The sequence below is a fragment of the Ranitomeya imitator genome, chromosome 1, assembly GCF_032444005.1.
Source record: "Ranitomeya imitator isolate aRanImi1 chromosome 1, aRanImi1.pri, whole genome shotgun sequence".
Classification (NCBI taxonomy): Eukaryota; Metazoa; Chordata; class Amphibia; order Anura; family Dendrobatidae; genus Ranitomeya; species Ranitomeya imitator.
Window position 1 is genome coordinate 291,124,556 of NC_091282.1, and position 72,089 is coordinate 291,196,644.

Sequence of the window (72,089 nt, forward strand, 5' to 3'; positions counted from 1 at the left end):
GAGTGGACTGGAGTCATTGCTTCAACAGCCACCACACACAGACGAATCCAGGACATGGGGTACAAGTGTCGCATTCCTTGTGTCAAGCCACTCATGACCAATAGACAACACCAGAAACGTCTTACCTGGGCCAAGGAGAAAAAGATCTGGACTGTTGCTCAATGGTCAAAGATGTTGTTTTCAGATGAAAGTAAATTATGCATTTCATTTGGTAATCAAGGTCCCAGAGTCTGGAAGAAGAGTGGAGAGGCACACCATCCAAGCTTCTTGAGGTCTACACTGTGTGCAGAATTATTAAGCAAGTTGTATTTTGATCACATGATACTTTTTATACATGTTGTCCTACTCCAAACTGTTCAGGCTTGAGGGCCAACTACCAATTAAGTAAATCAGGTGATGTGCATCTCTGTAATGAGGAGGGGTGTTGTCTAATGACATCAAAACCCTATATAAGGTGTGCTTAAATATTAGGCAACTTCCTTTCCTTTGGCAAAATGGGTCAGAAGAGAGATTTGACGGGCTCTGAAAAGTCCAAAATTGTGAGATGTCTTGCAGAGGGATGCAGCAGTCTTGAAATTGCCAAACTTTTGAAGCGTGATCACCAAACAATCAAGTGTTTCATGGCCAATAGCCAACAGGGTCGCAAGAAGCGTTTTGGGCAAAAAAGGCGCAAAATAACTGCCCATGAATTGAGGAAAATCAAGCGTGAAGCGGAAAAGATGCCATTTGCCACCAGTTTTGCCATATTTCAGAGCTGCAACGTTACTGGAGTAACAAAAAGCATGAGGTGTGCGATACTCAGGGACATGGCCAAGGTAAGGAAGGCTGAAAAACGACCACCTTTGAACAAGAAACATAAGATAAAACGTCAAGACTGGGCCAAAAAATATCTTAAGACTGACTTTTCAAAGGTTTTATGGACTTATGAAATGAAAGTGACTCTTGATTAGAGATGAGCGGTGTTCGAGTCGAACTGTTCGCCAATTTCAAATTCGAGCTGTTTTGGGCGGTGTTCGAGTCGTTCGTCGAACTCGAACAATTTGCTTAAAATTAGGCTGTTCGAGTTTCTGCTTGATAACTGTTCGTTCACCAAAAGCCTAACTTGATTTGCACATTAAAACTGTTTATCATTGTTAATAGACTGTTTCAGTGTATAGTGGGCGGGGATAGATCTGTGCTGAAATAATGCCAATCTCCATTTTTTTTTCTTTCCCACATTTACAGTGGGGCGGTGCAGTCTCTCAGCCTATCGGCAGTGCACACACACACAGAAATGAGCATGTGATGCACACAAGCAAGGGCATGTGTCATTGGCTGTGCATGTCACATGTCCTTGCCCTATAAGAACCAGCTATTTGCCCCGTCGCCACCATTTCCTCACTGCTGCAGCTTAGTGTTAGACGGCACCGCTGCTGCTGTTGGCGCTATACAGTCTAAGAGTGTTTTTTGGAAGCGAATTTTCAGAGAGATAGGTTTAGGGAGTCGGGAGGAGTCGGGACTAGTTGTAATATCAGCCCTTTTCAGGGTAGGTTACAGCAGTTCCTGCATCTAACCCAGTAAATCTTTTTGGGCTTTGTAGCAGTGTCTGCACGTCAGCAGAGTAGCCTGCCTGTGAAGCTAGCTACACCGCCTGTGTATCTAAATTTTTACTGCATCTAACCCAGTAAATCTTTTTGGGCTTACTAGCAGTGTTTGCACGTCAGCAGAGTAGCCCGCCTGTGAAGCTAGCTATACCGCCTGTGTATCTAAATTTTTACTGCATCTAACCCAGTAAATCTTTTTGGGCTTAGTAGCAGTGTCTGCATATCAGCGGAGTAGCCCGCCTGTGAAGCTAGCTACACCGCCTGTGTATCTAAATTTTTACTGCATCTAACCCAGGAAATCGTTTTGGGCTTAGTAGCAGTGTCTGCACATCAGCAGAGTAGCCCGCCTGTGAAGCTACAGTCAAGGCCAAAAGTATTGACACCCCTGCAATTCTGTCAGATAATACTAATTTTCTTCTTGAAAATGATTGCAAACACAAATTATTTGGTATTATTATCTTCATTTAATTTGTCTTAAATGAAAAAACACAAAAAAGAATTGTCCTAAAGCCAAATTGGATATAATTCCACACCAAACATAAAAAAGGGGGTGGACAAAAGTATTGGCACTGTTCCAAAAATCATGTGATGCTTCTCTAATTTGTGTAATTAACAGCACCTGTAACTTAAGCTTTCGTCACACTAAACGACTTACCAACGATCACGACCAGCGATACGACCTGGCTGTGATCGTTGGTAAGTCGTGTGGTCGCTGGGGAGCTGTCACACAGACAACTCTCTCCAGCGACCAACGATCAGGGGAATGACTTCGGCATCGTTGAAACTGTCTTCAATGATGCCGAAGTCTCCCTGCAGCACCCGGGTAGCCAGGGTAAACATCGAGTTGCTAAGTGCAGGGCCGCGCTTAGTAACCCGATATTTACCCTGGTTACCATTGTAAAAGTAAAAAAAAAAAAAAACACTACATACTCACATTCTGATGTCTGTCACGTCCTCCGCCTGCCGGCGTCCACAGGGTTAAAACTGCTTTCGGCAAGAGCGCTGCTAATGCACGCGCTGCTGCCGAGAGCTTCCCTGCACTGACTGTGTCAGCGCCGGCAGTAACAGCAGTGACGTCACCGCTGTGCTCTACTTTACGGCCGGCACTGACACAGTCAGTGCAGGGAAGCTCTCGGCCTGAGCGAGTGCATAAGCAGCGCTCCTGCAAAAGCAGTTTTAACCCTGTGGACGCCGGGGACGCGACAGACATCAGAATGTGAGTATGTACTGTTTTTATTTTTAACTTTTACAATGGTATCCAGGGTAAATATCGGGTTAAGCGCGGCCCTGCGCTTAGTAACCCGATATTTACCCTGGTTACAAGTGAACACATCGCTGGATCGGCGTCACACATGTCGATCCAGCGATGACAGCGGGTGATCAGTGACCAAAAAATGGTCCTGATCATTCCCCAACGACCAACGATCTCCCAGCAGGGGCCTGATCGTTGGTCGCTGTCACACAAAGAGATCGTTAGCGGGATCGTTGCTACATCACCAAAAGCGTGACGTTGCAAAGATATCGTTAACGATATCGTTATGTGTGACTCCAGCTTTACCTGTGGCACCTAACAGGTGTTGGCAATAACTAAATCACACTTGCAGCCAGTTGACATGGATTAAAGTTGACTCAACCGTTGTCCTATGTCCTTGTGTGTACCACATTGAGCATGGAGAAAACAAAGAAGTCCAAAGAACTGTCTGAGGACTTGAGAAACCAAATTGTGAGGAAGCATGAGCAATCTCAAGGCTACAAGTCCATGTCCAAAGACCTTAATGTTCCTGTGTCTACAGTGCGCAGTGTCATCAAGAAGCTTAAAGCCCATGGCACTGTGGCTAACCTCCCTAGATGTGGACGGAAAAGAAAAATTGACAAGAGATTTCAACGCAAGATTGTCCGGATGTTGGATAAAAAACCTCGACTAACATCCAAAAAAGTTCAAGCCCACTTCTTACCCCGAGACATAAAAAAGCCAGGCTGGAGTTTGCCAAAACTTACCTGAAATAGTCTAAAACGTTTTGGAAGAATGTTCTCTGGTCAGATGAGACAAAAGTAGAGCTTTTTGGGCAAAGGCATCAACATAGAGTTTACAGGAGAAAAAAAGAGGCATTCAAAGAAAAGAACACGGTCCCTACAGTCAAACATGGCGGAGGTTCCCTGATGTTTTGGGGTTACTTTGCTGCCTCTGGCACTGGACTGCTTGACCGTGTGCATGGCATTATGAAGTCTGAAGACTACCAACAAATTTTGCAGCATAATGTAGGGCCCAGTGTGAAAAAGCTGGGTCTCCCTCAGAGGTCATGGGTCTTCCAGCAGGACAATGACCCAAAACACACTTCAAAAAGCACTAGAAAATGGTTTGAGAGAAAGCACTGGAGACTTCTAAGGTGGCCAGCAATGAGTCCAGACCTGAATCCAATAGAACACCTGTGGAGAGATCTAAGGCTACGTTCACATTAGCGTTGCGCGCCGATGCGTCGGCGACGCAAAGGCGACGCAACGCGCGACGCACCAAAAACGCGCGCAAAAACGCTGCGTTTTGCGACGCGTGCGTCGTTTTTTGACGAAAATCGGACGCACGAAAAATGCAACTTGTTGCATTTTCGTGCGTCCGACGCTAGCGTCGAAAACGACGCACATGTCGAAAAACGCAAACAAAAAAACGCACGCGTCCCCTATGTTAAACATAGGGGCGCGTCGCCGCTGCGTCGCCGACGCAACAGCGACGCACATTAGCGTAACGCTAATGTGAACGTAGCCTAAAAATGGCAGTTTGGAGAAGGCACCCTTCAAATATCAGGGACCTGGAGCAGTTTACTAAAGAAGAATGGTCTAAAATTCCAGCAGAGCATTGTAAGAAACTCATTGATGGTTACCCGAAGCGGTTGGTCGCAGTTATTTTGGCTAAAGGTTGTGCAACCAAGTATTAGGCTGAGGGTGCCAATACTTTTGTCTGGCCCAATTTTGGAGTTTTGAGTGAAATGATTAATGTTTTGCTTTTTGCTTCATTCTCTTTTGTGTTTTTTCATTTAAAGGGACACTGTCACCTGAATTTGGAGGGAACAATCTTCAGCCATGGAGGCGGGGTTTTCAGGTGTTTGATTTACCCTTTCCTTACCCGCTGGCTGCAATATTGGATTGAAGTTCATTCTCTGTCCTCCATAGTACACGCCTGCGCAAGGCAAGATTGCCTTGTGCAGGCATGTACTACGGAGGACAGAGAATGAACTTCAATCCAATATTGCAGCCAGCATGCAGCCAGTGGGTAAGGAAAGGGTGAATCAAAAACCCCAAAACCCCCCCTCCATGGCTGAAGATTGTTCCCTCCAAATTCAGGTGACAGTGTCCCTTTACGACAAATTAAATGAAGATAATAATACCAAATAATTTGTGTTTGCAATCATTTTCAGGAAGAAACTGAGTATTATCTGACAGAATTGCAGGGGTGTCAATACTTTTGGCCATGACTGTAGCTACACCACCTGTGTATCTAAATTTTTACTGCATCTAACTCCGTAAATCTTTTTGGGCTTAGTAGCAGTTTCTGCGCGTCAGCAGAGTAAAGGACAACCAACCACCAGAGCAAAAAGACTTAACCCCAGAAAAGATCACAAAGCAGGGTATACGTATTATAATCATAAATCTTTATTAGTAGTGGTGATACACATAGATAAAAGTGCACATGTTGGATAAAATAACCAGGATAAAATCTCAGAAAAAGTTATATATAACAACCAATATAGGCATAGGGTGTACCCAATAAGGAAAAATTATATATATGTATATATATCAGGGCTCCAAGGGACAAACAGAGTAATACTGTGAGACAATATAAAGATAAAATGTAAAAAAGTGACGTGAGCAAAAAAAAATACAAAAAAGTTGAAAGTAACCCGTAATAGGGTTGTAGGAATAACTAGTATATGCTTAAAGTGCAATATGTGCGAATGTGCAAACCTGCAGAGTAAAACTAGTGTGGGAGACTCCCACAATATACTAAGTGCTAAACCACACAGTATAACCCGGAGAAGGAGTAAAAAACATATATAGGGAAAGATTGTAGCGGAGCTCCTGTACCTTATGGTGTCACCGTATCCAAACAAAGCGCACCCCGACGCGCGTTTCGGATTCACGATCCTTCGTCAGGGGGTGATGGATGTATAACGCTAGGGGTTTATATACTATACTGACGTCAGACGCCATTGTGTAGGCGGCGCAGGCGCTGACAAAGAGGCCCAGAAGCCCCCGCCCCCAGCGTCACGCGGCCGGACGCACAGGAAAGTACCTGGCGTTGCCAAGACCACAGAGACGCCAGGAGCAGGGACCGCGGACCGCTGAAGGCGCATGCGCACCACTCCGGCGTTCAGACGTGAGCGGTGGAGAGGATGAACAGAATCAAACAGACCCGATTAGTGGCTTACCCATACTAGATGGGAAGGGGAGAAAAAATATATAGAAAGCGCCTATAATGTGAAGGTATATATAGCATAGAACAGCGCTGAAACAAAGGGGGTGTACCATAGTGTGCCTCATAGAACGGTAGAGTGTAATATAGATGAATAGTAAAAAGGAAATAATATGCATGAAGTGGATGACTGGTGATATATATAGCAGGGAGCGCAGGATGAAAAAATATGGATGTATAACTGTGCGTCTTGAAGTGCTAATGTGAAAAAAATGTAATATGTGTATAACCACATGTAGATACAGCGAAGGTACAAGATAACACAAAGGAAAGAAAATGTGCATAAAAACAAGATAATAATGTTTATGCAACAGGAAGATCAGGATGAGCGAAATAAAAATGTGCATAGAAAGAAATGACTCCAGTCAGCGGAGTAGCCCGCCGGTGAAGCTAGCTACACCGCCTGTGTATCTACATTTTTACTGCATCTAACCCAGTAAATATTTTTGGGCCTAGGAGCAGTGTCTGCACGTCAGCGGAGTAGCCCGCCTGTGAAGCTAACTACACCGCCTGTGTATCTAAATTTTTACTGTATCTAACCCAGTAAATTGTTTTGGGGCTAGGAGCAGTGTCTGCACGTCAGCGGAGTAGCCCGCCTGTGAAGCTAACTACACTGCCTGTGTATCTAAATTTTTACCGCACCTAACCCAGTAAATTCTTTTGGGCCTAGTACCACAGTTTGTCCACTCAGTTCTGCTCGGTTTTCATCCATCGGTTGTTGTGCCAACAACTACAGATACAGAGTTGCCAATTAGTTAGGCAGCAAAATGAGTGGCAAAAGGCCTGCTGCTGGTGGAAAGGGGAATAGGCGTGCTGGAAAGGGAAAAAAAAGGTTGTGTCCGTGGGGTAGGTGGTAAAGCAGCAGTAACATCTGCAGAAGAAAGACCATCTTCCAGCCAAAGTAAGATGTCTACTTCTTTTCGTGAACAATCTGATATGATCCCTTTCTTACGACCATCGCTACGAGCATCGCCAAAAATTCCAGATGAGGCACAAAAACAGCAGGTGCTTGAACGGATATCAAGTGCTCGTTCAAGTGGGCTCTCCTCCATGTCAACTTCAACATCACAACTACTCCAGTCCTCACCCCAATCGCACTTGCTTCCTCACAGCTCCCAAGTCTCCAGCCACCCGTCTGAGTATGGGGTAAGGCTGGTTTCACATTTGCGGTTGTGTCCGCAGCGTTTGTGCCACAATTTTCCGCATGCGTTGTGTATTCCTATCTTTAACATTAAGGACGCAGGTGTCTGCGATTGGTTGAGTTTTGCAGCGTTTGACGACGCATGCGTCGTTTTGTCGTCTGCGGTTTGGCGCGGTAAACGCTACATGTAGTAATTTTAGAGGCGTCAATTTTCAGCCTAGAAACGTATGCGGTTGTTAGCGCAAGGAATGCGGCAAAAAAATGCATTACTGTCTATGGGAACGCATGCGTACACATGTCTTTGCGTACGCATGCGTTTGATGCGCTTGCGTACTTCGGACTGCGCATATCCAGGAGCTGATTTAGACATACCCATTAAAGACACACCCTCCTGGAAATATTAAACGCATGCGCATAAAAAGCGCAAACACATGTAAAAACGCATGTGCATAAAAAGCGCAAATACATGTAAAAACGCATGCAAACGCTACGTTTTTTTACCATCATGTGTTAGCTGATGCGGATAAAAAACGTTATCAGACGTTTGCATGCGTTTTTGCATGTGTTTGCGGATCATACGCTGCGGACTTAACCGCAAATGTGAAACTAGCCTAACACAGATGGTTGAGTCTGCAGAGCTGTTTACTCATACTATAGCCTGGGAATCAGAGGTCTGCTCCAGAGCTTCTGTGAATCCAGATGAGGAAATGATCTGCACTGATGCCCAGAATCTTTGCGAGTCGGATCCAGGCCCAGATGAAGAAGGTTCTGAGCATAATGTAGACCCTCGTTCCCAAACTGTAACTCCTGTTCGTGGAGACAATGAGGAAGATGATGATGAGACTGAGATACCTGATTGGAATAAAAACTTGACTTTTCGGTCAGGGCAGGAAGAGGTTGGCTCTGAGGACGACGGGTGTGAGAACACACAGGATGATGATGACGAGGTTGGAGACCCCACTTACTGTCAACCCACAGTCCGCCAGTCCATGAGGTCAGCAGAGGAGGATGCTAGTGACGAATCTGATGACGAGTTTAAGTTGCGCCTTCCTGGACAGAGACGGAGTACTGGAAGCACGTCAACAACTGCATCCTCAACCCGAACTGTGCCTCTAAGCAGAAGTTGTGGTGGCTCTTCAGGTTGCACGGGCTCTATGATTTGCATAGCCTGGGCATTTTTTGACATTGCAAAGGATGACCAAACTCATGTTGTCTGTAAGATTTGTCAACAAAATCTCAGTAGAGGCCAAAAAATGACTAGCTTGAGTACTTCATGCATGAACCGTCACATGGATATGAGTCATAAGTTGCAGTGGGAAGCTCACTGTGCTACAATGCAGCCTAGTGGGCCGGGACAACCACCATCTGCCCCATCAAGTGCATCCGCGTCCTCTTCATCCTCTGTGACTGTGACAGCAGTCGCACATGGTTTTGGACGCAGACCTTCCACCTCTTTACCCGCAACAGCCAGTGTGATTGGCAGGTCATCAGGACATTTGCAAGTGGACACACCTGCTGGTGTTGAGCGCTCTCCGACATCGACACCACATTTTGATCAAAGCAACATAACAACTCCGCCTGCACCTTCCTCACAGACCATCAGTTTGCCGGGGACACCCTACTCAACTCTGTCTAAACACGGCAGCCAGCCCTCACTCTCTCAGATGTGGACAAGTAAAATACCATTTCCTCCTAGCCATGACAAAGCTAAGAGGTTGAATTTCACAATCTGCAAGCTGTTGGCTACAGAAATGCTGCCTTTCTGCCTGGTGGACATAGAGGATTTTCGAGACCTTATGTCCATCACTGTGCCCCAGTACCAGATGCCCAGTCGCCACTACTTCTCAAAGAAAGCCGTGCCTATGCTACACCAGCATGTCACACACATCATCACCGCTTCCTTGAGAAACTCTGTGTGTGACAGGGTGCATTTCACCACAGACGCTTGGACGAGTAGACATGGACAGGGGCGTTACATGTCGGTGACTGGGCACTGGGTAACTATGGTGACATCAGGAGAAGGGGCTGCTGTCCAAGTCTTGCCGTCCCGAGTTGCTCGTCGATCCTCTATATCTAGAAGTTCCTCAACTGCTTCTGCCTCCTCAACATCCTCTCGGTCCTCCACCTGCACCCAAAGCTTGTCTGGTAATGCCACCCGCATTCTAACTGCGCAGAAGGAATCCTGCACACCTCCTTACTATGCTGTCATCAGGGCTCAACGGCATCAGGAGGTGTTTACATTGAAATGTCTGGGAAATGTGAGTCACACAGCTGAGGAGTTGTGGTCAGCCCTGGAGACCGAGTTCCATCAATAGTTGTCTCGACTCAACCTGCAGCCAGGGAAGGCCGTTGCGACAATGCTGCAAACCTGGGTGCGGCCCTTTGCCGGGGCAATGTCACATATGTGCCTTGTATGGCTCACGTTTTGAACCTGGTTTTTATCCCACTATCCCGGACTAGATGGGCTTCTGCAGAGGGCACGATCGCTGTGTGCTCACTTCCGCCGTTCGCATCCTGCAGCTCAACGATTTACATCTCTACAGAAGTCATTGGGCCTGCCAGTTCACCGGCTGAAATGCGATGTGCCCACATGGTGGAATTCAACTCTGCATATGTTACAGCGACTGTGGCAGCACCGACGAGCCCTGGTGCAATACGTTATGACTAGTGTTGAGCGATACCGTCCGATACTTGAAAGTATCGGTATCGGATAGTATCGGCCGATACCCGAAAAATATCGGATATCGCCGATACCGATATCCGATACCAATACAAGTCAATGGGACATCAAGTATCGGAATGTATCCTCATGGATCCCAGGGTCTGAAGGAGAGGAAACTCTCCTTCAGGCCCTGGGATCCATATTAAAGTGTAAAATAAAGAATTAAAATAAAAAATATTGTTATATTCACCTCTCCGGCGGCCCCTGGACATCAGCGGGAGGATCCGGCGTCCGGCACGGCTTCTTTCTTCAAAATGCGCGCCTTCAGGACCTGTGGAATGACGTCCCGGCTTCTGATTGGTCGCGTGCCGCCCATGTGACCGCCACGCGACCAATCAGAAGCCGCGACGTCATTCCTCAGGTCCTAAAAGGCGCTCATTCTAGGACTTTAGCTGAGGAATGACGTCGCGGCTTCTGATTGGTCGCGTGGCAGTCACATGGGCGGCACGCGACCAATCAGAAGCCGGGACGTCATACCACAGGTCCTGAAGGCGCGCATTTTGAAGAAAGAAGCCGTGCCGGACGCCGGATCCTCCCGCTGATGTCCAGGGGCCGCCGGAGAGGTGAATATAACAATATTTTTTATTTTAATTCTTTATTTTACACTTCCGATACCGATACCCGATATCACAAAAATATCGGATCTCGGTATCGGAATTCCGATACCGCAAGTATCGGCCGATACCCGATACTTGCGGTATCGGAATGCTCAACACTAGTTATGACGTATAGCCTGGGCCGAGATCCAGAGGTGGGGCAAATCACGCTGCCGGAGTGGTCTCAGATCAGGGACCTATGCACCCTTCTGCACAGTTTTGAAATAGCGACAAAGATGTTTAGTGCTGATGATGCCATAATCAGCATGACTATTCCGGTCATTTACATGCTGGAGCACACCTTAAACAGTATTCAGAGTCAGGTGGTGGAACAAGAGGAGGAGGAGGAACAGGAGGAGTTGTATGCGGAAAGGATAATATCTCCAAGGTCCAGACGGTCGGCAGCACCAAGGCAGCTGGCACTGGAGGCTGGGGGAGAGGGGTTACCGAGGGCGCATGGTTGCAGCCAAACTGTTGAGGAAGGTGCAGGAGGCAAGCAAGAAGTGGAGGACGAACAGGCGCTGGGCATTGAAGACTCATCAGATGAGGGAGACCTTGATCAAATTTCTGTTGTGCGAGGTTGGGGGTAGAGGGCAGAGGAAGGAAGCATGATTCTCACCTCGTTACCACCAAGACAACAAGGACTTGGTCCTCCTGGATGCGCAAGACACATGAGTGCCTTCTTGCTGCACTTCCTGCAACATGACCCTCGGATTGTCAGAATCCGAAGTAATGCCGACTGCTGGGTTGCCGCACTCTTAGATCCCTGGTACAAAAGCAAATTTGCCAAAATAATTCCTGCCATAGAAAAGGATTCAGGCATGCAGGAGTATCAGCCGAGACTGTTACAGAATCTAACATCTGCTTTTCCACAAAACACCAGTGGTGCACGTAGTCAATCTCTGAGTTCTAACTTGCCAACCATGGGACTATCGAGTCATCACTCAAACCGTAACAGTAACATCGTATCTGGTGGTAACAGCAATTTTTTTCAATCTTTTCAAGAGTATTTTAGACAATCCTTTGCAAGGCACACACAGGGGGACCTGCAGCAGGGTGTGACACACACAGGGATACCTGCAGCAAGGTGTGACACACACAGGGGGACCAGCAGCAGGGTGTGACACACACAGGGATACCTGCAGCAAGGTGTGACACACACAGGGGGACCAGTAGCAGGGTGTGACACACACAGGGATACCTGCAGCAAGGTGTGACACACACAGGGGGACCAGTAGCAGGGTGTGACACACACAGGGGGACCAGCAGCAGGGTGTGACACACACAGGGATACCTGCAGCAAGGTGTGACACACACAGGGGGACCAGTAGCAGGGTGTGACACACACAGGGATACCTGCAGCAGGGTGTGACACACACAGGGGGACCTGCAGCAGGGTGTGACACACACAGGGATACCTGCAGCAGGGTGTGACACACACAGGGGGACCAGCAGCAGGGTGTGACACACACAGGGGGACCTGCAGTAGGGTGTGACACACACAGGGATACCTGCAGCAGGGTGTGACACACACAGGGATACCTGCAGCAAGGTGTGACACACACAGGGGGACCTGCAGCAGGGTGTGACACACACAGGGATACCTGCAGCAGGGTGTGACACACACAGGGGGACCAGCAGCAGGGTGTGACACACACAGGGGGACCTGCAGTAGGGTGTGACACACACAGGGATACCTGCAGCAGGGTGTGACACACACAGGGATACCTGCAGTAGGGTGTGACACACACAGGGATACCTGCAGCAGGGTGTGACACACACAGGGATACCTGCAGTAGGGTGTGACACACACAGGGATACCTGCAGCAGGGTGTGACACACACAGGGATACCTGCAGCAGGGTGTGACACACACAGGGGGACCTGCAGCAGGGTGTGACACACACAGGGATACCTGCAGCAGGGTGTGACACACACAGAGGGACCTGCAGCGGGGTGTGACACACACAGGGGGACCTGCAGTAGGGTGTGACACACACAGGGGGACCTGCAGCAGGGTGTGACACACACAGGGATACCTGCAGCAGGGTGTGACACACACAGGGGGACCTGCAGCAGGGTGTGACACACACAGGGATACCTGCAGCGGGGTGTGACACACACAGGGGGACCAGCAGCAGGGTGTGACACACACAGGGGGACCTGCAGTAGGGTGTGACACACACAGGGATACCTGCAGCAGGGTGTGACACACACAGGGATACCTGCAGCAAGGTGTGACACACACAGGGGGACCTGCAGCAGGGTGTGACACACACAGGGATACCTGCAGCAGGGTGTGACACACACAGGGGGACCAGCAGCAGGGTGTGACACACACAGGGGGACCTGCAGTAGGGTGTGACACACACAGGGATACCTGCAGCAGGGTGTGACACACACAGGGATACCTGCAGTAGGGTGTGACACACACAGGGATACCTGCAGCAGGGTGTGACACACACAGGGATACCTGCAGTAGGGTGTGACACACACAGGGATACCTGCAGCAGGGTGTGACACACACAGGGATACCTGCAGCAGGGTGTGACACACACAGGGGGACCTGCAGCAGGGTGTGACACACACAGGGATACCTGCAGCAGGGTGTGACACACACAGAGGGACCTGCAGCGGGGTGTGACACACACAGGGGGACCTGCAGTAGGGTGTGACACACACAGGGGGACCTGCAGCAGGGTGTGACACACACAGGGATACCTGCAGCAGGGTGTGACACACACAGGGGGACCTGCAGCAGGGTGTGACACACACAGGGGGACCTGCAGCGGGGTGTGACACACACAGGGGGACCTGCAGCAGGGTGTGACACACACAGGGGGACCTGCAGCAGGGTGTGACACACACAGGGGGACCTGCAGCAGGGTGTGACACACACAGGGGGACCTGCAGCAGGGTGTGACACACACAGGGGGACCTGCAGCAGGGTGTGACACACACAGGGGGACCTGCAGCAGGGTGTGACACACACAGGGGGACCTGCAGCAGACTATACATAGACACGGTTGCTGGGAGCACACACAGCTCTGCTGCATCTCCTCCTCTCATGTGCACAGTTGTACCGTGCAGAGCTCCGTAATAACCTATCACTATGCTATTACTGCAGAGCGTCAGAGCCTGGCTCCTCCCAGTCATGTGACTGATCACATGCTGCTGACGTCACGGAAGGTCCTGTTCCCCTGTAGCATGCTGTGTTGTTCTGCCGGGCTGATGGCTGCAGTGATCTGGGGGTCAGTGCATGATGTTCCGGGGTCCCCTCTCCTCACACCAGCAATGTGGGCCAGTGAGGAGATGGTGACCCGCAGGAGCCGCAGCAGAGGGGCAGTGGTGCCCAGATGCCACCATGTATATTTCTCATACCTGCACTCCTAGTAACTAGTGAGATAAAGTCTCTGCATGGAATGTCTGTGGCCACTAGTGCCTGCACATCATGGGGGCAAGTGTTCAGTGTGGTCCGAGGGCCCCCTCATAGTCATCAAGGATCCCCTCCTAGTTACTGAGCCACACATGTCCAGCACACAGCTGGGGGATCTCCAGGGAGAAACACTGGTGGTGGATGGAGATGGGATGATCTGTACTGGGAGCTCACTAATCTCACTGTCTGCAGAAAAGTAATAGTACAAATAAGGACTGTTTCAATTGACTTATTATTAAAATCCTCTATTCTCAAGAATAATATGGTTTGCTCTTCGTTTCCTAGGTTACCAGACAGTGCTGTGGCCGATCAGCAGTGGCTGGTCTCCTAGGGAACGAGCGCAGCTCTTACAAGCTCTTTCCATGGTAGATGAATCATGTTGCATTATGTGGTGCTCTGGTTCTGATGGAGGTTTGGCAGATGTCCGGGCAACACTACATGTAGAAATGCACTCGCCCTAGGCCCCGAGTCATCACAGTGATTAGGTCAGAGTTCTGGTGTCAATTGCTTTGAAAAGTCTCATATTATTTGCGACTCTTGGTGTTTTCATGCCACAATAGACGTGCAGTGCGAAGCCTGGGCTCATCTGCTGTCTGATGAGCTGTGATGTACCTTACCCCAGTGAGTAAGATTTGTGGTGGGGCGCACGCCACTCGTCTGATACACCGGATTCATTAAGTGCTGTGCCTCTGTAATGAATCCGGAGCGTCTGCCTCCAACATGCCCCTCATCAAGACCCGCGAGTACATCCCTGGTTTTGTTGAATCGGGGCCAGAGTATGTGAATTTTAGGGGAGGATGGATAATTGTTTAGGGCAGTTATTTCCAAGAGAGGAAATGTTCGTGCTACAGTTTACGACAGCCACTTCCAGCTTTGGGGGGACACTTGAGGGACTTGGGGAAGGCCTTTCCCAGTGGAGCGGAGGCTACAAGTATTATAACTGCAGAAGTGGCCTCCAGCGCTACATCATGTAACGGGATGTCCAACAAGCTGCCATAGTATGATGGTCAGGTGTTCTCATAGGTTTGGCCATACTGTGGGTGCAGGAGTGGGGACACATATGATTACTCACTACTCCGGCACCGATACCAGTTATTGCTCATCTGTTTACACCAGAGGTGGGGAATCTTTTGTCTGCCAAGGACCTTTTGGATAGTTATACCATTCTTTGGGGGCCGTACACATATGTCCTGACGCTGACACTGGTGTTAAGATGTAATCTTTCATTGCACGCTCTTCAGCATTCAGTAGTGAACACTACATATACTCACAGAGCAAGAAGAAATTAATGGACCGGCACAATACAGCTGCAGTCCTCGGGAATCTACTCGTGGGCCGGATGAAAGATCATCGAGGGCCGTAAATAGCCCACCGGCATGAGATTCCCCAGCCCTGTTCTACACATTCCATAGCATCTCTTGCAAATCATAAAAACCAGGAAACGTTACAGCTGATCAGATCTAATTAAAATATTGTTATTTCATGCCAGGAGTAGAGCTGTAAAGCAAGCTAATAATCGCTATAAATTAACACAATGGGGGAAATTTATTACATATTTTGGGAGGAGGGGTGAATTTTAGTGTCCCGTTATTGTACTAAAAACTATAGGTAGAAACTAGTCTGGTAATCCATCTGTATTACTGGGGTAGTTCTACCTGGCCACACATTTCTCCTGGAGTGCCCACTGTAGACATATGACATAATATAGTATTACTTGGCGGCCATGCACCACATTCAGACCAATACATAATAGTACGACTGTGTTCGTACTGAAGCCTGGAATGCCAGTTTTCCAGCTGCCATGACCATTATTATTTGTTTTCTGTATAACACAATGTTAAATCATTGTCATTATAAGGCCACATTCACACATTCAGTATTTGCTCAGTTTTTTACCTCAGTATTTGTAAGCCAAAACCAGGAGTGGAGCAATCAGAGGAAAAGTATAATAGAAACATATGCACCACTTCTGTATTTATCACCCACTCCTGGTTTTGACTTACAAATACTGAGGTAAAATACTGACGAAATACCGCTAGTGTGAGCGTGACCTTATTGTCTAGAAGAGTGACACTTTTCTGTGCCACAAAGAGGAATGAAACCTGCTGGAAGTGCTCTGGGACGCTGCAGAACACTTTTATTCATGCACCGATTGTATTGTATTCTTCATTCTTAGCTTTTGAAGATGGCTCTCCCACCTCCAGATCCCAAATTTGACCTTAGAGGAGTTGGTGCTCAAGTCAACTGTTTGCGCTTCAGCTGTAATGTTCTCAAGCCGTGTCCACCGCTTCTTTTTTCTGGGTGAGTACTAATGAGAAGTTCTTCCATCTTTCCAACTTTCTTAAGAAAATGCCACTCTCGCCAAGTTATAGTAATGGAGTTGCCAAGATTCACCATCTTTTGCTGTTGATACAGTATTAATTCATATGAGAGGATTATACTTCCTAATTCCCACAGTCATTTTAATGGGGCTTTGATGCGGCATGTATAAATTCGGCTTCCAGGAGCAGCAGAATGTAATTTAGTGAGCCACTCTCGTATGACCACCCATGATCAGCAGTTATTAACGTCGCATGGTAATCATATCATTTGTGCAACCTGTGCAGCCACACAGGGGCCCAAGAGGTAAGGGATCCATTTCCACCACCAAATCAGGTGGAATTGTGCATAATGATGAGCTGTTGGGCTGCAGAGGACCCATATTCCGTTCTCGCATCGGGGCCCTCTCCGGTCTGTGTCTGCCAGTTTATAGCATGCAGTATAATATCCTAATGTTTGGCCTAGAAGTGTGCATGCACCCTTAGAAATTTGTCTGGGGTGAACCCGAAAACTGGGTGAACCCGAAAGACACTTCATCGTGCTTCAGTATTTTTTGTCCTGAAGCGTCTTTTTTGTGTCTTGTTGTTTTCTGATAGCTTCCTTCATTGTTTTTCTTAGATTTTTTTCCCATAATTTTTGGGTTATCTTTTTTTTATTGGCGTTCTCCAGGTATTTTTTTATTCTCCATTTAACAATGAAAAAAACTCTAATGAAAATGTTGGGAAAAATGGACGTCTTTTGAGCCTTCACATTGGCTTGTTTTGTAAAGTATAGAGCATCTTCCGAAGAATGAACTTGACACTTCTTTTAGCCACTTGATGTCGTTTGAAACCTGAAGTGATAAAAAGACGCTCAAAAGCTTAAACATATGACCAGCAAATTGGTATTACATACAAATGCATATGTTCACTCTTTCGAGTGTTTTCTGAGTGATTTTTCAGGCGGAATTCACTTTAGTAAGACATGGCATGTACTCATTAAGGTACAGGCACCTGTAGCTTTTGCCAATCAGTTTTGTTTTGGCCACGACAGCAGGAAACCATGTGGATGTGTACAGTGGCTTGCAAAAGTATTCACCCCCTTGGCATTTTCCATGTTTTGCTACCTCACAACATGGAATTTCACTTTTTTTTTTAGGGTTTTCCTCAGTTCATGTAAAGAACATACCTACAACTGTGAACATTTGTTTTTCGTTTTATTGTGAAGCAAACAACAAAAGTCAGTACTTTGTAGATTCTCCTTTTGCGGTAACTACAACTGCAAGTCACTTTGGATAAGGCTGCCATCACACTAGCAGTATTTGGTCAGTATTTTACATCAGTATTTGTAAGCCAAAACCAGGAGTGGGTGATAAATACAGAAGTGGTGCATATGTTTCCATTATACTTTTCCTCTAATTGTTCCACTCCTGGTTTTGACTACAAATAATGATGTAAAATACTGACCAAATACTGCTAGTGTGACGGCAGCCTAAGTCTGAGTGTTCCACGTCTTGCCACTGGGATTTTTGCCAGATGTTAGATGGTCTCCTCTGGTGAAGAGCAATTTTCAAGTCTGACCACAGATTCTCAATTGAATTAAGGTCTGGACTTTGACTAGGCCACTCCAGAACATTTACATGTTTCCCCTCAAACTACTCAAGTGTTGCTTTAGCAGAATGCTTTGGGTCATTGTCTTGTTGGAAGGTGAACCTCCATCCCAGTATCAAATCTGACAAGAGTGAAACAGGTTTTACTGAAGAATATCCCTGTATTTCGCACCATCCATCTTCTCCTCGACACGGACCATTTTCCCTGTCTTTTACTTCTCGACAACTTTGTCTCTGACTTGTTTGGAGATCTACCTGGTCTCCATGGTGGTGTTTCGTTAAAGGTGCCTCTTGCTTAACTGTTTTACAGCCTATTTGCCCTTTCAGAAGAGGTGTGTACAGTACAGACCAAAAGTTTGGTCACACCTTCTCATTTAAAGATTTTTCTGTATTTTCATGACTATGAAAATTGTAAATTCACACTGAAGACATCAAACTATGAATTAACACGTGGAATTATATACTTAACAAAAAAGTGTGAAACAACTGAAAACATGTCTTATATTCTAGCTTCTTCAAAGTAGCCACATTTTGCTTTGATGACTGCTTTGCACACTCTTGGCATTCTCTTGATGAGCTTCAAGAGGTAGTCATCGGGAATCGTCTTCTAACAATCTTGAAGGAGTTCCCAGAGATGCTTAGCACTTGCTGGCCCCTTTGCCTTCACTCTGCGGTCCAGCTTACCCCAAACCATCTCGATTGAGTTCAGGTCTGGTGCCTATGGAGGCCAGGTCATCTGGCGTAGCACCCCATCACTCTCCTTCTTGGTCAAATAGCCCTTACACAGCCTGGAGGTGTGTTTGGGGTCATTGTCCTGTTGAAAAATAAATGATGGTCCAACTAAACGCAAACCGGATGGAATAGCACACTGCTGCAAGTTGCACACTCTTGGCATTCTCTTGATGACCTTCAAGAGGTAGTCACCGGGAATGGTTTTCACTTCACAGGTGTGCCTTGTCAGGTTGAATAAGTGGGATTTCTTGCTTTATAAATGGGGTTGGGACCATCAGTTGTGTTGAGCAGAAGTCTGGTGGATACACAGCTGATAGTCCTACTGAATAGACTGTTAGAATTTGTATTATGGCAAGAAAAAAGCAGCTAAGTAAAGAAAAACGAGTGGCCATCATTAGTTAAGAAATGAAGGTCAGTCAGTCTGAAAAATTGGGAAAACTTTAAAAGTGTCCCCAAGTGCAGTTGCAAAAACCATCAAGCGCTACAAAGAAACTGGCTCACATGAGGACCGCCCCAGGAAAGCAAGACCAAGAGTCACATCTGCTTCTGAGGATAAGTTTATTCGAGTCACCAGCCTCAGAAATCACAGGTTAACAGCAGCTCAGATTAGAGACCAGGTCAATGCCACACAGAGTTCTAGCAGCAGACACATCTCTACAACAACTGTTAAGAGGAGACTTTGTGCAGCAGGTCTTCATGGTAAAATAGCTGCTAGGAAACCACTGCTAAGGACAGGCAACAGGCAGAAGAGACTTGTTTGGGCTAAAGAACACAAGGAATGGACATTAGACAAGTGGAAATCTGTGCTTTGGTTTGATGAGTGCAAATTTGAGATCTTTGGTTCCAACCACCGTGTCTTTGTGCGTCGCAGAAAAGGTGAACGGATGGACTCTACATGCCTGGTTCCCACCGTGAAGCATGGAGGAGGAGGTGTGATGGTGTGGGGGTGCTTTGCTGGTGACACTGATGGGGATTTATTCAAAATTGAAGGCATACTGAACCAGCATGGCTACCACAGCATCTTGCAGCGGCATGCTATTCCATCCGGTTTGCGTTTAGTTGGACCATCATTTATTTTTCAACAGGACAATGAGCCCAAACACACCTCCAGGCTGTGTAAGGGTTATTTGACCAAAAAGGAGAGTGATGGGATGCTACGCCAGATGACCTGGCCTCCACAGGCACCAGACCTGAACCCAATCGAGATGGTTTGGGGTGAGCTGGACCACAGAGTGAAGGCAAAGGGGCCAGCAAGTGCTAAGCATCTCTGGGAACTCCTTCAAGATTGCTATAAGACCATTTCCGGTGACTACCTCTTGAAGCTCATCAAGAGAATGCCAAGAGTGTGCAAAGCAGTCATCAAAGCTAAAGGTGGCTACTTTGAAGAACCTAGAATATAAGACATATTTTCAGTTGTTTCACACTTTTTTGTAAAGTGAATAATTCCACCTGTGTTCATTCATAGTTTTGATGCCTTCAATATGAATTTACAAATTTCATAATCATGAAAATACAGAAAAAATTTTAAATGAGAAGGTGTGTCCAAACCTTTGGTCTGTACTGTATATGCTGACAAACCATGTGATACTTACTGTAGATTGCACACAGGTGGACTTCCTTTCACTAAACATGTGACATATAAAGGTATTTGCTTGCACCACAAATTTTTAGCGGCTTCGTAACAAAAGGGGTGAATGCACATGTCAATTTTTAGTTATTTGATCCAATAAATTTAATTTTTTTTATTTTTCTCACTTCACCAAGTTATACTGTTTAGTGCTGAAGCATCACCTACAAATTGGATTACAAACACAGGTTGTAATGTAACAAAATAGGTAAAAAGCCAAGGAGGGTGAATACTTTTGCAAGCCTCTGTAAGTCTGCGTGTTATTCCAGTTGACTATAGATTGATTATTGCTTTCTTTGTCTCTATAAATTTAGGTCGTCTAGTGGAGAGATCCATGTGTGGAACCTAAGTACGAGGAGAGCAGAGACTGTGTTGAATGGACATAGTGGCAAATCTGTTTTCTGGCTTCAGACTCTTCCTGATAGAGAGAGACTAATGAGGTAAATAGGCTAGAAGAAAAAGGAATGTTTTCCCCCAAACATTTTTGGAGATGTAGGATAAAAGGGGTTGTGTCTTTCATTTATTATATGCTGTGGCTTGTCCACGGGTGCATAAGAAAAACGGATCACGTGCGAGTCATCCATATTGCATGTGATTTTTATTTATATATTGAAATTATTTATATAAGAAACTGTATTTGGTCATGTACATGTTGATGTAGAAATACGGATGCTATACAGATGTTATGTAGATAAACGACCATAGAAAAAAACACACGATCAAAAACACCCAAATAGAAAAATCATATAAATCCTTTATTAAATATGAATAAAACACGGTATTTAATACGGCCAGGGAGGGAACGAGGAAAAAACTCAGGTCACAATGTGCACCATGAAACGGCCAGGGGTACAGGCATGTAGACCATATAGACAATAGTAATCAATATCTAAGTCCTAAATGAGGATAGCTAGAAATGGCCATCGCAGGAAAGCAGTATCCAACTTGGAAATACATCTAAATAATACAGCGGTAATGCTAACTAAACAAATCCATCATATTTACCTGCACAGGCACAAAGTATACCCCGGTCCACAGCGTGTACCCACCCCAACGCGCGTTTCGGCGTGATGAGCCTTTCTCAAGGGGTAACAAGGTAGGGGAAGTGACAAGCTTAAAATACAGAGCAACCACCAATCACTGCTGCATGCATCAGCTGAATGTTATAGTTCCAATCAAAGGTATGCTGGGAGCATGATGTCATGAATGCGCCCATAGGACATGCTACCATGGCGATGAATAACACTGAACCACATTACCATCTAGTCACAATGCTGCCGCCATTGCTGTGTACCTCGTTTGGCCGCCGCTGCTGAGACCCGCCTCCCCATGATGACGCGTACATCACCAAGGCAGCACAGGACGCTGGGCGGCGCCGGCGTCTGACGCCGGGGGGAGGGAACAGCTCCCTCACACCACAGCGAAGGAAGACGCCGGAGACCGAACAGCGTGCCGAGCGCCGCGGTGCGCACGCGTCAAGGTGACGAGCCCACCAGTGAAAGTGCATGCCAACAGGGAAGATATATAGGAGCAGCAGACAAATAACGTAATACTAAGGACAAGATATATATTGGCTAACATAGGACTAAGCATATAACACTACATATATATGTTCATGTATAATAGTATAGTAGCCATCAAACTTCAATATAAATACATAGTAGACCAAATAATAATCATAGAAAGAAGCAGATGGCGATAGAGTGTGGCTCCATACGATATTCGGAAATAGGTCCAAAATGTTCAGACGGGCACAAACACGCAGTAGATACGGTAACCCATCAATCCAAAAAAGCCCATAAGGTCCAGAGGTAGTGGCTATGTCCATGCATACGCCAAGCAGAGAAGAAATAGATGGTTGCTAAATAAAATAAAGTAAAAAGTTAAAAACAAAGAAAACGCCAAAGTATGCACAAAAACAGTGGAAACCAAATAACGTATAATATAGTATAGGCCCGGAGAGAGAGGACAAACTCACAAGAATGGGACAAAGCTGATGGTTTCATTTAATCCTTTGGGCTGGACAGTGTCCAATGCCCAAATCCACCTTGTCTCACAGCGTGCCAATTTCTGACTCAAATTGCCACCACGAATACCGGGAATGATCATATCAATTCCCCTGACTTTAAGAAGAGAACTGTCACAATCATGGTGCAATTTGAAATGACGTGGTATCGTCCTGAGCGTGGCCACATCCTTATGGCCGGCCGCCGCCCCCGAATCCCCAACACGTGCTCACGCACCCGCACCTTAAGTTGGCGAGTCGTCATGCCAACGTAAATTAGATTGCAAGGACAAACAGCAAAATATACCACATACCGTGAATTGCATGTAATATGCTTTCTGATGTCATACGTCCTAGTACCAGCAGAATTGTAAAAGGTGCGAGTGCGTTCAACACTGGGGCAGGCGACGCACCGGCCACAAGGAGAACAGCCACACACAGGACGACCCACATCTAGAAAAGTAGATTTCGTTTCACACTGGTAGTGGCTGTGTACAAGGTGGTCTTTAAGATTCCGTGAACGTCTGACAGTAATGCTAGGAGCGGCAGGCAACAATTGATTCAGAACCGGATCGGTCTGAAGAATCGGCCATGCCTTTTGGAGGCAACTCCTCATACGCGAGAACTGAGCATGATAGGTCGTGATGAACCTTATATTTTGATTACTCTTAGGGGTACTATTCTTATAGAGCAACGATTGCCTGGTACTATGTCTTGCTCTATTGTATGCCCTCTTAATGGAGCGTCCACTATAGCCCCTCTCACGAAATCTCATGCTCAGATCCCGCGCTTTAATTATAAAATCCCTCTCATCGGAACAAATCCTGCGAAGACGCAGGAATTGTCCAATCGGGATGAAATTAATGAGAGGCTTCGGGTGGGCAGAGGAGGCATGTAGCAACATGTTGGATGCAGTCTCTTTTCTAAAGATGGTAGTTTGCAGGGTATCTTCAAGATCCCTCCATACCTTGACATCGAGGAAATCAATGCTATTGACATCATGATGGTAGGTAATGTGAATATTTTTGTCATTAGATTTAATCACCTCTATAAAATCAGAAAGTTGTGCAAAGTTCCCCTGCCAGATCAGGAAAATGTCATCGATGTACCGTATCCAAAGAGGGATACGGTCCATCGAAAGACCCCGATCTGACAGGGGGAGGTCCCTCTCCCACAGCCCCAGGAACAGATTGGCATAAGCCGGGGCAAAAGCCGCACCCATGGCAGTGCCCTGGAGCTGTAGGAAGAAGGACCCCTTAAAAGTAAAAAAATTGTGGCCGTATTAAATACCGTGTTTTATTCATATTTAATAAAGGATTTATATGATTTTTCTATTTGGGTGTTTTTGATCGTGTGTTTTTTTCTATGGTCGTTTATCTCTAAGAAGCGATTTTCCCATAGACATGTCCGTAATGGCCCATATTTAATATCTAACATTGGATTATACATCATTCATTTTACAACTGTTATATGGGCATGCTTCTCATGAAGTTGTGTTTTTCAGATGTTATGTAGATGTCATGCAGACGTAAAAAACTGAAATACGGCTCTCAATGAAAATAAAAGTCATCTCGTTTTTCTGAACAAAATGAAATAGTTTTTCTTTCACTCGTCTGGACCCAATTTAATTTATTTAATTTAGTACAAAAATACGTTATATTAATACTTTTAATTAGTTGATTACATTAGGGATATTAAATTTACAGTGTGGGTCATCACTGGACTGCACTTACTTCATATACAGTCATGAGAAAAGAAGTACACCCTGTTTGAACGTATAAGGACATAATAAAGAAACATCTGGTCCTTAGAAAGTCTTCAAAATTTGGTGACTACAACTTCAGGTGAACAATGACACATGCCAAATTACACTGTCATTATTTCATTATTTATTTTACTAAAACTAGGTAAAAATGAGTACATCCTTACTGCTTCCATAATAAGTAAGAGGGTATGTAGCAACCACGTGCTGCTGGTAAAATGCCCTTTATTACTTGTGCATCAGAAAATGGCACCACCTTTATGAAAGCAAAAGTTGTGTTAGTTTGCTGCTCTGGAGCGTTCAGACGTGTGTTAATACAATGGCAAAAAATGACATGGCCATCAAGTCTATGTCTAAACAATTTGGACTGAGTCTAAAGTGAGAACAATTATTCACAAGTGGAAAATATTTAAAGAGGTTGCTCACTACGATGTGTAGTCGGCAGATCGATTTAAACCTTGGAAATAAGGCTCATCCCCATCACGTGACCCCCAGCTGTAGCTGTCTATGATGTCTGGTGATGTCACGTCAACTCCCGGAACTGGAAACTGACCCGCCATCACTAAGGCGGGACCCAGTCTCCCTGAGTGACGGGCTGTGGGTGGAGATTCACCGGTTTTGAACAAGTAAATGATTTAGTTGGCGGGTTCCTGTAGAGTGTATTGGTATTTCTTGACGCTGTATCTTTATGGGATATCTATCTTTCAGTAACTAGACACACTCTTAGGAGAAATATTGTTACATGCTGGGTGGGACATTGACACTGATGTCTTCATACAATCGATATGAAAAGAAAATGTAAATAAAGTTCTTGTTATTTTTCATTTTATGTAAAAGGGGTTTTAATGTAACCCAATACTGTTTTAATCAAGCCTAACATTTTAATACTGAATAAATAAAATTAATCCTACATTTACATTTAGTTTTTTTAGAAGATTAAATATTGGATAAGTGTTATTTATTTGTCTGTATAATTGGTCCAGCTTGTAGGACGTATTCTTCTGTAGGATTACAGTTATCAGCAACTAAGAATATTTATTATGTAAGAATTAATTTGGCCCTCCATTCTCTTCTTCACAGTCAGGGTAGAGATCTACAGGTATGTACATGGAATTTAGCAGAAGGAAGGAATGAAGTGATGGAGTCTATACCCGTCAGTAGTGTTGGCTTCTGTAAATGTTCGCTATTGAATACTGAACGCTGTCTGCTAGCAATGCCAGGAGCAGAAAGCTCACAGGTAAGAAATGTACATTTCAGTCAGTCACTGATGGGTGGTTCCCGGTAGTTATGCTCCATTGGGGCACCTGGATGTCACCGAGAGGGACGTGAACCTCGTCCGGTAGCCGGAGCAGAGAGGCTATTACTTGGTTAGTTGATACTCCTTTTAGAGCCATGAAGTTGTCTGCAGACTTCTGATGGGCGGGGAGGTTGTAGCTGCCATACCTGCAATAATCAGGTCCTCACCTAGAATGTAAGATTCCCCTATTCAGTGTCCCCATTCATCCAGTGCCTTCAGCCATGTGAGCTGCCATACTGGAATTTGTAATATCTACATTGGAAGATGTCCCTACTGCTTGGCCTGACCATGAATCCTTGTTAGACAAGGCAGAGAAATTGTCTATAATACTCAATAAATATGGTAACATTTAGAAAGGTAGTTCTTTTGGATTAAATTACCCCACATTTCTTACACATTTAGTTTGATAAATCTCCCTGCTTGCATTAATCTGCCCTTTTAAAATGCTTTTATTTTTGTTATTTTTTTTATATCTCCAGGGGGAATAAGAGGCCATTCACATTGTGTTATTTCCCTTCGATCAGGTGTCCTGCCTAAATCCCGTAAAACAGGACTCTTGTGCCTGTCTGAAAGGACAAACAGTGCTGGAAAAAAGCACGAACGAGTCCATGTGAACTGCTTGTCTTCATCAGAGCCTAAAGTATATCTCAAGCCGAAAGTATCCATTCAGGCTTCTTCTTCTACCCGATCTGACATTAGGCATGGAAGGATAGTTGTTGCAGAGATCTATTCCTGACAAGTATTGTGCATGGATCCTACTAGGATCTGATGGAAGAATATGCCTGGAGAGGACACCTTTAACCCCTTAAGCCCCGAGTGTGGTTTGCACGTTAATGACCAGGCCAAGTTTTACAATTCTGACCACTGTCCCTTTATGAGGTTATAACTCTGGAACGCTTCAACGGATCCCAGTGATTCTGACATTGTTTTCTCGTGACATATTGTACTTCATGATAGTGGTAAAATTTCTTTGATATTACCTGCGTTTATTTGTGAAAAAAAACGGAAATTTGGCGAAAATTTAGAAAATTTCGCAATTTTCCAACTTTTAATTTTTATGCAATTAAATCACAGAGATATGTCACACAAAATACTTAATAAGTAACATTTCCCACATGTCTACTTTACATCAGCACAATTTTGGAACCAAAATTTTTTTTTTGTTAGGGAGTTATAAGGGTTAAAAGTTGACCAGCAATTTCTCATTTTTACAACACCATTTTTTTTTTTAGGGACCACATCTCATTTGAAGTCATTTTGAGGGGTCTATATGATAGAAAATAACCAAGTGTGACACCATTCTAAAAACTGCACCCCTCAAGGTGCTCAAAACCACATACAAGAAGTGTATTAACCCTTCAGGTGTTTAGCAGGAATTTTTGGAATGTTTAAATAAAAATGTAGTGGATGCTTTCCTGAAACGGAAAGTACTTGCAAGCAGCATAATACAAAGAATAGCAGGTTTACCCAGAATCCTTTGCAGTAGGCAGAGCTATGCAAATCATCTCTTTCCACCCCTGTCTAATCCACAGCGCTTGGAACCGCCAAGCGTGCAATGCTGCGGATTAGTTTCTAAATTTACACAGCCAACCAATTCCTACCTGTGGACACGTGTTTCGGGCTTTAGGCCCTCATCAGCACAGGGCTGGAATTGGTTGGCTGTATGGAGTGGGGCTCGGTGAGCAAGCGATACATACATGCTAGCCACCTTAGGGAGAGACCCAAGTTGGGCTAAATGTAGCGGGACGAAAGAGACCGAAAAGCCCTCTACTTAAAGGAAATACATAGTGGATGCTTTCCTGAAACGGAAAGTACTTGCAAGCAGCATAATACAAAGAATAGCAGGTTTACCCAGAATCCTTTGCAGTAGGCAGAGCTATGCAAATCATCTCTTTCCACCCCTGTCTAATCCACAGCGCTTGGAACCGCCAAGCGTGCAATGCTGCGGATTAGTTTCTAAATTTACACAGCCAACCAATTCCTACCTGTGGACACGTGTTTCGGGCTTTAGGCCCTCATCAGCACAGGGCTGGAATTGGTTGGCTGTATGGAGTGGGGCTCGGTGAGCAAGCGATACATACATGCTAGCCACCTTAGGGAGAGACCCAAGTTGGGCTAAATGTAGCGGGACGAAAGAGACCGAAAAGCCCTCTACTTAAAGGAAATACATAGTGGATGCTTTCCTGAAACGGAAAGTACTTGCAAGCAGCATAATACAAAGAATAGCAGGTTTACCCAGAATCCTTTGCAGTAGGCAGAGCTATGCAAATCATCTCTTTCCCTGTGCTGATGAGTGCCTAAAGCCCGAAACACGTGTCCACAGGTAGGAATTGGTTGGCTGTGTAAATTTAGAAACTAATCCGCAGCATTGCACGCTTGGCGGTTCCAAGCGCTGTGGATTAGACAGGGGTGGAAAGAGATGATTTGCATAGCTCTGCCTACTGCAAAGGATTCTGGGTAAACCTGCTATTCTTTGTATTATGCTGCTTGCAAGTACTTTCCGTTTCAGGAAAGCATCCACTATGTATTTCCTTTAAGTAGAGGGCTTTTCGGTCTCTTTCGTCCCGCTACATTTAGCCCAACTTGGGTCTCTCCCTAAGGTGGCTAGCATGTATGTATCGCTTGCTCACCGAGCCCCACTCCATACAGCCAACCAATTCCAGCCCTGTGCTGATGAGGGCCTAAAGCCCGAAACACGTGTCCACAGGTAGGAATTGGTTGGCTGTGTAAATTTAGAAACTAATCCGCAGCATTGCACGCTTGGCGGTTCCAAGCGCTGTGGATTAGACAGGGGTGGAAAGAGATGATTTGCATAGCTCTGCCTACTGCAAAGGATTCTGGGTAAACCTGCTATTCTTTGTATTATGCTGCTTGCAAGTACTTTCCGTTTCAGGAAAGCATCCACTATGTATTTCCTTTAAGTAGAGGGCTTTTCGGTCTCTTTCGTCCCGCTACATTTAGCCCAACTTGGGTCTCTCCCTAAGGTGGCTAGCATGTATAAATAAAAATGAACATTTTACTTTTTTTCACAAAAAACTTACTTCAGCTCCAATTTGTTTTATTTTACCAAGTGTAACAGGAGAAAATGGACCCCAAAAGTTGTTGTACAATTTGTCCTAAATACGCTGATACACCATATGTGGGGGTAAACCACTGTTTGGGCGCATGACAGAGCTCGGAAGCGAAGGAGCGCCATTTGACTTTTCAATGCAAAATTGACAGGAATTGAGATGGGACGCCATGTTGCGTTTGGAGAGCCACTGATGTGCCTAAACATTGAAACCCCCCACAAGCAACACCATTTTGGAAAGTAGACCCCCTAAGGAACTTATCTAGAGGTGTGGTGAGCACTTTGACCCACCAAGTGCTTCACAGAAGTTTATAATGCAGAACTATAAAAATAAAAAATAATTTTTGCGAAAAAATATGATTTTTTCGCCCCCAATTTTTTATTTTCCCAAGGGTAAGAGAAGTAATTGGACCCCAAAAGTTGTTGGACAATTTGTCCTGAGTACGCCGATACCCCATATGTGGGGGTAAACCACTGTTTGGGCGCATGGGAAAGCTCGGAAGGGAACGAGCGCCGTTTGACTTTTCAATGCAAAATTGACAGGAATTGAGATGGGACGCCATGTTGCATTTGGAGAGCCACTGATGTGCCTAAACATTGAAACCCCCCACAAGTGACACCATTTTGGTCAGTAGACCCCCTAAGGAACTCATCTAGTTGTGTGGTGAGCACTTTGACCCACCAAGGGCTTCACAGAAGTTTATAATGCAGAGCCGTAAAAATAAAACAAAAAAATTTTCCCACAAAAATTATATTTTTAGCCCCCAGTTTTGCATTTTCCTGAGGGTAACAGGAGAAATTGGACCCCAAACGTTGTTGTCCAATTTGTCCTGAGTACGCTGATACCCCATATGTGGGGGGGAACCACATGGAGGGCTCGGAAGGGAAGGAGCGCCATTTGGAATGCAGATTTAGATGGAATGGTCTGCAGGCGTCACATTGCGTTTGCAGAGCCTCTAATGTACCTAAACAGTAGAAACCCCCCACAAGTGACCCCATATTGGAAACTAGACCCCCCAAAGAATTTATCTAGATGTGTTGTGAGAACTTTGAGCCCCCAAGTGTTTCACTACAGTTTATAACTCAGAGCCGTGCAAATAAAAAATATATTTTTTTTCACAAAAATTATTTTTAGCCCCCAGTTTTGTATTTTTCCAAGGGTAACAGGAGAAATTGGACCCTAAATATTGTTGTCCAATTTGTCCTGAGTACGCTGATACCCGATATGTGGGGGGAAACCACCGTTTGAGCGCATGGCAGAGCTCGGAAGAGAAGGAGCATCATTTGGAATGCAGACTTAGATGGATTGGTGTGCAGACATCACATTGCGTTTGCAGAGCCCCTAATGTACCTAAACAGTAGAAACCCCCCACAAGTGACCCCATATTGGAAACTAGACCCCCCAAAGAATTTATCTAGATGTGTTGTGAGAACTTTGAGCCCCCAAGTGTTTCACTACAGTTTATAACGCAGAGCCGTGAAAATAAAATAAAAAAATTTTCCCCAAAAATAATTTTTTAGCCAGCAGTTTTGTATTTTCCCAAGGGTAACAGGAGAAATTGGACCCCAAAAGTTGTTGTCCAATTTGTCCTGAGAACGCTGATACCCCATATGTGAGGGGACCACCGTTTGGGCACATGGGAGGGCTCGGAAGGGAAGGAGTGCCATTTGGAATGCAGACTTAGATGGAATGGTCTGCAGGCGTCACATTGCGTTTGCAGAGCCCCTAATGTACCTAAACAGTAGAAACCCCCCACAAGTGACCTCCATATTGGAAACTAGACCCCCCAAGGAACTTATCTAGATGTGTTGTGAGAACTTTGAACCCCCAAGTGTTTCACTACAGTTTATAACGCAGAGCCGTGAATATAAAAAATCCTCTTTTTTCCCACAAAAATTATTTTTTAGCCCCCAGTTTTGTATTTTCCCAAGGGTAACAGGAGAAATTGGACACCAAAAGTTGTTGTCCAATTTGTCCTGAGTATGCTGATACCCCATATGTTGGGGTAAACCTCTGTTTAGGCACACGGGAGAGCTCGGAAGGGAAAGAGCACTGTTTTACTTTTTCAACGCAGAATTGGCTGGAATTGAGATCGGACGCCATGTCGCGTTTGGAGAGCCTAAACAGTGGAAACCCCCCAATTATAACTGAAACCCTAATCCAAACACACCCCTAACCCTAATCCCAACGGTAACCCTAACCACACCTCTAACCCAGACACACCCCTAACCCTAATCCCAACCCTATTCCCAACCGTAAATGTAATCCTATCCCTAACTTTAGCCCCAACCCTAACCCTAGCCCTAACCCTAGCCCTAACCCTAGCCCTAATCCTAGCCCTAATCCTAGCCCTAATCCTAACCCTAACCCTAGCCCTAACCCTAATGGGAAAATGGAAATAAATACATTTTTTAAATTTTTTAATTTTTCCCTAACTAAGGGGGTGATGAAGGGGGGTTTGATTTACTTTTATAGCAGGTTTTTTAGCGGATTTTTATGATTGGCAGCCGTCACACACTGAAAGACACTTTTTATTGCAAAAAATATTTTTTGCGTTACCACATTTTGAGAGCTATAATTTTTCCATATTTTGGTCCACAGAGTCATGTGAGGTCTTGTTTTTTGCGGGACGAGTTGATGTTTTTATTGGTAACATTTTCGGGCACGTGACATTTTTTGATCGCTTTTTATTTTGATTTTTGTGAGGCAGAATGATCAAAAACCAGCTATTCATGAATTTCTTTTGGGGGAGGCGTTTATATCGTTCCACATTTGGTAAAATTGATAAAGCAGTTTTATTCTTCGGGTCAGTACGATTACAGCGATACCTCATTTATATCTTTTTTTATGTTTTGGCGCTTTTATACGATAAAAATTATTTTATAGAAAAAATAATTATTTTGGCATCGCTTTATTCTCAGGACTATAACTTTTTTATTTTTTTGCTGATGATGCCGCATGGCGGCTCGTTTTTTGCGGGACAAGATGACATTTTCAGCGGTACCATGGTTATTTATATCTGTCTTTTTGATCGCATGTTATTCCACTTTTTGTTCGGCGGTATGATAATAAAGTGTTGTTTTTTGCCTCGTTTTTTTTTTTTCTTACGGTGTTAACTGAAGGGGTTAACTAGTGGGACAGTTTTATAGGTTGGGTCGTTATGGACGTGGCGATACTAAATGTGTACTTTTATTGTTTGTTGTTTTTATTTAGATAAAGAAATGTATTTATGGGAATAATATTTTTTTTCTTTATTTAGGAATTATTATTATTATTTTTTTTTTTTACACATGTGGAAATTTTTTTTTTTACTTTGTCCCGGGGGGGACATCACAGATCGCTGATCTGACAGTTTGCACAGCACTCTGTCAGATCAGCGATCTGACTTACAGTGCTGCAGGCTTACCAAGCGCCTGCTATGAGCAGGTACTTGGTAAGCCACCTCCCTCCCTGCAGGACCTGGATGCCGCGGCCATTTTGGATCCGGGACTGCAGCGAGGAAGGAGGTAGGAGACCCTCGGAGCAACGCGATCACATCGCGTTGCTGCGGGGGTCTCAGGGAAGCCCGCAGGGAGCCCCCTCCCTGCGCGATGCTTCCCTATACCGCCGGCACACCGCAATCATGTTTGATCGCGGTGTGCCGGGGGTTAATGTGCCGGGGGCGGTCCGTGACTGCTCCTGGCACATAGTGCTGGATGTCAGCTGCGATAGGCAGCTGACACACGGCCGTGAGCGCGGCCGATCGCGTATGACGTACTATCCCGTCACTGGGAATTAAGTCCCAGGTCACCTTGACGGGATAGTACGTCATATGGGATTAAGGGGTTAAAGAAGCACTCCTCCCATCAAAATTTGTTTCTTCTTAATATATTGCAGTCATCATTTTACCATATTTTTCGGATTATAAAGCACACCTTGCCATAAGACACAACCCAGGTTTAGACAGCAGAAAATAGGAAAAACACTTTTTCCTGTTAATTAAAACATCCCCGGCCTTGTAAAGTGGAGGGACCATTATCACTAATTTTAATGCACTAAGGTACAATAGGGAGGTAAGAAATCTATTGTTAGTGTCTCTCTGCAGTATTACTCACACAACACAGCTCTGCTACATGCACATATAAATACACAGTTATTGTTGTTATTATTATTATTTATTATTATAGCGCCATTTATTCCATGGCGCTTTACATGTGAGGAGGAGTATACATAATAAAAACAGGTACAATAATCTTGAACAATACAAGTCACAACTGGTACAGGAGGAGAGAGGACCCTGCCCGCGAGGGCTCACAATGTACAAATATCTGTAATATGTACATACAGTGGTATGTAAAAGTTTGGGGTTGAAAATGAAATGATCTCTAAAGGGGCTAAAGTTAAAGATGACACATTTACTTTATATTTTAGGCCAAAAAAATAGATTATATATATATTATATTTATATAATGATGTTCAGATCAGGGGACTTGCGCCTTGAAGTAGGCTATTGTGGATTTTGAGGTGTGTTTAGGATCATTATCCATTTATAGAAGCGATCCTGTTTTCACCTTCAGCTTTTTTACAGATAGTGTTATGTTTTCATCAATAATTTGTTGAAATTTAATTGAATCCATTCTTCCCTCTACCCATGAAATGTTCCCCGTGCCATTGGCTGCAATACAACCCCAAAGCATGATTGATCCACCCCCATGTTAAATGGTTGGCAAGATCTTCTTTTCTTTAGTTTCTGTGCCCCTTTTTCTCCACTCCACACATACGTTTGATCATTGTGGTCAAAGAGTTCTATTTAAACCTCATCGGTCCTCGGGAATTGTTTCCAAAATGTATCAGGCTTGTTTAGATGTTCTTTTGCATACTTCTGATGCTGAAGTTTTGGGTGAGGATGCAGGAGAGGTTTTTTTCTGATGACTCTTCTATGAAGGCCATATTTGTGCAGGTGTCTCTGAACAGTTGAACAATATACCACAACTCCAGAGTCTGCTAAATATTTCTGAAGGTCTTTTGTAGTCAAGCTGGGGTTCTGATTTGCCACTCTAGCAATCCTATGAGCAGCTGTCAATTTTTCTTGTTAAAAATGTGTCCTATAGTGCGAAAAATACGGTTTATAGCACTGTTTACTTACAGTTGCTCAATTTACCCTTCTACCCAGCGAATTCTTCTGTTTTTCATTAGATCTACAACATCATGTGAATAAAAACTTACTAACTGAATCCTTAAGCTCTATGTAGAAACAGTCTCTGGCAGGGAGGAGGAGGGAGCAGGTGGGTTAGGAGTTGAAACTTCCCGTTTCTGCATAGAGCAGAGAAAAGAGCATAATTAACTGAGTAGAAAAGCAAAATGAGTAATTGTAAGTACACAGTGCAATATAATCTGGCGATTGCAATATATTAAGAGGATAAAAACTTTGTTGGGAGGAGTGCTTCTTTAAGGAAAGAGGCTCCACAATTTTTGTTTTAACCAATTTTCTTCTTTAACCAAGGCATCAACAATACGTGAACATATATCACAAAACTTGTAGACAGGTAATGACCGATTGTTTTTTTTAATACGAGGGATTTAACGAAATTATACCTCAGTGAGCCAAAACATTTTTATAGTTGTTGTCACTGGTTCTCATTTTTTCAGTAAAACCGAAAAGTAATAACTAAGTGCACGCACGATCTTACAAATGTTGACGCCCTTTGCTACATGGGTTTCTTTCTGTCTTGGAGCTTGAATTGAGTGGTAACATGTACTTTCTGGCATCATCACCGTCTAACATATCCTCGCTCTAACACATTAAGGATGAGATATGCATCTGATCTCAGGAAGTCTTTATTCTTGGCTTTTGCCCAATAAATGATTAATTTTATCTGTTAGCCTTTGCCTTGAGTTATGTGATATGGGCAGGGGCTTATCTGTTTACGGCAGCAGTTATGACTGACACATCATTCTATCTTGACATCACTGGATGCATTTCTAAAGATTATTAATTTGTGAACGGGCGTGCCTTTCATTCTTCACTTCCACAACCACACAGGAACATTACAAGCCTCTGGCAAAGCCAGGGATCATTTCTCTTAATTAGTAATGATACAAATTCACGTTTAAAATTACTTTTCAATAGTTAGACGCTCGGCTTCTGCCCGACCTGACACGAGGGAGGCTGTTCTTTCTGTACGGATCATACGGTGGCATAAAGTTTATTTTATTTAATTAATTTGTTATAAGCCCTCGAATGAAAAGTTTTCACCTACGACCACCTAACCTTATTTTTTCATTAAGAAGTCCCCTTGTATTGTATTTACTGCTAAGAAAAACCCCAATAAAGAACATGGCAATGCCCCATAAGAGAAGTATTGCCTTATATTTCCTTCTGCGTTGACCAGTTCTCGTAATCTCTAAACCAACAATTTGTGACCTAATTTTGGATTTGCACCCACTTATATATTATGGCATAAATGGAGGTATCCCCACGTGTTCATGCAAGTGCTCCTAAGCAAAGATGACACCTTGTATCTTCGGAACAAAGCCCCGTTCCTTTTAGTATTTGGCAGTGGTGTCAACAGTCAGGATCCACAATATCAAGTCAATATCTCCTAAATGTGGGAAAACCTTACTTTCTTCACAATCTATGGAAAAACAAGGGACTTTTTACTGTTGGAAAAAATGTGTGAGCTTATAGATTTGAGTGATATACTCAAGTGTGTTGGAAAATTAGGTTTTTCGGCATCTAGTATATGACTGCTTGGAGATTACAGCTCTGAAGTACTCTCACAGAATTTGGGATGCTATTTTTCATCTATATTTGTAAACTAAAACCAGGAGGGTAACCTACAGAGAAGCCTATAATGGGAATAAGTTTCACTTCTTTTGTGTTTTGGACCCATTTCGGGTCTTGGATAGAAAATATTGTCTGAAATGTAACGTTAATTCTTCACCATTTTACAGGTTCACGTTATGGACATGACATCCAAAATTATTATAAGTTCAATGACTCCTACAGAAGATAACACTTGGGGAATGGCTATGTGTATGAAACTTTGGCAGGTTAGTTTTCTAGTCATGTTCCGGTCACATTATTGTTGAAAGTTTCCCTAATTTGTCAAGTAACTTCTCTGCCACAGGTACCTGTTAGGTTATATTGTGGATACTTTGTGGTGTGTCCAATGTAGAGCATACATTGCAAATTTTTCAACCAGATTAGATTTTAGGAAATCTCATTCATGCTGGCGAAACAAATCTGGACAGAAAATGATGGATTTCAATGGGTTTTCTTGGCCCGACAGTGACAGTGTGCGCATTTGCATCCTATTTCGTGACTTTTCTAAAAGTCGCAAATGATAAATTAGGCAAAATCATCTAGAAAATTCTAAACTCCACCCACAGTCGCGAACTAAGAAAATGAAGCAGGCAAACACATATCAAATAGACTCCAAAAAGGTAGAAATGGAAAGATGAATTTGACGCATTCCAAAAAAAGGTGCAAAACACTAAAAACTCAATAAAAATAGGCACATATGCTGAAACGGAGTAAGGCTGTGTGCACACGTTGCGTTTTTTTGGTGTTTTTTCGCTATAAAAACGAGATAAAAGCGCATAAAAAACGCATACATATGCATCCTATCATTTACAGTAGAATGCATTCTGCAATTTTTGTGCACATGATGCATTTTTTTTCCGCGAAAAAACACATCGCGGTAAAAAACGCAGCATGTTCATTAATTTTGCGGGGTTTTTTTGCGTTTTTCCCGCTATATGATGCATTGGGAAAGCTCCGGAAAAAAACGCGAAAAAAACGCATAATAATAATAATCTTTATTTTTATATAGCGCTAACATATTCCGCAGCGCTTTACAGTTTGCACACATTATCATCACTGGGGCTCACAATCTAAATTCCTTATCAGTATGTCTTTGGAATGTGGGAGGAAACCGGAGTGCCCGGAGGAAACCCACGCAAACACGGAGAGAACATGCAAACTCTTTGCAGATGTTGTCCTTGGTGGGGTTCGAACCCAGGACTCCAGCGCTGCAAGGCTGCAGTGCTAACCACTGCACCACCGTGCCGCCCTAAGAAACGCATGCGGTTTTCTTGCAGAAAATGTCCGGTTTTATTCAGGAATTTTCTTCAAGAAATTCTTACGTGTGCACATACCCTAAGGCCCAAGGTCTTTTGAAAAAAAATTCCTTAGACCTCAAAATTGGAAAAAAGATCCCCAACTTAGGCACGGGAGTGCCTCCTGGACCCCAATTACCTTACCGATGTTGTGATAAAGAGCAGTGAATTTCTCCTGCCTTGATCTAGGGGTCATATTCCACCAGCACGTCTAACCGTGACCGAATGCACACCATTCTTCTGATATCTAAACCTGTTAAATGCCACTATTAAGCTCTCACAGAGGCATTTAACACGCATCGGCAGGTGGGCACATCATTGGTGTGATCATGGGGTACCAATGAATTGTCATAACAACTGGGGTTCTGCTGAAGACCTCCGTGCTTGTGAAAGACAGCCTTAATATGTGTTTGCAAAAATCTGATCTATCAAAATATAAAATAAATTAATCTGATCAGTAAACGGTGTAATGAGAAAAAAAAATTTAAACTCCAGAATTACATTTTTTGGCTGCCGCAACATAGTAATAAAAGGCAATGGAAACATTGTATCTACCCCAAAATGGTATCAGTTAGCAGCTCAGGATGCCAAAAATAAACACAAATTTACAAATTTATAACTTCTTTTTCGGCACTTCAAAAAAAAAATACATGTTTGGTTTCTGCAATATAGGTAAATGACAGACATTGATAAAGTAGGGGAGATATAAACTGGTATTGTCCAAATAATTATGCACAGTTATCAGATATATAATATAATATGTACCCCTAATCAATGAATAGGACCCAGTGTGGACAGATTGTTACAGTATTATAACCAGGGGGGAAGAAACCAAAAATACAATTATAGAGTCCAAATATATCAATACAAATCATCTTTATTGATCAAATGAACAAGCTAAGGTAGACAAAGTTAAAAAGGTGGACAAACATATAATTATGTAGTGGGGAGGGTGGGTTAGACCAGAACTATTATTATGCACCAGTCTAATATATGGTTATATTAACCGTAATAGAGGGATCACCACAGTATATAGTCTGCACAGACTTATCCAAATAGAGATATAGAGCATACACGTAAATGTTATAATCAGTCAATGAGACACTTATAAATCCTGGCAGTGGTGGTAGTGGAATCCCCGGTGGTAGACTCGCCCACCCCTACGCACGTTTCGGAATACTCCTTCCTCAGGCGGCATGTTTGGTTTCTGCATACTCGTACTGACCTGTAGAATTATATTGCCAAATCAGTTTTACCACATATTAAACATGGTAAAAAAAAAAGTGCACATTTTTGCAATTTCAACGCACTTAGAATTTTTTTCCCACTTTCCAGTGCATCACATGACAAAATTAATGGTGTTATTCAAAAGTACAACTTGTCCCTCTAAAAGCGAGCCTCCATGCTGTTATGTGGGCAGAAAAATGGAAAAAAGCTACGGCTCTTGCAAGAAGGGGAGGAAAAAACAAACCAAAAGAAAAAACAACTGAAAATTGCCCAGTCATGAAGGAGTTAAAGTAAAATCTGGCATCTGTGTTTTAGGGCAAAAGAAAAATGGCTATGAAAATGGCATAGGTAAAAATTTCTGAATCCAGCCTCAGGCATACTTTTGTAGTATTAATGCAGTACACTATGCATTCATAAATGGTTGTTCATAAAAAAAAAAGATTTTAATGATTATTTACAGAATTTTGGGAATAGACCACAATGATCAGAACGACTCGCCAGACACAAATACAGTCTACACACTTTTGCCTGTAGCTTTGGTTCACCAACAATAAAATTCCTCCCCTTCTCCCCAACTTAGACCACATCTGAGACAGCTCAGCTGCCTTTTAGATGAACTGCAAGATAGATATGGGAGCAGCCAGTTCCACCCAACTCATTTAACTGCTCCTAAAACCTAGACCCAAAATCCAGGTCCTGGCAGTACTAATGGTGCTGGAGCCTGCTTTTCTGGGCTTCACATCCTCGAGGCTAATTACCTAGGTGGCACATATCTCCCATCCAGGACCTGTCCAGCTTTTTCCTTACAATACATACACACACCACACAATACATTTTGAGAATCCTTGTTTTTTAGCCAAATATTCACCATCGTATCTAACTTTCGTTTAGCTGTGTCAGACTTCTTCCCTCTTGCTTTGCTGGATGCGGAGAAATGATTTCCACTGTAGGGTTAATTGACAACTAAATAGAGAGGAAGAAAAATATCTGTTGCTGCAGCAGCCAACTTCAAAAATATCTCCCTAATATAAAAGAATAAAAGGATTGCACTTGTTAGACTAGTATAATAAACTGTGCATGTGCGCATTAAAAAAATACTCTGAATCTGGCAAGATCGGCTGACGATTTAACTTGTATGGAAAGGTCTCCCAGCTCTGACCAAGTCTGGAAGACCAAAAAATGGGTATGTTGGATTTCAACATTGCCGATCCTGTGGAATAACACAAATGTCCTTACCTTCTATAAACTCTATTAGAAATTACAGGAAGATTGTTGTCTATGTTAGAGATGAAATGTCTATGTTCGTACCTACAATTGGATTTTCTTAAAATATAAGTTTCTATCATTTTATTGAGACACTAATATATGGTAAATTATATTGCTATAAATGTACACAATCTCCAAGATGCTTGTCTTACTATGTCACTGTCAAGTAGTAGTAATATTACCTGACCAGGCAAGGAGGAGGGCATGATCCATTATTATTATACATTTTTATATCGCCATTTATTCCATGGCGCTTTACATGTAAAAAGGGAGCAAATATAGACAAATACTTTAAAGATGAGCAAAAAACAAGGCACACAGGTTCATAAGGAGGGAGGATCCTGCCCGTGTGGGCTCACAGTCTGCAGGGGATGGGTGAGGATACACTAGGAGAGGGTAGAGCTGGTTGTGCGGCGGTTCAGTAGGTTGAGGATCACAGCAGGCTGTAGGCTTGTCGGAAGAGGTGAGTTTTCAGGTTCTTTTTGAAGATTTCTATGGTAGGCGAGAGTCTGATGTGTTGGGGTAGAGAGTTCCAGAGTATAGCCGTTGCTCCTTTCCCTCTCCTGACCTAAGGATTTGAGGAGAGGTTCAGGGTTTGGAGGGGGTTGTTCAGTAAACACATGTTATTGTCTATCCATGGGATAACTTGCTGATTGGTGGAGGTCCGTCATCAGGGATACGCACCAATTGGCACTTTTTCCCTATTTGAATGAAGCGCCATGTGCCCATGCTCGGTCACTGTTCCATTCCTTTCCAATGTGGCTAAGAAGGGCTGCTCTTGGCTATTTCCGGCACTAATATAGAAAGAATGGAGTGGCGGTCAAGCTTCTGACCTCCCACGCCATTTTGCAATAAGGCTAAAACTTCCCATTTAAGGATAAAAATTCCCTAATCTGTGAGGGTCCCAGTGGTGGTATACCCACCGATTAGCCGGTTATTACCTGTCTTGGCTGACAACTTCTTGAAGCTTGAGTAATTTCTGTGCCCATGCCACCGGCTCTGGAATTACTGCCATTTGCTGTGTAGTATCAGGACAACAATATGTCTGCACACATATGACTGTTGATCAGACACTATACTGTAAAGCATCTGAGCAGAACATGTCATGCAGCAGTATACAATCATCAAGCTTCTTTTTTTGTTGTTGCGCATTTGATTTATTGTTTAATGGGCTACGTAATTGTTGCGATAAGGAAAGCCTGTGACTAATCCGAGATTTAGAATTACAGACTAGAAAGTACATGATGTTTTGTAAATGTGCTGTTGAAAGCTTGTAACCTCCAGCTATTTTACATAAGTGTCAGCTACAAAAATGAATGCACTGATTAGTATAATTTGTGGAAATACTTTCATAGACAATTTCTAATTTCATGAAAAGTAGTCATATGAAAAATTTGATGGAGCCTACCGTTGAGGTCACAGCAGGAAAACAAATTGTGTCCAGAACCTCTTTGCATTAAAATTGTCCTTTATTTTTGTTCCCTTGCCAGAAGTTACACGGTAGCACACCACACCTCGCTTTCGTACTTGGAACACAACGTTTTTAATCACAGCATGTGGTTTGACGCTGCTGAAACCGCTAGAAACACATCCAAACCAATCACATATTATAACGTCACTATTCACCAGTATGCATCACTCAGAATCGCCTTCTGACATACAAACCTAGAAAGGTATCCTGCTGTTACAGTCCTGTGCCGGCTAGCCCAGGTTGTGCTCCCTCTATTGTGCTACAGGTCAGATTTTGCAGGTTGCCCAGCGTGGCTCAGTGGCATCATCTCTTTGGCCTTTTAGGGCCCATTAGGACACACAGTTGTGTCTTAGGATTTGGAATTAACTTTGCTGTACTCCACCTCCTGTGCACACCATGCTTGACCTCTTTCTATCCCTGCTGACTTCACTTCATCCATCCCGTTGCTCCAAGATTCCCAAGTGTGTCATGTCCTCGCTCCCCATGCGCCATCCTGCCAGCTGCACCATCGCCTGGAGTCTGTGTACCCACCTGGACCTGGGGCTTGGTGGGTCCACTTCACAAGGTGAATCTAACACTTGCAATTAAATGTATAACAGAGATACAACCATTATCGGGCAGTGTAATTATTCTTTCTTGCTTTGTCTTGTCATAAGGACAAGTAGATTTGTTGGCAAATGGATTGAATTCCATGTCTACTCTTAACGGGGTTGTACCGTACGGTATTCAATATGGCATGAGTGTCATATATACTAATACTCTGCAATTTTTGGAGTTCCCATAGAAATAAATAGAGAGCCACACATGCACGACCACCTCTATAAATGACTCACTTCCAGAGTCCAAATTCTTTTATTATTATTATTCTTTTGCTTATATAGCGCTATCATATTCCGCAGCCCTTTACATTTATTATCATCACTGTCCCCAATGGGGATTACAATCTAAATTCCCTTTTAGTCTTTTGGAGTGTGGGAGGAAACCAGAGTACCCGGAGGAAACCCACGCAAACACAGGGAGAACATACAAACTCCTTGCAGATGTTGTCCTTGGTGGGATTTGAACACAGGACTAAAGTGCTGCAAGGCTACAGTGCTAACCACTGAGCCACCGTAAGATGTACAGTACAGACCAAAAGTTTGGACACACCTTCTCATTTAAACATTTTTCTGTATTTTCATGACTATGAAAATTGTACATTCACACTGAAGGCATCAAAACTATGAATTAACACATGTGGAATTATATACTTAATTTCAGTTGTTTCACACTTTTTTGTTATGTCTTATATTCTAGGTTCTTCAAAGTAGCCAACCTTTGCTTTGATGACTGCTTTGCACACTCTTGGCATTCTCTTGATGAGCTTCAAGAGGTGGTCACCGGGAATGGTTTTCACAGGTGTGCCCTGTCAGGTTTAATAAGTGGGATTTCTTGCCTTATAAATGGGGTTGAGACCATCAGTTGTGTTGTGCAGAAGCCTGGTGGATACACAGCTGATAGTGCTACTGAATAGACAGTTAGAATTTGTATTATGGCAAGAAAAAAGCAGATAAGTAAAGAAAAATGAGTGGCCATCATTACTTGAGAAATGAAGGTCAGTTAGTCCGAAAAATTGGGAAAACTTTGAAAGTGTCCCCAAGTGCAGTTGCAAAAACCATCAAGCGCTACAAAGAAACTGGCTCACATGAGGACCGTCCCAGGAAAGGAAGACCAAGAGTCACCTCTGCTTTTGAGGATAAGTTTATCCGAGTCACCAGCTTCAGAAATCGCAGGTTAACAGCAGCTCAGATTAGAGACAGGTCAATGCCACACAGTTCTAGCAGCAGACACATCTCTACAACAACTGCTAAGAGGAGATTTTGTGCAGCAGGCCTTCATGGTAAAATAGCTGCTAGGAAACCACTGCTAAGGATAGGCAACAAGCAGAAGAGACTTGTTTGGGCTAAAGAACACAAGGAATGGACATTAGACCAGTGGAAATCTGTGCTTTGGTCTGATGACAAATTTGTGATCTTTGGTTCCAACCACCGTGTCTTTGTGCGACGCATAAAAGGTGAATGGATGGACTCTACATGCCTGGTTCCCACCGTGAAGCATGGAGGAGGAGGTGTGATGGTGTGGGGGTGCTTTGCTGGTGACTCTGTTGGGGATTTATTCAAAAATGAAGCATACTGAACCAGCATGACTACCATAGCATCTTGCAGTGGCATGCTATTCCATCGGGTTTGCGTTTAGTTGGACCATCATTTATTTTTCAACAGGACAATGACCCCAAACACATCTTCAGGCTGTGTAAGGGCTATTTGACCAAGCAGGAGAGTGCTGGAGTGCCATCCCAAATGACCTGACCTCCACAGTCACCAGACCTGAACCCAATCGAGATGGTTTGGGGTGAGCTGGACCGCAGAGTGAAGGCAAAAGCGCCAACAAGTGCTAAGCATCTCTGGGAACGCCTTCAAGATTGATGGAAGACCATTCCCGGTGACTACCTCTTGAAGCTCATCAAGAGAATGCCAAGAGTGTGCAAAGCAGTCATCAAAGCAAAAGGTGGCTACTTTGAAGAATCTAGAATATAAGACATAATTTCAGTTGTTTCACACTTTTTTGTTAAGTATATAATTCCACATGTGTTAATTCAGAGTTTTGATGCCTTCAGTGTGAATGTACAATTTTCAAAGTCATAAAAATACAGAAAAATCTTTAAATAAGAAGGTGTGACCAAACTTTTGGTCTGTACTGTAGGTCAGACATTTATTGCATTTTCTAGTGATATGCCATATTTGTCCCAGATTAGAAAGTTCCCTTAATTTTTACCCTGCATTTTTTTTTCTAGTTCCATTGAAGGACTTTTGCATTTTTCTTCAATTTACTGTAATATAATGTCTTATCGCTATGATGTGACATAAATTGCAAAGGCATCTGATAGGGCATATCTGAGGTATGTACCACAACTTCAGCAATATTGATGGCAAAGCAAGGGCTGGTAGTGAGGTGACATAGAATGCTCCCTCCAATGTGACAGCATAGGTATTTCCATTAATTGTGGTGCAGAAAGGGTTAAACATTTTGGAACAACGTTTTCTCAGGATTGTAGATTCTCTGATCTCGGCAGTTTTGCTAATTAGATGCCACAATCAATAATGGCTGTGGAACTTAAGGAGTTTGACAGAGGGACCAGGTTACCATGGGAGTAGGCAACCTAATAAATAAGCATGTTTTTTAGGCTACGTGAGTATAACACTGAAAGGCAAAAATGCTGTGGATTGCTAAGAATTAGGCTAGGTGCAGACTACGTGTATTCTCTCATCCAAGAAAATCGGGTTATTTATGCAAATCACACTGTGATTAAACTCTGATCAGAGTGTGTTAGGGCTTAGCGGAACGCACCAAATAATAAGACAGATAGAGTATGGTGCGTTCGCAGCCCGGGGTCCACCGTGCAGAGATGGAACCTGCTGCCAAGTAATGACGGACTATATGGCGGTACTCATAAGTATACACACGTGGGTTAAACTTCACCCAGCGTGAAGGAAGCGATCCTGTTGCGTCACAGGACCGCGGTACCGCACATAGCGCGCGAGCAAGTAGTCAGCGAACTCAAGCCCAACTAGGATTGAAGTCCGATTAGACCCTTGCTGGCACAACACCGCAACTGGGTGTGTAAAGAAACTAAATAACAATTTAAGGCACAAGAGTGCATGCGGTGCCGCACTGACGAACGCCACTAACCACCCAGGCTTGGGTAAGGAAAGCACAGAGGAAGTGCACGGCGCCGTACTGGCGGTCACAGCAACTGGACGCTGTAATGTGTGATTAGTGCTGTAGGCTAAGTCGGGCGCTAGATAGCAACCATACTCCTTCCGCGAACAGGCATTCAATAGGGTAGGGGTATCCAAGGACGATTTGCACTCACAACATACACACATTAACAATTGTACACTAGCGCATGGCCGTGCGGTCATGCGCAGTTTATATAGTTGCAGCACAGGAAGTGGCCACAGAAACTTTGCCCTTCCAAGACCTGCCAAGAGGACCAATGGAATGTGCTGCAGAGCCTGAGCACATGACCCTCGATCTCCAACGGGAGATCTTGCCCTGGGCATGCTCAGTGTGTGCAGACAAGGACTTAGTCCCAGAGAAGTCCGCTCGCTGCTGAACAGCACTGGCTTTAATGGCAGAAGCTGAAGAAGCAGCAGTAACTCTCTGTACAGAGTGAGACTGAGCAAGACGCTGGGACCGACGTCCTTGCTGAGCAGACTCCACTGCGGCTGGATGAGAATGGGAGACCGCAGCGGAGATGGCTCGAGATTCCCCCTGTGCAGAAGCGGGAACTCGAGACCTAACATTACCCCCCTCCTAGGCCCCCCCCTCCTTGGGCCTCGCTACGCTCGAAGGCAGCAATGAGCTGTGGGGCCCGAATGTTTTCAGCAGGCTCCCATGACCTGTCCTCCGGGCCATAACCCTTCCAATCCACCAGATAGAACTTTTTGCCGCGTACCACCTTGCACCCCAAAATAGCGTTCACCTCGTAATCGTCCGTAGACGAACCCGATGTCCCGGCAGATGACTCGGAAAACCGGGACATGTATACGGGTTTCAAGAGGGACACATGAAAGGTGTCGGTGATTCCCAAGCGTGGAGGAAGAGCCAAACGGTAGACCACAGGATTAACCCGTTCGAGAACCTTGAAGGGACCCAAGTAGCGAGGAGCAAACTTAGTGGACTCAACTCGCAGCCTGATGTTACGGGCGGAGAGCCACACCAAGTCGCCAGGAGCAAAGGTCGGAGCGGGGCGCCGATGAACATCGGCGGAGGACCTCATTCTCTCCTTGGAGGCCCGAATGGCATCCTGCGTGCGGTCCCAAATGTCCCGTGCTCCACAGCCCAGTCTGCCACCCTGGAGTCAGCAGAAGACACAGGCATGGGCACAGGAACACGCGGATGCTGGCCGTAATTTAGGAGGAATGGAGTCTGACCGGTGGAGTCGGCTACGGCATTGTTAAGTGCAAACTCTGCCCACGGTAGCAAGGATGCCCAGTCATCCTGCCTGGCAGAAACAAAATGTTGTAAATATGTGACCAAGGTCTGGTTGGCCCTCTCTACCAACCCATTCGTCTCGGGATGATATGCCGAAGAGAGATTTAACTCAATACTGAGTAGACGACAAAGCTCTCTCCAGAATCGAGATGCAAACTGGGGACCCCGGTCACTAACAATTTTGTCTGGCATACCGTGTAGGCGAAAGATATGCTTGACGAACAAAACAGCCAACGCCCGTGCAGAAGGTAGCCGTGGAAGAGGCACCAAGTGCACCATTTTGGAAGAATGGTCAGTGATCACCCAGATAATGGTGCAGTTACGAGACTTGGGTAAGCCCACCACAAAGTCCATCCCGACCATCTCCCAGGGCCTGTCCGCCACCGGCAGAGGATAAAGCAAACTAGCTGGCCGTTGCCGAGGAGTCTTGTTCTTGGCGCAAGAGACACACGCCCGAACATACTCTGCGACATCACGAGCCATATGCGGCCACCAGTATGTCCTCGCCAGTAACTCAGATGTCCTTTTGGTACCAAAATGTCCACCCACCCTGGACGAGTGTGCCCAAGAGAGAACCTCCGGTCGCAAACTGGATGGAACAAAAGTCTTGCCCGGGGGCACAGACTCTAGCGAAACCGGGGCTACAGTTCTCAAGCTCTCGGTGGGGACAATAAGCCGAGGCTCCTCCTCCTCCTCCGCAGATGACACAACGGAGCGAGAGAGAGCGTCGGCCCGAATGTTCTTCTCCCCAGAAAGAAAATGGAGGGTGAAATGAAACCGGGAGAAGAATAAGGACCATCTGGCCTGGCGAGAATTCAACCGCTGGGCTGTCTGCAGGTACACCAAATTTTTATGGTCTGTGAAGACTTGGAAGGGAAAACGTGCTCCCTCCAAGAGATGTCTCCACTCCGAGAAAGCCAACTTCATGGCTAGCAACTCCCTGTCCCCGATGGAATAATTCCTCTCTGCTGGTGAGAAGGTCTTGGAGAAAAAGAAGCAAGGATGCTTCCGACCTTGAGCATCCTTTTGGAAGAGGACTGCTCCAGCACCAACAGAAGAGGCATCCACCTCCATGATAAATGGCTTATCAACATCGGGGCGATGTAGGATGGGAGTGCTAGCGAAGTGTGACTTTATAGAGTTAAAGGCCTTGGAGACCTCCTCAGACCAAAATTTGGGATTCGCCCCCTTCTTGGTGAGGGCAACCACGGGAGCTACCAAAGTTGAGAAGTGCGGAATGAACTGGCGATAATAATTAATGAACCCCATAAAGCGCTGCACCACTTTAAGAGAATGGGGTTCCTGCCAGTCCATCACAGCCTGTAGTTTAGCAGGATCCATAGCCAATCCCTGGGCAGAGATGATGTAGCCTAGGAAAGGTAAGGACTCCTGCTCAAACATACACTTCTCCAACTTGGCATAGAGGGAGTTAACCCGTAGGAGGTCGAAGACTTTGCAAACATCTCTCCGGTGGGAGTCAATATCTGGAGAGTAGATGAGAATATCATCCAGATAGACTACGACCGAGGTGGAAAGCATATCCCGGAAGATATCGTTCACAAAGTCTTGGAAAACGGCCGGGGCATTACAGAGCCCGAAGGGCATGACCAGATATTCATAGTGCCCATCCCTGGTGTTAAAAGCCGTCTTCCATTCGTCCCCCTCACGGATGCGAATCAGGTTGTAAGCACCCCGCAGATCTAGTTTAGTAAATACCCTTGCTCCCCGAAGCCTATCGAAGAGCTCAGATATCAAGGGCAAAGGATACTTATTTTTAACGGTGATGGTGTTAAGACCCCTGTAGTCTATGCATGGACGTAGTTCCCCATTCTTCTTCTGCACGAAGAAGAACCCTGCCCCAGCAGGTGACACTGACTTCATAATGAATCCTCTTGCCAGATTTTCCTGGATGTACTGTGACATTGCCTCCGTCTCCGGGAGATATAGCGAATAGACTCGACCCCGGGGAGGCTCAGCACCAGGCAAGAGATCAATAGGACAGTCATAGGGGCGATGGGGCGGAAGGATCTCCGCCGCCTTTTTGGAGAACACGTCTGCATAAGACCAATACTGCTTGGGGAGAGAGGAAAGATCTGCGGGTACCTCAGTAGTAGCAACCTGAACGCACTCCCTCTGACACCTACCCCCACAAGATTCGCCCCATCCCAGGATTCTGCCAGAGGACCACTCGATATGAGGAGAGTGGTACCGTAGCCAAGGTATTCCCAACAGGATCTCATCAATTCCCTCAGGAATGACGAGCAGAGATATAATCTCCTGATGAGATGGCGACATGGACAGAGTAAAAGGGATGGTCTGGTGTGTTATCTGTGAGGGCAGTGTCGACCCATTCACCACTCGTACCGTTACTGGTTGAGCTAGCATAACCAGGGGTATTGCGTGACGTTGGGCGAAGGCAGAAGACATAAAATTGCCCTCCGCCCCAGAATCCACGCAGAGCTCTACCGAGTGGGAGAATGAGCCTATAGTAATTGTCCCCTTAAAGGACAATTTAGAGACAAATGTCGCCGTGTCTAGTGCACTTCCACCTACTACCACTAGACGCTGACGTTTCCTCGACCGCTGAGAACATCTGGTGGCTAGATGTCCCGACTGCTGGCATACATGACAGACCTTGAGTGCACCTGCGGTCCGGGACTTAGATCCCGCTTGTGACACTCCCCTGGCCTCATGTGACTCAGGAACCAGAACCGGAGATTCCAGAGGTTTGGCGAAGGTAGGAGCCAGCCGAAACCTCTGCCTACACTGGGCTCGCTCTAACCTCCGCTCGTTAAAATGGAGGTCAATTCGAGTGGAGACAGTTATTAACTCCTCCAGTGTGGCAGGAATCTCCCTAGTGGCCAGAGCGTCCTTAACGTGGTCAGCCAGGCCCCTCCAAAATATGGGGATAAGAGCTTTATCCGACCAATCCAGCTCAGAAGCTAAAGTGCGGAATTGGACGGCAAAATGACTGACCAAGGACTCACCCTGAGTTAATGCCAGCAGTTGGAGCGCAGTATCATGGGTGACTTGAGGTCCTAAAAAGACCTGTTTCAGAGTGCTCAGAAACAGCGGAGCACTCTGCACCACATGATCGCCACGCTCCCACAGCGGCGTAGCCCATTCCAACGCCCTGTCCGACAAGAGAGATACTATAAATCCCACCTTAGCCGGCTCTGTAGGAAAACGTGCAGCCAGGAGCTCGAGGTGAATAGAGCACTGACTCACAAATCCCCTACAAAATTTGCTATCACCAGAAAATTTTTCTGGCAGCGGGAGGCGAGAAAATGTCGGAACAGGGGTGGCAATGGCCAGGGTTGCTGCAGCCACACTAGCAGCCTGTACAGCAACTGCGGTAACATCCACAGCTGAGGTTGCGCTCTCAAGAGCCGCCAACCTACCCTCCAGCTGCTGGATATACCGCAAGGATTGCTGTTTGTCCGTCATTACTAGCCAGACCCTGGCGCTAGTGTAATGTTAGGGCTAGCGGAACGCACCAAATAATAAGACAGATAGAGTATGGTGCGTTCGCAGCCCGGGGTCCACCGTGCAGAGATGGAACCTGCTGCCAAGTAATGACGGACTATATGGCGGTACTCATAAGTATACACACGTGGGTTAAACTTCACCCAGCGTGAAGGAAGCGATCCTGTTGCGTCACAGGACCGCGGTACCGCACATAGAGCGCGAGCAAGTAGTCAGCGAACTCAAGCCCAACTAGGATTGAAGTCCGATTAGACCCTTGCTGGCACAACACCGCAACTGGGTGTGTAAAGAAACTAAATAACAATTTAAGGCACAAGAGTGCATGCGGTGCCGCACTGACGAACGCCACTAACCACCCAGGCTTGGGTAAGGAAAGCACAGAGGAAGTGCACGGCGCCGTACTGGCGGTCACAGCAACTGGACGCTGTAATGTGTGATTAGTGCTGTAGGCTAAGTCGGGCGCTAGATAGCAACCATACTCCTTCCGCGAACAGGGGTATCCAAGGACGACTTGCACTCACAACATACACACATTAACAATTGTACACTAGCGCATGGCCGTGCGGTCATGCGCAGTTTATATAGTTGCAGCACAGGAAGTGGCCACAGAAACTTTGCCCTTCCAAGACCTGCCAAGAGGACCAATGGAATGTGCTGCAGAGCCTGAGCACATGACCCTCGATCTCCAACGGGAGATCTTGCCCTGGGCATGCTCAGTGTGTGCAGACAAGGACTTAGTCCCAGAGAAGTCCGCTTGCTGCTGACCAGCACTGGCTTTAATGGCAGAAGCTGAAGAAGCAGCAGTAACTCTCTGTACAGAGTGAGACTGAGCAAGACGCTGGGACCGACGTCCTTGCTGAGCAGACTCCACTGCGGCTGGATGAGAATGGGAGACCGCAGCGGAGATGGCTCGAGATTCCCCCTGTGCAGAAGCGGGAACTCGAGACCTAACAGAGTGTGATCCGATTCTCTCAGATAAGAAGATGGAGAAAAAAATGTCTCCTTTGTGCAGAAATCAGACTGCATTCTGATGTTTTCAATTCACTTATTGACTTGCATGGCCTTGTGTGATCTGAAAATCGGTTCAAACTTGGGCATGTAGCAATTTTTTCCCTCAGACCGGCTCGGGCCAAGGAAAAAATCTGACGTGCACGATCCCTTAGAATTTCATTGATCCCAGTACGATCCAATGTTTTGTTGCATCGCACTCAGACCAAAAATACGGCCATGTGCACGAGCCCTTAGTCTTCTGCTAAAGAGATTGTAGATTCATATCATCAATTTGGATATAAAACATAAAAAAGTATTTTTGTTTCTAATAATGTTAAAAATATTTGTTAATTTGTTTTTTTTTGTTTTTTTCATTTCCCAAATTCTCAAAATTTATAAATGTAAAATATTTTTTATTTCCCAAAAACAATTCAATGTGCTGCTAAGTTGCTGGAAAAATAATTTAAGAATATTTGCCTCTCAAAATGTGTCTATGCAATTTGGTCTACCGCTCATCCCAGCTCAGTATAACTATCTATGTTCTGCTAAACTATAGACAAGAAGTCAATGAGAATTTCAATTTTCGTGGATCTCCTCTGTAGCTGAGGAATTCAATCCCTTCCTTTACATTACATGTCCTAATGCTATTCCTTTATTATATACTTTAAAGTACGGTACCTTTGTAATATAAGTACAGCCCAGTAGTATTGTTACCCAGAAGCTAGCGTGAAGCCTACTAGAAGATATATTTTGTTCCTTTTTTCCTCCATTGATGTTGATGGGGGAAATTCTTTTGCCGACTCAGTCAAGCTCAAGTGAGATGTTGACTTTCGAACTCTTGCCACGTATGGTCCTTGATACATAGAGGTGCTCCCTTGGATAAAACATAATAAGCTAAAAGAGTAATAGACGTATTTGTGAGCGGAGAACAAGAAGAAATGAATCCCGATATTGTACAGAGAGTCTTACTACATCACAATCCAAGGCTTTAAACCTGACGTTCCCCTGGGATATTTATCCTGGCTTGACCAGTTCCTGTCTGACTGGTTATTATGGTTCACTCTAGTGAGATGATGAATCCCTTTCTCTGAAAAGTGACACTTTATCCACTGAAGTTCCATCTCCTCGGAGTTATTTCAGAGGCTAAAATAAATGAGGTGTCTGGTCAGTGTGTCATGCCCTGTGACCTCTACCATCATTAATCAAATTAGATCTGATTGGTTACAGTAATGGTCGGACTCCATGCTAATCCTTCAAGAAAAGTGAAAAGTTTTTCTTTTTTGGAATAAAAAATATCTATTTTCTTAAACATTAGTTGTTGTTTTTTTTCTTGCAAAAATATATTTTTTGTTAAGCTGATAAAGAGCATACATAGTATTAACAAACATTCAAAATATGGTTTGACCCCACACTAGGATTATAAATTGTGCATTTTCATGATTGTATTTTATTAGTTTAAATGTATTTTGTAAGGTTTAGTGCCACTTAAATGTGTGTAATCATGCATGTAGGAGTTGGCATATATATATGTAGGGCAATTTTTACTAATTTTTCAAATTAGCTCTGTGGTAGAAGAAATAAAACTACGGTATCTCACACAGTAACTTTTCTTACTTACCCAATATAATAAAATCAAGTTGCAGTCCACATACAGGTTTTCAGATTGATCAGCTTCTGAACACTGTCGTTTTACCCCGAGAGACTGCAGGCGGCCCTTACTGGGGAGCCGCCTCCCTTTGTTCACAGAAAGGAGCCACCTCTTTTTGGATCGGTCATGAATGACCCAGAACTACTGAGTAGAGCTCACTCACCGCCTGTTCCCGATGGTGACATGATATTGTTGTCACGTGCCGGCTATGCCAATGAGCTATCACTTGTTAGCTGCCGCTTTTACGGTTTCATCAGATCGGACGTCCACTCCTACCAAATATTGATGAGCTGCGGCTGACGAGCGACTGCTCTTGGCTGCAGCTGGCACATGACACAACAATATAACATCATCACCGGGAACAGCACCGCCGACATTGCTAGAATGGCACCACTGTGGTTGGTGAGAGTACACTTAATACGGGAACTGAAATAATAAGGGTTTTCTGGATTGGGTTGTCTGTTGTCATATTGTTGCCCAGTACCAACCAACAGTATGATACGTAGAAATGTACAACTGTGAAAGGTATTAGCATTAGCAACATCAGTTAATAGTTGATTTATTGATCTTAATAGCATGTTTTTTGTTTTGTTTTTTTTGTTAAAAGCCTAAATCTGGAAGTAGCCCTTGGCTCGTTGTGGGCTATGAGGATGGCTCAATAGCCCTATGGAATGTCTTAGAACACAGATTGATGAGTAGGCATATATTTCACAAGGAGCCTGTTATGAGCCTTGACTTTGACTGTGACAGTGCGAGAGGTGTCTCGGGATCGTCTGAGAATATATTGAATGTCTGGAGCCTTGATGAACAGCAGGACCTCAAGGTAAGAAGTTCCATATTGCTGTTTACTTTCCATGATTAAAAGAGCTTATTCTTGAACAATTGAGTATCCATTAGTCAACTATTTACTGCCTGGCTTTGGGTTCAGGGGTCTGGTGTGTTCAGTTGACCATCTAATGTGTATTGGAGCCTTCCTAATCTATCAGAGGACTAAGGATATTGAATTTTTACAATTTGTGTTGCCTGATCCTTTTGTTCTGAAGGCACATAAGTATCTGCCAACTGATTCTTAGGCTGCTCTCCCCATAGAGACAACACGAGCTGAGCAGAGCGTTCCTGTGTATGGGAGAGTTGCAAGAAATAATTGTCAGTTGAACAATCATTTGGTCGACAGTTACCTTTGGTCTGGCCAGTTTAAAGGGATTATGTCATTAGGATTTTGCCACCTTTACACATAGGTACATACACATTAACTAATTTTTTCCTGCATGAAAGCAATATATATTTCTAACAAAATGTAGGCATCTACTTTACCAATTCTGGTTATATGGAGTTGGATAACATAATCAGTATTAATACGGCGAGAATTGCAGTTAATTGATAAAGCATCACTCAGTGTTTTTTTTTTTTTTTTTTACCACTGCAGTGATGCTTCCAATCTAAGGTCCCTGATCCTGCTCTTATACTCACCTGACGCCATCTTCACCATTTATCACCGTTGCTCCGATCGGTCTCCAGCAATTTGTGACCTACCGGATCGCTCCAGTGTTTGCCGGAGGTCGCAACACCCAATGGATGTCTATGAGAGCCTTGTTCTGACCTCACCCTCATAGACTTGCACTGCGAGCTTGTGATGTAACTTCTAATCAGTCAGAAGTTGCAGTCGTAAGATGGTGGCGCGTGACTCCGAAAAAAAGGTGAAGATGCTGAAGGGCGAGTATAAGACTGGGGGCAAGGATCTTGGGTTAGAAGCACCACTCCAGCGCTGACAAAAAAACCTGCTGGAGTGGTGCTTTAATAACGTTTTTTTTGTTTGTCATCTTTCTCATCTTCATCAATTACATTATGTAGGCCTCTGCACGGCTGTAAGGAAATTTGTGACATTTGATCAGTTCCATGAGGTTTATCTCATAGTTTTTACTTAAATGGTCTTAAGTGAGCATTAATAAAATAAATAGATGTTCCTCCCACATAAATGATAGGGACTGTGAGCAATTTCGGTTTTCTTTTCCCACTCATCCATTAATAATGCAAAACAGATGTGGGAATGTTACATTCCTGGTACCTGAGCTAATGACAACATGTAGGAATCAACACGATTCCTCACAATTCACTTATTCCAGCCCTTTAATAGTCTCTGTGAATGTTGAAGTCCGGGCTTCAGTCCAGTTGCCGTTCTATTAGGAAAAACCAGTTGGGTTCCAGCAAGTATAAAACGAGCTGATTTGTATTAATGAGCAGAGCCTGCATCAGGATAGCCTCTATTAGCACTGCCTGCAGCGGGCCAGTGACGTAATGCTCGGCACTGAGGAAATCCGAAACCTGGGACTACTGAGACATCATCTGCAAAAAATATAAACATCAGTTGAGATTTTTTTTGTTTTGTTTTGTTTTTTTTTCTTAAGGCTCTCAAAGCACAAGAACTTGTCAATCCAGGAATTGCTGATGTCAGAATACGTCAAGACAGGAAGATTTTGGCAACAGCTGGCTGGGACTATCGTGTTCGGATTTTTGGGTGGAAGAAAATGAAACCACTAGCAGTTCTCCAATACCATTCTGCAACAGTGAACTGTGTGTCCTTCTCCGATCACATCATTCCTGAAGAAAGACTGCTGGCTGCCGGCTCAAAAGATCAGAGAATTAGTTTATGGTCAATATATTCTCAAACCTAGAAAACTACATTTTAATTCTGTGGATGTACATTTTGTTAAAAGTTGTGGCTAACCAATCAGAAACTAAATCTCTGATTTTCTCTGGTCTGACCAGAGGCGACCAGGCATCTTGTACGCAGGCCTAAAAATATCCGTTAGTTAGTAGTATGCTGTCTCATGTAAATATATTGGGAAAAAAAATATAGATATGCAATATGGACTGTGTGGGGACTCATGTGGATCATTGCCATATGTAAAAAGATGTATCACAAGCATCAATCCACATGTTATATCATCAGTCAGCGCTCGCTACAGGCAGATTGTCTGCCGGTGTAAAAGGACTCTTGACACTGCTTTATTCTATAATGCTGATGTGTAAAATTATGTCCTGTAACTAATTATTTTAACAAAGTAGTTAAGTTTCTAATGTTATCATTATCTTTGTCACCACAGAATATCCTGACAGTATATGTGCCAATATTGAGATATGAAAAGTTTTCATCTTTTTTTATTCAGTTGCATGGAACAGGGATTAAAGGACAAATTTGAGAAAGCAAGAATACGTACAAGAACTGTAGTCCCCATGTACCCACCTCAAATGAAAGGCCATCTTCTTTAGCTCCTTAGACATTCTTGCAACTTATAGCTTTTCTGACCTTGGAGAAGCTTGTAGTGGTATCAGTATCTCTGGTTAGAAATGCAAATTGCCTCCTCAGAGAAAAAAAGGACTTAAACTCTATAGCGCCACCTGTTGGAAGTAGCGATCCTACAAGTCACAATCAACCCTTTAACCCCTTCCCGACCTGTGACACAGCGTGTGCGTCATGAAAGTCTGTGCCAATCCGACCTGTGACGAATATGTTGTGTCACAGAATGATTGCGTTCCTGCAGGTCGGATGAAAGGGTTAACTGTATTTTCACCCGACCTGCAGGGACAGGGGGTGTAGAACTTCAGCCCAGGGGGGATGGCTTCGCCCCCCCTTAGCTACGATCGCTCTGATTGGCTGTTAAAAGTGACTTTCACTTTCAATCAGAGCAATCGTAATATTTCACCAATGAAAATTGGTGAAATATTACAATCCAGCCATGGCCGATGCTGCAATATCATTGGCCATGGCTAGAGACCACCATCTGCCACCGCCACCGATCTACTCCCCTCCGTCATGTCCCCCGCTCCCCTCCATCCTCCTGTCTGCTCTCCCCGTGCTCCGATCCCACCCCCCCATACTTACCGAGCTCCGGTGTCCCTCCCGGTGTCCGTCCGTCTTTTCCATGGGCGCCGCCATCTTACAAAATGGTGGGCGCATGCGCAGTGCGCCCGCCGAATCTGCCGGCTGGCAGATTCATTCCAGGTACATTTTGATCACTGTGATAGAAAAGTAAATAAACCCCACCTTTATCACCCCCATAGGTAGGGACAATAATAAAATAAAGAAAATATATTTACTTTTATTTTTCCACTAGGGTTAGGGTTGCAATTAGGGTTAAGGTTGCAATTAGGGTTAGGGTTGCAATTAGGGTTAGGGTTAGAATTAGGGTTAGGGTTGCAATTGGGGTACGAATTAGGCTATGTGCACACGGTGCGGATTGGCAGCTGCGTTGTAAACCTATGGAAAACCAAATCTGCTGTGCCCATGGTGTGGAAAATACCACGCGGAAACGCTGCATTGTATTTTCCGCAGCATGTCAATTCTTTGTGCGGATTTCGCAGCATTTTACACCTGTTCCTCAATAGGAATCCGCAGGTGAAATCCGCACAAAAGCACTGGAAATCCGCAGGTAAAACACAGTGACTTTTACCTGCGGATTTTTCAAAAACGGTGTGGAAAAATCCTCACACGAATCTGCAACGTATGCACATAGCCTTAGGGTTAGGGTTGAAATTAGAGTTAGGGTTGGAATTAGGGTTAGCGTTGGAAATAGGGTTAAGATTAGGGTTAGGGGTGTGTTAGGGTTATGGTTATGGTTGGGATTAGGGTTAGGGGTGTGTTAGGGTTGGGATTAGGGTTAGGGGTGTGTTGGGGTTATGGCTGTGGTTATGGGTGTGTTGGGGTTAGGGTTGTGATTAGGGTTATGGCTAGAGTTGGGATTAGGGTTAGGGGTGTGTTGGGGTTAGTGTTGGAGTTAGAATTGAGGGGTTTCCACTGTTTAGGCACATCAGTGGTCTCCAAACGTGACATGGTGCCACCATTGATTCCAGCCAATCTTGCATTCAAAAAGTCAAATGGTGCTCCCTCCCTTCCGAGACCCAACATGCGCCCAAACAGTGGTTTACCCAAACAAATGGGGCATAAGCGTACTCAGGAAAAATTGCACAACAACTTTGGGAGTCTAATTTCTCCTGCTACCCATGAGAAAATAAAAAAATGGGGGCTAAAAAATTATTTTTGTGGGAAAAATATTATTTTTTATTTTCACGGCTCTGCATTATAAATTTCTGTGAAGCACTTGGGGGTTCAAAGTGCTCACTACACATCTAGATAAGTTCCTTGGGGGTCTAGTTTCCAAAATGGGGTCACTTGTGGGGGTTTCTACTGTTTAAGCACATCAGGGGCTCTCCAAACGTAGTATGACGCCCGCAGACCATTCCATCAAAGTCTGCATTCCAAAACGTCACTACTTCCCTTCCGAGCCCCGACGTGTGCCAAAACAGTGGTTGCCTCCACATATGGGGTATCAGCGTACTCAGGACAAACTGGACAACAACTTTTGAGGTCTAATGTTTCCTGTTACCCTTGTGAATATAAAATATTGCTTGCTAAAAAGTAATTTTTGAGGAAAGAAAAAATATTTTTTATTTTCACGGCTCTGCATTATAAATTTCTGTGAAGCACTTGGGTGTTCAAAGTGCTCACCACACACCTAGATAAGTTCCTTGGGGGGTCTAGTTTCCAAAATGGGGTCACTTGTGGGGGGTTTCTACTGTTTAGGCACATAAGGTGCTCTGCAAATGTAACATGACGCCCTCAGATCATTCCATTAAAGTCTGCATTCCAAAACGTCACTACTTCCCTTCAGAGCCCCGACGTGTGCCCAAATAGTGGTTCTCCCCCCCACATATGGGGTAAAAGCGTACTCAGGACAAACTGCACAACAACTTTTGGGGTCCAATTTCTCCTGTTACCCTTCTGAAAATAAAAAATTACGGGCTAAAAAATAATTTTTGAGGAAAGAAAAATGATTTTTTATTTTCACAGCTCTGCGTTATAAACTTCTGTGAAGCACTTGGAGGTTTAAAGTGGTCACCGCACATCTAGATTAGTTCCTTGGGAGATTTAGTTTCCAAAATAAGGTCACTTGTGGGGAAGCTCCAATGTTTAGGCACACAGGGACTCTCCAAACGCGACATGGTGTCCGCTAACGATTGGAGCTAATTTTTCATTCAAAAAGTCAAATGGCGCTCCTTCCCTTCCGAGCCCTGCCGTATGCCCAAACAGTGGTTTACCCCCACATGTGAGGTATCAGTGTACTCAGGAGAAATTGCCCAGCAAATTTTAGGATCCATTTCATCCTGTTGCCCATGTGAAAATGAAAAAATTGAGACTAAAATACATTTTTTGTGAAAAAAAAGTACTCTTTCATTTTTACAGATCAATTTGTGAAGCACCTGGGGTTCAAAGTGCTCACTATGCATCTAGATAGGTTCCTTGGAGGGTCTAGTTTCCAAAATGGGGTTACTTGTGGGGGAGCTCCAATTTTTAGGCACACGGGGGCTCTCCAAACGTGACATGGTGTCCGCTAAAGAGTGGAGCCAATTTTTCATTGAAATAGTCAAATGGCGCTCCTTCCCTTCCGAGCCCTGTCGTGCGCCCAAACAGTGGTTCCCCCCACATATGGGGTATCGGCGTACTTAGGACAAATTGTACAATAACTTTTGGGGTCCAGTTTCTCCTTTTAACCTTTGGAAAATAAAAAAATCATTGCTAAAAGATCATTTTGTGACTAAAAAGTTAAATGTTCACTTTTTCCTTCCATGTGGCTTCTGTGAAGCACCTGAAGGGTTAATAAACTTCTTGAATGTGGTACCTTGAGAGTTCAGTTTTTAGAATGGTGTCACTTTTGGGTATTTTCAGCCATATAGACCCCTCAAACTGACTTCAAATGTGAGATGGTCCCTAAAAAAATGGTTTTGTAAATTTTGTTGTAAAAATGAGAAATCGCTGGTCAAATTTTAACCCTTATAACTTCCTAGCAAAAAAAAATTTGTTTCCAAAATTGTGCTGATGTAAAGTAGACATGTGGGAAATGTTATTTATTAACTATTTTGTGTCACATAACTTTCTGGTTTAACAGAATAAAAATGTAAAATTTGAAAATTGCGACATTTTCCAAATTTTCGCCAAATTTCCATTTTTTTCACAAAAAAACGCAAAAATTACCGACCTAAGTTTACCACTAACATGAAGTCCAATATGTCACGAAAAAACAGTCTCAGATCCGCTAGGATCCATTGAAGCGTCCAAAGCAACATGCCCGCTGCCTTGGGGTCATCCTTGATTCTGACCTTTCATTCACCCCCCACATCCGATCACTGGCTCGCTCTTCTTACCTGCATCTCAAAAACATTTCTAGAATTCGCCCTTTTCTTACTTTCGACTCTGCAAAAACTCTTACTGTTTCACTTATTCATTCTCGTCTGGACTATTGTAACTCTCTACTAATCGGCCTCCCTCTTACCAAACTTTCCCCGCTCCAATCTGTCCTGAATGCTGCTGCCAGGATCATATTCCTCACCAACCGTTACACCGATGCCTCTACCCTGTGCCATTCATTACATTGGCTACCCATCCACTCCAGAATCCAGTACAAAACTACTACCCTCATCCACAAAGCACTCCATGGCTCGGCACCACCCTACATCTCCTCTCTGGTCTCAGTCTACCACCCTACCCGTGCCCTCCGCTCCGCTAATGACCTCAGGTTAGCATCCTCAATAATCAGAACCTCCCACTCCCGTCTACAAGACTTTACACGTGCTGCGCCGATTCTTTGGAATGCACTACCTAGGTTAATACGATTAATCCCCAATCCCCACAGTTTTAAGCGTACCCTAAAAACTCATTTGTTCAGACTGGCCTACCGCGTCAATGTATTAACCTAACGATCCCTGTGTGGCCTATTTAAAAAAAAAAACCTATTGTTTTTATTTATTTTTTTTAAATAGGCAATCAGGTTCCTCGCATCATGTTCTGATTCACTTTATGCAGTTAATAGCCCTCTGTGTCTGTACTGCTACATACTTAGGCAGTTAACTGGTTCATGCAGCTTTACATGAACACCCGAGCCTTACACTATGGCCGGTCCGAATAACTAAAGCAATTGTTACCATCCACCTCTCGTGTCTCCCCTTTTCCTCATAGTTTGTAAGCTTGCGAGCAGGGCCCTCATTCCTCCTGGTATCTGTTTTGAACTGTATTTCTGTTATGCTGTAATGTCTATTGTCTGTACAAGTCCCCTCTATAATTTGTAAAGCGCTGCGGAATATGTTGGCGCTATATAAATAAAAATTATTATTATAATTATTATTATAAGCGTTCCTGAGTTATTACTTCATAAAGGGACACTGGTCCGAATTGCAAAAAATGGCCAGGTCATTAAGGTCAAAATAGGGTTTGTCATGAAGGGGTTAAAGGGAACCTGTCACCCCCAAAATTGAAGATCAGCTAAGCCCACCGGCATCAGGGGCTCATCTACAGCATTTTTTAATGCTGTAGATAAGCGCCCGACGTATCCTGAAAGATGAGAAAAAGAGGTTAGATTATGCTCACCTGGGGGGGGGGCGGTCCAGTTCGATGGCCGTTGTGGTCCGGTGCCTCCTATCTTCATAGGATGACATCCTCTTCTTGTCTTCACGCTGCGGCTCCAGCGCAGGTGTACTTTGTCTGCCCTGTTGAGGGCAAAGCAAAGTACTTAAGTGTGCAGGCGCCGAGCCTCTCTGACCTTTCACTGTGCCTGTGCACTGCAGTACTTTGCTCTGCCCTCAATGGGACAAACAAAGTACGCCGGAGCTGCAGTGTGAAGACAAGAAGAGGATGTCATCGTAAGAAGATGGGAGGCCCCGGATCGCCCACCGGATCGGACCGCCCGCCCAGGTGAGTATAATCTAACCTCTTTTTCTCATCTTTCAGGATACATCGGGGGCTTATCTACAGCATTACAGAATTACAGAATGCTGTAGATAAGCCCCTGATGCCGGTGGGCTTAGCTCATCTTCGACTTTGGGGGTGACAGCTTCCCTTTAACGAGTCGTGCAATATGACTTAAGATAAAAGCCAAATCAGTATCTCAATTCGCAGACACAGTGTTTCGGGCTGTTGGCCTTCGTCAGTGCGAAGCATGAGAACTAATTTGGCTAGGTGAGGTGAGAGGCTCTGGACTGAGGGCTAAGCGGTAGGGTTTCTCCTTGTGGAGAGTGACATACCAGCTCTAGCTTGTCAAGGTAAGGAGGCTTATTCGCCTCACGACACCTCACCAGCTCCTGCTGTTGCTACCCCAGCTCCTGCTGCAGTCACAAACCGCTGGCAGCTCCGACTGCCGATCACAAGCCGCTGCTCCTGTCACTGCAGCTTCCGCTGCTGCAGAACCTCTGTATGCAACTGCAGCTCCTGCAGAACCTCTTGCTGTAACTGCAGCTCTTCCTGCTGCAGAACCTCTTGCTGCAGCTCCATTCCACAAGGCTCAGCAATGCTCTGCATGGCTTCATCCCGCAGACTTCATGGACCCGCCGATCCACAGCAAGCTGTCTTGAAAAAAAAAATCTTTGTGACCCCGCCGAGCCACAGGGTTAATGCCGGCGGTAACGGACTGCGTTATGCCGCGGGTAACGCACTCCACAACCGCTGCTATTAACCCTGTGTGTCCCCAACTTTTTACTATTGATGCTGCCTATGCGGCATCAATAGTAAAAAGATCTAATGTTAAAAATAAAAAAACAAAAAACCTGCTATTCTCACCCTCTGTCGTCCGACGATGTGCTCGCGCCTGCCGCCATCTTCCATTCCTGGCGATGCATTGCAAAATTACCCAGAAGACTTAGCGGTCTCGCGAGACCGTTAAGTCATCTGGGTAATTTTGCAATGCATCCTGGGAACGGAAGATGGCGGCAGCCGCGTGCGCATCGCCAGAGGTTTGCTGGATCTACGCTGGATCCTCGCAGGTGAGTATATAACTATTTTTTATTTTAATTATTTTTTTAACAGGGATATGGTGCCCACACTGCTGTATACTACGTGGGCTGTGTTAGATACCGCGTGGCTGCTATATACTACATAGGCAGTGTTATATACTATGTGGGCTGTGTTCTATACTGCGTGGGCTGTGCTATAGTGCTATATATTACGTGGCCACTGTTATATACTGCGTGGGCAGCGTTATATACTGCGTGGCTGCTATATACTGCGTGGGCAGTGTTATATACTACGTGGCTGCTATATACTGCGTGGGCTGTGCTATATATTATGTGGGCTGTGTTATATACTGCGTGGCCTGTGTTATATACTACGTCGCTGTGTTATATACTGCGTGGCCACTGTTATATATTACGTGGCTTGTATTAACGCATCGGGTATTCTACAATATGTATGTATATAGCAGCCACATAGTATATAGCACAGGCCACGTAGTATTTGTCTGCTATATACTACATGGCTCCTATATACTACGTGGCCTGTGCTATGTACTGTGTGGCTGCTATATACATAACATACATAAATACATATTCTAGAATACCCGATGCGTTAGAATCGGGCCACCATCTAGTAATGATATATTGAGATATGATTTTACATAGTGTGATGCAGTGACCCATGCTGCGGCTAGGGGGCGCTGTGTGGGCTCCTCAGGGAGGAATAACTGGGTTTGTGAAACAGTGTTTGGCATGATTGTAAATGAGAGAGGACTGACAGGAGGTCAGCATGTGGAGCAGGAAGGTAACCCAGAGTTGGGGGACAGTGTGTACTGACGAGGGTCAGTTAGTGAACTGTACGGTCACCCAAGGTAACTGGATGGAGTAAAGTCCAGCATGTTTAGTGACCGCAACTTAATGTCATGTTCCGATACAGTGTGTAATGGACTGTTCGTGGTACGGTTTATCACTGGATAATAAACCGCATAGACTGTTTAAAGTGGAAAGTGTTCCTGTGTGCCTTAAATATTGCTGCCAAGTGAGTATTCTCCAACCCGCTAGTGAGCGCTATCTCACATATGGTGCTAGACTGCGAGCAACGGTCCAGGAAGCATGTGTGGAGTTGATTGCTGTGGCTCGGCGCTCACAGTCAGTGCAGGAAGCAGAGCGCCGGGGGACAGACACCGGAATATAAGTATGTAGTGTTTGGTTTTTTTTACATTTACACTGGTAACCAGGGTAAACATCGGGTTACTAAGCGCGGCCCTGCGCTTAGTAACCCGATGTTTACCCTGGTTACCCGGGGACTTCGCATAGTTGGTCGCCGGAGAGCTGTCTGTGTGACAGCTCTCCAGCAACCACACAGCGACGCTGCAGCGATGGGCATCGTTGTCTAGATCGCTGCAGCGTCGCTAAATGTGACGGTACCTTAACAAGATCAGTAAAAAGTAGAAAAAAGTTGTAAAAAAAAAAAAAGTACAAATCACCCCAATTTCTTTCCATTGAAAATAAAGATATTTAAAAAATACACATATGTAACATCACCAAGTTCAAAAAAGTGTGCTCTATCAAAATATAAAAACAACCCCATTGTTAAACACTTTAAACAGAAAAAAATTCAAAAACTCCAAAATTGTGTTTTTGGTCTCCAAAAAAATGCTGTAACAAGCAATCAAAAAGTCACAGCTTTCCCAAAATAGTACTAAGAAAAACATCATCTCGCCCCGCAAAAAATAAGCCATCACACAGCTCCATCAGACAAAAAATAAAAATGTTACGAGTCTCGGAAAATGGTGACACAACTCCAACATTTTTTTTTGCAAACATCTGATTTTTTTTCACCACTGAAATAATAAACTAAGACATGTTTGGTCTCACCATAATTGTATTGATTAGGAGAATCATATTGCATGGTCATGTTCACCACAAAATGTACACCTATGTGGACCGAAGAATAAAATAGTTATGGCTCTGGGAAGAAGGGGAGAAAGAAATGGAAACGCAAAAACGGAAATTGGCTACAGCGTGAAGGAGTTAAAGTTTACTCCCTGGTATTAAAACGAGCAAGTTATGAGTCAAACTCATCAGGTCTAACAAATATACCGTATATTTAATAATGGATGCAGTTTGTATTGCAAAATCTAGGGACAGGTTCCCTTTAAATATGCTTTACAGTGGATCAGCGCTCATGAAAATCATGAGACCAGCTTTTGAACACTCACAGATTCAGGTCAATAGGTTATTAGTCATTGTGTTGTTCACAAGACAAGGTAACAGAAAACTAATTATCTAAACAGTAGTCACAATAAAAAAACGATTAATGGGTCAAAGTGTAGCAGGTTCTTACAGATCTGTAGCACACAAAATAAACAGTCAGCTCACCACGGAGTGTTTGTGGACCAGGTACGCCTGTGCACAGACATCCAAGACTCGGGTGAACCAAACTTGAAAAACAAAATTCATGGCTTATATGTCTGAAACACATAAGTCAGTGATAGAGGCTCTTGATTCCTAATGTACAAAAATAAGCTGGATGTTTTATAAGGATTTATTTTTGCTGCTTGGATTTTGTTTCTCACCTATGGGGTCACAATGGCAAGGTCATAATTACACTGTAAGGGTATGGGCACATGATGTCTTTTAGACGTGTGCGAACCCAGCAAGTTTTTCTGGAGGAAGACTTTTCAGGACATGCCAGTTTCTTTTGACCTGAAGCGTCTTTTTGGCATCCTTTCAGTCATTCTTGGCAATGTCTTTGGCTGACGGCTTTTTTTTTTTTACTTGTTTTGAATTAAATAGTGAGTTGCTTCCAATCGGAAGCCGCCCAGGGAATGATCAGGTCGTTTCTTTTAACCACTTTGCGTCTTTGGAAACGTGAAGCAGCTAAAAGAAGCTCAAAACACTGAACATGCATACATCAAGTTGTTTTACGTTGCACTGCACATTTTCATTTTATTTTGCGTTTTGCGCTTTTTCAGAGTGTAGCCACATAAAAGAGACTTTGGCCCCTATTCATCAAAGACGTTTCACCAGAATTCTGTTGTAAATTGCTTTGAAAAGTTTCAATTCTGTTTGCGCAAATCTTAGTTCCACACATATATTGCTACTTTTAGCATTTTTACGCTAGATTCTTCCAGCTCCGCCAAAATGAGCAGAGCTGGGACGGGACAGAGGCACGACAAGACACCACAGCTCATCTCGTTCATCACAAGTTGTGATGTCTTTGGCCTCTGTTCTAGCAGTATTTGTAATTTTAGGGGTGCTCAAAAGTTTGGTCGAATATGGTTTGTGAATGCCTACAAAGGCGTGACAACGCCAGAACAGAGGCACCAGAACAGTAACTCCTTCTGCCTCTTTACAGGAAATTCTTCCATCAAGTGTCCCGTCCAAATCCTTCTTTCATGAATTTTGATGTAATCCTGACATACGTAAATGCTGAGCATTGAGCATAAGAAAAATGTGAGCCTACCTTTAAAACTCATCAAAAAATGATATGAAACCCAAAATGGTACCAATAAAAACTGCAATCTAACCCCCCCAAAAACATGCCCCTACTTTAGTTTGTTACCTGTCAATGGAAAAATAGCGGAGTTTCCACGTTAATGGTAGCGGTAATAGAATGGCTCTGGAAAAAGGAGATAATCCCTCCACACACACACTTCCTATAAAAATTTGCACTTCCAAAGCCAAATGGTCCTTCTCCCTTCTGATCCCGCAATGTGCTTAAAGGGACACTGTCACCTGGATTTGGAGGGAACACTCTTCAGCCATGGAGGCGGGGTTTTTGGGTTTTTGATTCACCCTTTCCTTACCCGCTGGCTGCATGCTGGCTGCAATATTGCATTGAAGTTCATTCTCTGTCCTCCATAGTACACGCCTGCGCAAGGCAAGATTGCACCTTGTGCAGGCATGTACTACGGAGGACAGAGTATGAACTTCAATGCAATATTGCAGCCAGCATGCAGCCAGCGGGTAAGGAAAGGGTGAATCAAAAACCCAAAAACCCCGCCTCCATGGCTGAAGATTGTTCCCTCCAAATCCAGGTGACAGTGTCCCTTTAAACTGCAGTTAGCATCCACATCTATGGAATTTCTGTAGTGTGAAGAAACCACTCACATCTCCAGAAGCACAAACCATCATCAATATATTGGTCACTAAAACTGCATATTTGCAATTTTCACTCTGCCACATCCATGGTGTGCTAAATTCTACAAATCACCAGTAGGGTCAAAATAGTTTTCACACTTGTAGATTAATTAACCTCGGAGGTGTAATTTCCAAAATAGTGTCACTTATTGAAGTTTCTGATGTTCTTGCACCTCAGGGGCTCTGGAAATGGCACCTGCAAACAATTCCAGCAAAATCCAGACTCCAAAAGTTAAATAGCACTTTATCCCTTTTGAGCCCTACTGTATGCCAAAACAGAAGTGTACTACCATATTGTCATGGAACAGTTGCAGGAAATATCAATGCTAGAAGCTAGGAACTATCCCTAAAGCTAGGGGCACCCTAGCTATCCCTGCTACCCGGATTAATTTTGATGGTGAAAATGCTGGGGCCACATGCCTTTCTGAGTTTCTAAATCTGCCCTTATCTGTCCCCTCTCCCACCCAGGGAAGTGGGGAATTGTAATATATAAGAATACACAAACCAGACTAACAAGTGGAGATGTACAGGGATAAATGAAAATGAAAGTCATACAAATATGAACTCACAAATAACAGAATGGAACACTGGGAAGAAAAGGAAGGAAAAAACAAATAGATTATGAGGATATGCACACAGACAATAATAGCAATAAACTTGTCACTCAAAAGTTTATGAACGTGTGAGTTTTTATTGGCAATCTACGATATAATGTTTTGGTCTGTTTAGACCTTCATCAGAACTGATTGCTATCTGGGGGAGACTTGGGATGAATGGAGGTAGTGCTATGTCAGAGCGCGATCCATGTTGCTGCGGTATGGCGCTCAGACAAATCACCAAGCAACAGTCTTCTGAACAACACTCCAAACGCTTCCTCAAACAACCAGCACCTCCAACTCCAGAACCAGGCAGCATGAAACTCACACTGGCAATTGTTGATTTCCAGAGACGAGTATATATAGCAGAGGGGAGTGTCCAATACTGAACAACTAAGACCATCAAAGCAGGAAAGCTGCAGGAACCCTCAACTGAACAGACTAACCCCTACACTGCTAGCAGAAAACCTGCACTGTTTAATTGATGGTGAAGTGCTTCTAATCAGTGGAGTACGTCATATCAGACACAGCGGTCTTCTGGCCCCTCCTTATAACAAATTATGGTGTCTATTTTCTTCTATTATCTCTTGTGAAGGTGAAGAATTTGAGGCTAAAACAATATTTTAGTTGAAAAAAGTTAATTTTTTTTCACTGCCCAATGTTATAAATTTCTGTGATTCCTTGAAGGCTGTAGTTTACAAAATAGCATCACTTGTGCATAATTTTCTGTTGGTCTGGCACATCAAAGGCTTTGCAAATGGTACCTTCACCCTACAGTGGTGCTTGAAAGTTTGAAAGCTTGATAAGCATCAACATCTTTTGTTCTGAGGTATTCTCTTCTTTTTCTGCTGTAATACACTTCCACACACATAATGTGAAGATAAGATTTTGATAGATCGCTCACTACACCTGATTTTCATACCAGTGATTGAAAACACTAGACTCTAATTTCAACTTATCTGCAAATCATTATGGTTCACATCCTTTTGCCACCTACAAACGTGATGTTGGATCATTTTCCTCATTTAAAAACTGACAAAGTCTGATGTTTTTGACTTGTTAGATCTGCTTCTCATTATCTTCTTTTAGGACTTCTATTAAAATCTCATATAGTTTAAGCTTACATTTTTGCAGTAGTATGAAGAATTCTGAAGGGTTTACAAACTTTCAAACAGCACCATATTTCAGCAAAATCTGCATTCCAAAACTCAAATGGCGCTCTTTCCTTTCTGAGCTCTATTGTGTGTCGAAACTGTAGTGAATCGCCTTGTATGGGGTATTGTCCTGTTTAATGGAAATTGTGCAACAGATTATGTGTTAACTTCCCATGTGAAAATGAAACATTTTAGTGAAAAAAAAACATATTTTTTCATTTTAAAGGCCTCCTATAAAATTCTGTAAAGCAAATCTTGAATGAAAATACCATACCTTAAAAAAATTCCTTAAGGGGTTTAGTTTCCAAAATGGGGTCATTTGTGAAGGCTTTCTGCTGTTTTTGCATCACATGGACTCTTCATATAGTGCTTTTTCCCATCTGATCTCTGCTGTGGCCCAAGTAATTTCTAATGGGTTATCATCACACTCGAGAGAAAGTACATAAGAAATCATGAGTTCTCCCATTACGCTTTGTGAAAATGAAAAATTTAAGCACCACCTTAGTGTCATAAATTTTATATTTCATTCTATTTTGTGTTAATTCTTGGGAAAAGTTAAATTTCCAGACAGAAGTTTGAATTCTTTGAGGGGTACAGTTTTTTAAAATTGTATACTTTTGGATTCCTAAAAAATAAGTTTTGTAAATTTCGTTGAAAAAAACTAAAATTTGCTGCCAAACTTTGAAGCATTCTAACATCTTTTCAAAATAAAAGGACTTTCCACCTCCATCCTGGTCAGGTCAGGGTTAATTCTAGTCTGCCTCTCTTTGGTTCTGGGGTGGCTATTGTCACGCCGCCTCCTCTGCCGCCTCCTGCAGCCGCTCATACTTACCTGTTCCCGGCGTCCCGGCGCGGCTCTCCTGCAGCTTCCTCTCTCCAACGCTCGCTCCCGACCTCTGCTGGCCGTCGGGCGCACGCGCACGTCAGGTTCTCTTCTGTGCGCACGCGCCTGTAACCTCTGCTGGCTCCTTCTGTCCGGTCCTCTCTATCGTCCTGGAGGATCATCGTCACCCGGAAGTAAGGCGCTGCTTTCCTTTTTCTTCCTCCCTGTATCTCACCCCTGTGCCTGATGTTCACTTGTGTCTTCCTTGTGCTCCAGGCCGCACGTGTGTTCTGTGCATCTTCCGTTCCCTGATTCTATGTCCTGTTTTCTCTCCGCAGAACCTCTCGTTACTCACAGTCCTGGCAGTTCCTGTGTTCTCGCAGTCCCAGCCGCTCTGCAGTTCCTAGTGTCCCTGCAGCCTCCGTCGCTTCTCTGGTACTGTGCTCCCGCTATCCCAGCGCCTCTGCAGTCCCTATGTCTCTGCAGTAGCGCCTCCGCAGTCCCTGTGCCTCTGCTATCCCAGCACCTCTGTCGCCCCTGTTCCTCAGCAGTCCCAGCCTCTCTACGGTTCCCGTGTCTCCCCTCTGTTCCAGTAGTCCCTGTTTCCCAGCGGTCTCTGTGTTTCTACAGTCCTGTGTCCCTGTGGAACTCCGTCTGTCCTTAGTCTCTTCCTATTCCACCAGTCTTAGTTTCCTACGGTCCAGACTCTCCGTTCCTTCTTCCCTTTTTCCCTCCTAGGTCCCTCCAGCTTCCGCAGCGATAGTCCCTCACGGTCCTGCCCCTAACTCTCCCTGTATAGTGGGAGGTCTATCTGGTCAGCTCACCCGTGAGGGGATCATCGTCGCGGTCTAGTGGGTCCACTCTCTCTATCTTGGTAACCTCACAGTAACATCAGGCCATGGACCCCGCTGGTGTCGCCGCTACTCAGAAGGAGTTACTCTTCTTACGTGAAAACCAGACCAGGATCATGTCTTTCCTTTAGAACATGGAGTCTCGTCTTGCAGCTTTACAGTTCTCTGATCCAGGTAATGCTTCGCAGCTGGCAGCGCTTCAGCAGGAGCTAGGTCAACAACGAGACACTAAGTCTCATATTTTGAATTTTATGGCCTCAGTAGACAATCGGCTTCTTTCTCTCCAAAATGCTGCCACAGTTCCAGTTCAGGCCTCCGCTCCCCAACCTTCTCCCCATTTGGCTAGGCCTCCTCGGTATGGAGGGGATCCGAAATTATGCCGCGGATTTCTTAATCAATGTCTACTGCATTTTGAATTATCTCCGCTTCTCTATCCCACCGACCGAGCTAAGGTAGCTTTTGTTGTTTCCCATTTGGAAGGTGAGGCTCTGGCATGGGTTAATCCCCTCTGGGAACGAGACGATCCGCTGGTTACTCAACTCGCCCCTTTTTTGGATACTTTTCGCAAAGTATTTGATGAGCCTGGTCGTCTGGTCTCAACCACAGAGTCCCTCTTCAACCTTCACCAGGGTACTCTTTCCATAGCCCAATATGCCATCCGTTTCCGGACACTGTCCTCATATCTAGGTTGGAGCAACGAGGCTTTGGTTGGTGCGTTCTGGCGTGGGTTGTCCTCTCGGATCAAGGATGAGTTGGCGGGTCGAGATACTCCCACCTCTCTGGATGGCTATACGCATAGATTTGAGTTCTCAAGAGCGCTCTCGCGAGGTCGTCAGAGACAGGAGACCTCTTCGTCTGCCTACTTCTACTCGAGGGCCTTCTTTTCCCTCTGCCACTCCGGCTGCTTCCACACCTTCACCTGAACCCATGCAGGTTGATCGCCTCAAGTCTGCCGAGCAACGCCGCAAGAAAAGACTCGCAGAGGGTCTTTGTTTTTATTGTGGCAGTGCCTCTTACCTTCTACGTTCCTGTCCTCTGAAGCCGGGAAACGCCTCCGCCTAGGACAGGTAAGAGAGGTCTTCCTAGGTAATGATGAATCCTCTCCTCCCCTGATTCTGTCTGTTATTTTACATTTGGGTTCCCGCCGTTTTTCTCTTGACGCTTATGTTGATTCTGGAGCTGCTGGAAATTTTGTTCAACTTGAAGTAGTAAACAGACTTGGGATACCTGTTAGACCCTTGGAGACTCCTAGACATATAGCTTCTGTCGATGGTCAGCCTTTGCGGGAGACCGTCAACTTGGTTACAGAGGAGGTAGAACTTCAGATTGGAGCTCTACACCGTGAGAAATTGTTTTTTTTTGTCTTGCCCTCGTTGTCTCATTCTTTTCTTTTGGGTCTTCCTTGGCTAAGAAATCACGAGCCCACCCTGGGCTGGCGTACAGGTGACATTTTACGTTGGGGACAGTCTTGTCAGAATAGGTGCCTGCTCACCATCAAGCCTACTGATGTCTCTCATTCCTCTCCGGAATCTGTGGGTCTTCCGTCAGCTTATCACTCTTTTTCGGATGTGCTTAATAAGAAGGAGGCAGAGACCCTACCACCGCATCGCCCTTATGACTGTCCGATTGATTTGGTTCCTGGTTCTGCTCCCCCTAGAGGTCGTATTTATCCTCTGTCGCCTTCTGAGACTCAAGCCATGACCGAGTACATCCAGGAGAATCTGGCCAGAGGCTTTATCCGAAAGTCTTTTTCACCAGCAGGAGCTGGGGTTTTTTTTGTTAAGAAGAAGGATGGTTCCCTTCGTCCATGCATAGACTACCGCAGCCTCAATTCCATCATTATCAAAAACAAGTACCCACTTCCTTTAATTCCTGAACTTTTTGATCGTTTGCATGGGGCGCGAATTTTCACCAAACTAGATCTTCGAGGGGCCTATAATTTGGTCCGTATTCGCTCTGGGGATGAGTGGAAGACTGCGTTCAACACCAGGGATGGTCATTACGAATATTTGGTTATGCCCTTCGGCTTATGCAATGCTCCTGCAGTCTTCCAGGAGTTGGTGAATGACGTTTTTCGGGATCTCCTTTACACCTGTGTAGTAGTGTACCTGGACGATATTCTCGTGTTTTCTCCAGATCTGTCTGCCCACAGGAGGGATGTTCGGCAAGTACAACTGCGTCTGAAAGAGAATCGGCTTTATGCAAAACTTGAGAAGTGCGTCTTCGAGCAGCCATCTCTACCGTTCCTGGGTTTCATAATTTCCAATGCCGGTCTGCGTATGGATCCAGAAAAGGTTTGCGCTGTGCTAAACTGGTCTCGTCCTCATGGAGTTAAGGCTATTCAGTGCTTTCTCAGATTTGCCAACTATTATCGACAGTTTATCCCTCACTTTTCCTCCTTATCAGCTCCCATCTCCTCCATGATTCGTAAGGGTGCCAACCCTCACCTTTGGTCCTCTGAGGCCGAAGAGGCTTTCCAATCTCTCAAGCAAGCCTTTGCCTCCGCGCCAATTCTTCAACGTCCAGTTGCCAGTAAACCCTTCATCCTTGAAGTTGATGCTTCTGCCGTCGGAGCGGGAGCTGTTCTCTCTCAAAGATCTTCTTCTGGTAATCTTGTGCCTTGTGGTTTTTTTCCAAGATTTTTTCTCCTCCAGAAAGGAATTATTCCATCGGAGATAAGGAGATATTGGCCATTAAATTGGCACTGGAGGAGTGGCGATATCTCTTGGAGGGAGCCTAACATCGCTTTGTGATCTACACGGATCACAAGAATCTGGCTTACATTCGTTCTGCACAAAGACTGAATCCGCGACAGGCCAGGTGGGCCTTGTTCTTCCTCCGGTTCGGTTTTGAACTTCGTTTTCTGACTGGCAATAAAAACTCCAAAGCCGACGCTCTGTCCAGGTCGTTTCATTCGGAGGATATTGAGGAGAAGCCTGTGCACATCATCGATCCTGCCAGAATCATCACTGTCGCCCCGGTCTCGTTCTCATCTTTGCCTCCAGGTAAAACCTTCTTTACCGAGGGGAACAGGAGACGCGTCTTACTTTGGGGTCATGCTTCCAAACTGGCTGGACATGTTGGTTTTAAGAAGACCTTCCATTTGATTTCTCGTTACTACTGGTGGCCTACCCTGTCTAAAGACGTCGAGGGTTTTGTCATCTCTTGTCCTTCCTG

At 44.5% G+C, this 72,089-nt stretch overlaps 1 protein-coding gene across 1 annotated transcript; it reads left to right on the top strand.

Moving 5' to 3' along the window:
• The first annotated feature begins 13,668 nt into the window (after window positions 1-13,668).
• GNB1L (G protein subunit beta 1 like) lies at window positions 13,669-56,167 on the top strand. The gene is made up of 7 exons (XM_069756393.1): window positions 13,669-13,757; window positions 16,119-16,243; window positions 20,523-20,648; window positions 25,056-25,212; window positions 35,277-35,375; window positions 52,176-52,391; window positions 53,974-56,167. Exons 2-7 carry the CDS (start codon window positions 16,128-16,130, stop codon window positions 54,238-54,240), a joined length of 981 nt encoding a protein of 326 aa, XP_069612494.1. The 5' UTR covers window positions 13,669-13,757; window positions 16,119-16,127; the 3' UTR covers window positions 54,241-56,167.
• Window positions 56,168-72,089: the final 15,922 nt, after the last annotated feature.

Bases quoted from the DNA above. Each gene is read 5' to 3' on its own strand.
- GNB1L (XM_069756393.1), top strand. From the start codon at position 16,128: ATGGCTCTCCCACCTCCAGATCCCAAATTTGACCTTAGAGGAGTTGGT. The intron at 25,213-35,276 runs GTAAGAAATGTA...ACCATTTTACAG, and splicing joins CAGGAGCAGAAAGCTCACAG to GTTCACGTTATGGACATGAC. The intron at 52,392-53,973 runs GTAAGAAGTTCC...TTTTTTCTTAAG, and splicing joins ATGAACAGCAGGACCTCAAG to GCTCTCAAAGCACAAGAACT.